The 62,573-nt window shown below is 46.5% G+C and overlaps 1 protein-coding gene across 1 annotated transcript; it reads left to right on the top strand.

The window, feature by feature from the left end:
* The first annotated feature begins 16,449 nt into the window (after positions 1-16,449).
* SLC2A10 (solute carrier family 2 member 10) lies at positions 16,450-29,815 on the top strand. The gene is made up of 5 exons (XM_065414717.1): positions 16,450-16,453; positions 21,912-23,294; positions 25,460-25,582; positions 27,730-27,865; positions 29,719-29,815. Exons 1-5 carry the CDS (start codon positions 16,450-16,452, stop codon positions 29,813-29,815), a joined length of 1,743 nt encoding a protein of 580 aa, XP_065270789.1.
* The last annotated feature ends 32,758 nt before the right edge of the window (positions 29,816-62,573 follow it).

Below are 62,573 nucleotides of genomic sequence, written 5' to 3'. Positions count from 1 at the left end.
CGGCTGAGCTGCCTGCAAAGCTGGGGCACTGCCTGCATCTCTGCTGTGCCATCCCATCAGGGATAAAAGCTTGGTACCCACACCTTCCCCCATGCTCCCTGCCAGGACCTCAGCCTCCAGCACCTCCGGGAAGTCACCATGAGCAGGAGAGCTGTTGGATGTGATATGCAGAAGAGCACGCCAGGAAGTGTGCGTGTGTAAAGGAATGAATTATTCTGTACAGAACAGAGAGCCTTGCTACGAGCTGCTGATTGGGACCCGCAATAGAGGGTAAATGGGCAGCGCTAGGATTAGTCATTCCAAGTGCTGGCAGCATGCTCCATGCTGCACAAGGCACAGACAAGGATCTGGTTCCTGCTCCTGGAGCTTATAGTCCTTCAAGGCACAGTCCTGCTGCACTACCCCAGCAGGGAGCTCCGGGAGGCAGAATGCTGGGAGGCTGCTATACTGCTTTCTGAGGTGCACAAATTCCAGTGTGTGCAGGGATATTGCCCTGGCTCCTTCCCACCCACTTGGAGCTGTTATGTGCCCCCAGGAGAGCACGGTGGTCCCTGCACTCCCCAGAGCACAGGGAAAACAGCTGTGCCGGGCTCTTCTATGGGCCATGCAAGGGGCAAGGAAGGCTCCTGCTCACCCTGAGCCTTCCAACTGCTCGCCAGCATGAAGGCCAGGCCCTATCTAGCCTTAAATTAATAGAATGTGACCGGGGCGGCAGGTTTGTATAATTTTTGGTGGTGCCCAGAATGGGTCCAAGTCCCCGCACACGCACCTGCCTAAGGCTCTGGGAGGGAGTTTGGGTGCAGGAGGGGGTTTGGGGTGCAGGCTCTGGCAGGAAGTTTGGGTGGGGAAGGGTGTGGGCTCTGGAAAGGAGTTTGGGTGCTGGGTGCAGGCTCTGGCCTGGGGCGGGGGGGGGGGGTTGGGGTGCAGGAGGGAGTGCAGGCTCTGGGAGGGAGTTTGGGTGCTGGGTGCAGGCTCTGGGCTGGGACAGGGTGTTGGAGTGCAGGAGGGGGTTTGGGGTGCTGGGTGCAAGCTCTGGGAGGGGGTTTGGGTGCTGGGTGCAGGCTCTGGGCTGGGACAGAGGGTTGGGGTGCAGGGTGTGGGGCTGGGCCAGGGATGAGGAGTTTGGGGTGCAGCAGGCAGTCCCTGGAGCAGGGGGCCAGAGAGGAGGACTCCCCCCCAGCCCTCTCCCCACCAACAGCAGCGAGCTCTGGGGGAGGGGAGCCCCTCCCTCCCTGGCCTGACACTCACCCAAGGCCCCCCCCCCCAGGCTGCTGCTCAGGAGGTCCAGCCAGGATAAGCTCCCCCCTACCCCGGACTCGACTCAGAGTCAGCTGCCAAGGGGGGGGCGGTGTGTGCCATGGGCTCCTCCAGCACAGCAGCTGCCTCAGCCTGCCCCCGGCGCTGCTCCCTTGAAGCCGGACGCAGCAGCGCGGAGCTGCAGGGGGCAGGCAGGAATGCTTGGGGATGGCACGCAGGGGTGGCAGGCGGCGCCGGGGGAGAGACCCAGCCCCAAACATTGGTGGAGCCTGGCCCCCTGGGTCCTGAAACTGCTGGAGCCCAGGCACCAAGGAGCCCATATAACTCACCACCCCTGAATGTGACATTTGCAGATAGTACCATGGGCATCCCCAGAGAATGAAAGCACAGTGTCTGTCACAAAGAGCTTACAATCTGGGGCCCTGATCCTGCAATCCATATTGCAGAGGCATTCTGCTGTGCACACATGGAGCTTCAATGGAGATCTCAGCAGGCACATCAATCTGACCATGCTTTATCATTTGCAGGATCAGGGCCTTGGTTAGCTAGGACCACAACTTGGTGCTGGGAGGTATGACACAGAGGAAGTGGATGGGGAGAGATGTCAGCTAAGGTTAAGTAAGATGCTTGTTTTCCACCCTATCAGCTTAGTTCCAGCTCCCCCTCCCCAATAAGTAAAGGTTTAGAAAGTTGGCCTGGAAGAGAGTCAATCATTCACGGTGCTGATAGTTAATGGTTACTTTACGGAAAAGTTAATTATCAATAGTGAAGTGCCGTCAATACTCTAGAATCCTGCCAGCATTGCGAGCTGATTCAGCTCAACAGTGCTCACATGACATCTTCAGTTGGCCACTCCACATAGCTCCTGGTTGAGGAGGGCCTTTTGTGTTAGAAGAAAGAGTGTAGAGCAGGGGTTCTCAAATTTCATTGCGCCATGACCCCCTTCCAACAACAAATATTACTTCACGACCCCAGGATGAGGGACCGAGATCTAAGCCTGCTAGTGCCCACTGCCCCAGGCTGGGGGGGAAGGGGAGCAATGCCAAAGCCTGAGCCCCGCCATCCCAAATAGGGGGGCCAAAATCAAAGCCCAAGGATTGTAACCTGAGCCCCACCACCCAGGGCTGAAGTCCTCGGCTTCAGTCCCGGGCCCCAGCAAGTCTAACACCAGCCTTGGCAACCCCTTTAAAACAGGGTTATTACCCACTTTGGGGTCCTGACTCACAGTTCGAGAACCACTGGTGTGGAGGCTGTGACGGGTTACCCACACACACACTCCGGGTGCCACCTGATGTACTGGGGTCCCACTGAGCCTGCCCGTTCCATCAGCCTGGGCTCCCTCAACCTGTCCTGCTAAGCCAGGCCCTCAAGCCTCCTCTAGCACACACCCAGGTAGGGACATGCCCAGCTGCAGAAAGACAGAGACACTGAAATCAGCTCTGTATGGGAAGAATCAGCTTGGGGATTGCCCAGCACTCAAGTGCACACCCCCTCTGGGGTGCAAATCCAAAATTGTATTGTCTTGTGTTGCACAGAAAACTGTACGGTATAAGCTCATGAAATTCACTCCCTCCCTCAATGTGGAGGAAGATATGCACAGCTTTTTGCCCTCCACCCCCTGTTATGAATTCCACAAACTGGGTTTTAGAATAAACAAAAGTTTATAAAAAGGTAGGTTTTAAGTGATTATAAGTGGTAGCAAACAGACCAAAGCAGATTACTGAGCAAATTAAACAAACATGCAAACTAAGCTCAATACATTAAAGAAACTGGTTGCAAGTAGTAATTTCTCACCCTAAATGTTGTTTTAGGCATTTCTTTCACAGGCCAGACACCTTTTCTGGCCCAGGCTCAGCTCTTCTCCCCTCCCCTCACCCCCCTGGTTTTTTAGATGTTCTCAGCAGTCATCCTGGGCGGGGATTCAGTGAAGAATGCTCCTGATTAACTAACTTCCCTGCCTTAAATAAGATTTACATATGGCAGGAATCCTTTGTTTCCCAGTTTGGTCCCCACTCCTGACTAGTGGAAAAATACTAGTAGGCCAAGATGGGGTCCAGTACCAGGTGACATGATCATATGACCCTGCAGTGTCAAAGCAGCATCCCAGGAAGCTTCTCAGGAAGGTGGGAGATTAGCATCTCCAGAGTCCTATTGTTCTCCTGAATGGCCCATCCAGGCTGATTGCCTACTGTCTGGTGGGCATTCCCCAGGTGTAAACACAGTTGTAATTGTTACATAGTCAATATTCCTAGCATCAGATACAGAAATGATACATGCATACAAATAGGATAATCATATTCAGTAAATCATAACCTTTTCAATGATATCTCACATAACCAATCTTGCATAGAGCACATCTTAGTTATGCCATGTTCATATCATAGCAATATCTCTATGAAGAATATGGGGCGTAGGGTCACAGAGGCATGAACAAGACTCATTAATCTTTCACAGATGATGTTTTAAATACATTGGAGGCATCTAGCCAACTGCTTAATTTGTTTAAGCCCTTGGTCTCAACACCACAACTGAATGTTAATGGCACACAATGCAACCCACTACTCTCCTGGGCTATTTGCACATACTCGGGTATTCTTTATGTTCTTCAGGAGATACAGGCTGTACAAGAGATTTTGTCCAGTCCATATAAATAATTCTTAGATTGTTACATTTGGAAATGTCTCAAGTCCATTTTGTCCTTGTTTTCCCTACCACATCATTTGTTTCTGTTTCAGATAATAAAATAAACATAAACACATTCCACACAGCTTACTTCAGCTTCATGTGGTGGGGTCATGCTGGGGAAATATTTACATTGTTTCAGTAACAGCTTTGGATGATAAAAGAAATGTACCCTGTGGTTCTTCCTTCTCTTATTCTGTCCTAAGTCCATTGGTCTGAGGCCGTTTAACACAGGATGCTCTAGCATTTAGCCAGGAAAAAGCTGCATTCCCATTTTGCATGTTACCAATTTGCAAATACTATTTAAAAAAGCTCAGATTTTTCATAGGGCTCTGGGCAGAGTTTACACACACATATAGGCCCATGCATGTGTTGGGATTCCCTCCAAGATCTCTTCCAATTGGCTTATCCAGACCACCTCATCCAGTTCAGGGAGAACACTTCATCCAGTTCTCTGGGATCCAAAAGCTCAGTTCAACTCCAGCTCATCACTCCGTTTACTTTATTAGGCATATAACCGTGCTATGGCCATGCAAACCAGGCTCTGACTCAAGAGGTTTAGGTACAGGGTGATACCATAATTCTAAATCATTCATATCACACACTATACAGTTTATATACATTTTTCCAGGCTACTAAAACATCTATTCTTCTTGAATCTAATTGGTTTGGACATGGTACAGATCATATAAGGACAAATTGCTTTGCAGATTGTGTAAGGACCAATTGTTTGTATCCTCACCTTATGTACATTTCAAGCTTACCAGCTCAGGGTGTTCCCAGTTATCTCAACTAGCCCCAAAACACAGGCTCCAGCACACAGCCTGTCACACCTTTGTTTCCAGTTTAACCTTGCACTCAAATCAAGCTATATGCACATTTACTCATGTCCAGCAAAATCTATGCCTACAGCATGCACTCTAACACACACATGCGCATACACGCCCACATACCTATAGACCTGCATGTGCGTACACATACAGGGCTAGTTTACAGTTAGTACACTATATATAGCTCTGCCGCTATAGCACTTCAGCGTAGACACTACCTATGCTGACAGGAGGGATTCACCTCCTCAAGAGGCTCCAGCTAGGTCAATGGAAGAATTCTTCATCGACCTAACGCTGTCTACACAAGGACTTGGGTCAGCTTAACTATGCTGCTTCGGGTGTAGATTTTTCACAACCCAGAGCTATGTAGTTATTCTGACCTAATTCTATAGCGTAGGCCAAGCCATACCCACACACAAACAGCATGTTACCCTTTCATTAAATCATTATGGTCAACTAAACAATTTATCTCATGCTGACCAACAACATCCTCTGGAGTTTCCAAAATGTTCAAGCGGAAACATTTATTTCCTCCATTATTTTATTTTTCTCATTATTTTCATTTACAACAAAATAAACGGTTGATGCAGCCTTTGGAAATAATCTGAAGCCGTTTACAGTATCGCCCAATATTTTATTGGAACAAAACACATTTTGTATCACCCTGGAGAATTTCACTGAGGCATGGAGTTTGTTGTAATGTCCTTTACTTGTGTAACTTTGTTCCCCTTGACAACATAGTTTTATGTGCAACCCTCCTTTTATACATGATAGAATTGAATTAAAAATTATTGTAGGCCAAGCTAATAGAAATAGAGCCTGTTCTTGTAAGGGGCTGAGACCCCTTAATTCACATTGACTTTGAGAGCACTCGGCATCTAGCAGGATGGAGTTCGCACAGACAACTCTTTTTCCAGGATTTATTTAGAAGACGAATGGGGCGAGGTCTACACTACAGACTTCTGCTAGCACAATTATTTTGGTCAGGGGTGTGATGAGGTGTGATTTATGACTGACACCTGTGCCAGCAAAAGCCTCTACTGTAGACACAGTTATACTGGCAAAACTGTGCTTTTACTGATTTTATTTGTAGGACTGTCAATTAATCGCAATTAACTCAAAAAAATTAATCATGATTAAAAAAAATGAATCACTATTAATCGCAGATTTAATCGCGCTGTTAAACAATAGAATACCAATTGAAATTTATTAAATATTTTGGATGTTTTTCTACATTTTCATATATATTGTATTCTGTGTTGTAATTGAAATCAAAATGTATATTATTTTTTATTACAAATATTTGCACTGTAAAAATGATAAACCAAAGAAATACTATTTTCCAATTCACCTCAAAAAGTTCTGTAGTGCAATCTTTGTCGTCAAAGTGCACTAAAAAACAAAACAATGTCAAACTTCAGAGCCTACAAGTCGATTCAGTCCTACTTCTTGTTCAGCCAGTCGCTAAGACAAACAAGTTTGTTTACATTTATAGGAGATAATGCTGCCCTCTTCTTATTTACGTCACCAGAAAGTGAGAACAGGCATTTGCATGGCACTTTTGTAGCTGGCATTGCAAGGTATTTACATGTCAGATATGCTAAACATTCATATGCCCCTTTATGCTTCGGCCACCACTCCAGGGGACATGCTTCCATGCTGATGATGCTCATTTAAAAAATAATGCGTTAATTACATTTGTGACTGAACTTCTTGGGGGAGAACTGTATGTCCCCTGCTCTGTTTTACCCTCATTCTGCCATATATTTCATGTTATAGCAGTCTTGCATGATAACCCAGCACATGTTCATTTTAGGAACACTTTCACTGCAGATTTTACAAAACGCAAAGAAGGTACCAATGTGAGATTTCTAAAGATAGCTAGAGCACTGGACCCAAGATTTAAGAATCTGAAGTATCTTCCAAAATCTGAGAGGGATGAGGTGTGGAGCATGCCTTCAGAAGTCTTAAAAGAGCAACACTCCAATGTGGAAACTACAGAACTCGAACCACTAAAAAAGAAAATCAACCTTCTGCTGGTGGCCTCTGACTCAGATAATGAAAATGCGTTGGCCCGCACTGCTTTGGATTGTTATCGAGCAGAACCCATCATCAGCATGGACGCATGTCCTCTGGAATGGTGGTTGAAGATGGAGACATGTGAATCTTTAGCGCATCTGGCATGTAAATATCTTGCAACGCTGGCTACAACAGTGCCATGAGAACACCTGTTCTCACTTTCTGGTGACGTAATTATGAGGAGGGCAGCATTATCTCCTGCAAATGTAAACTAACTTGTTTGTCTGAGTGATTGGCTGAACAAAAAGTAGTTCTGAGTGGACTTGCAGGCACTAAAATTATACATTGTTTTATTTTTGAATGAAGTTTTTTGTACATAATTCTATATTTGTAAGTTCAACTTTCATGATAAAGAGATTGCACTACAGTACTTGTATTAGGTGAATTAAAAATACTAATTATTTTGTTTTTTTACAGTGCAAGTACTTGTAATAAAAATAAATATAAAGTGAGCACTGTACACTTTGTATTCTGTGTTGTAATTGAAATCAATATATTTTAAAATGTAGAAAATATCCACAAATATTTAAATAAATGGTATTCTATTATTGTTTACCAGTGCGATTAATGGTGATTAATTTTTTTAATCGCTTGACAGCCCTGTTTATTTGTTTTCCCACTTGCAGGGGCTGGAATAAGCCTACCGAGGCCCTGGCCTACACTTAAAATTTAGATCGATCTAGCTACATCGCTTAGGGGGTGTGAAAAATTCACACCCCTAAGCACTGTAGTTAAGCCGACCTGACCCCCAATGTAGACAAGCTACATTGACAGAAGAATTCTTCCATCAACCCATCTACCGCCTCTTGGAGAGGCAGATTATCTACAGCAACAGAAAGCCCCTTCCGTCAACATAGGACCCATCTACACTCTGGTACTGTGGCATCGCTGCAGTTGTGCTACTGTAGCGTCCGTAGTGTAGATATACCTGAGGAGTATTTTGCCAATATAGTAAGTACACCAGTATTCCTATACTGGTAAAGCATTCCCAGTGGACCTGGCCTAAGGCCGAGATTCTCAAAGCTGGTCAAATGGGAATTAGGCAAACTGTGGCAACTGAGAGTTTATACAGACAGGAGTCAGCTACCCCAAGCCTCAGCATGGCCCTTCTCTGAGTATCAGTATAACTAAGTTGGCTAGGGGGGTAATTTTTTCTGAATCAGTTATCCTGGTACTACCCCTAGTGTGGATGCAGTTATACTGCTGTATTAGTGCCTTAGGCTTGGTCTACACTTACCCCCCAATTCGAACTAAGGTACGCAACTTCAGCTACGTGAATAACGTAGCTGAAGTTCGAAGTACCTTAGTTCGAACTTACCTCGGTCCACACGCGGCAGGCAGGCTCCCCCGTCGACGCCGCAGTACTCCTCTCGTCTAGCTGGAGTACCGCAGTCGACGGCGATCACTTCCTGGTTCGACTTATCGCGTCCAGACAAGACGCGATAAGTCGAACCCAGAACTTCGATTCCCAGCTGCCGAACTAGCGGCTGGGTGTAGACATACCCTTACACTAGTATAGCTTATTCTCCTTCTAATATGGGAATAGCTATGCTGTTGTAAAGCACACTGATGACAACAGAACTGTCTCCATGCTAGGGGGATTGTAGTGCTTTAACTCTTCCCAGATAGTTAGAGTGGTACAACTGTTGTGAGTAAACAAATCCTGACTCACTTTGCACTCTTGTCAGGGCCGGCTCCAGGCACCAGCTTAACAAGCAGGTGCTTGGGGCGGCCAAGGGAGGGGGCGGCACCTGCGGCAATTCGGGGGCAGCAGGTCCCTCACTCCCTCTAGGAGTGAAGGACCTGCCGCTGAACTGCCGCCGCCGATCGTGGCTTTTTTTCTTTTTGCTTGGGGCGGCAGAAATGCTGGAGCCGGCCCTGACTCTTGTCATCTCTAAAACAAAGAATGACCTGAACTTGCTGAGTTTGGTTATGAGAACAAACATTTCCTCTAATAAACTTCCCATAGCTGACTACAAAACAAACTAGCTTAACTTCTGTTCTGCCCTTATTTTAAAGCATTTTAATTATTACAATGACAAAGTGAAAAAAAGAACAAATTACAGATTTGGGGCCAAATTATCCGCCTTGTGGGGGAGAACCTGCTAGATCGCTGGGGATTCCTTCTTTGCTAAATGGATTCCCACTCCTTGTTTTCATTTATGATTTTAATGTCTGTTTCTAGCTGCTACTGCCCTGCGGCACAGTGCAACTTTTCATGAATAGTTCAGCAACGTAGAGCACATTCGAACTGGGTTATTGTTACCAACTGCAGTTTGAATTTTAAATGCTAAACAGCTCAAGAAATACATATTTTTGGTTTTTATGTCTGGTGTATTTATTATTCGGTTCTATAGCTGGAATGCAGCCTCATTCACTTGAAATCCACAGGCCGAAAGAGAGAGAAGAATCAAACAGGGAAGTGGATTGTCCAAGACGTACAGCCTGATGATCACAAGAGAAATACCTCAGGGAAGACCATAACAAGGAGGACAAGAAATATGCTAGAGAACAGGAGGCATGAGCCTTTCTTCCTTTGCAGGATCCTTCGGAACTAATGCTGTGTCTGCAAGTGGCCACAGACTTGTCACTATAGATATGACTCTTCCAGGTCCCCAAAGACCCATTCCATGGAAGACCACACAAAACCTTTAATTCATGGAGTTATGTGCTACAGCAGCTGCACAAAGAGGATATGATTTAAAGCCCATACGAGTGTTTCCAATGACTTCAGTGGGCTTTGGGTCAGGCTCAGAATATACATGGTTTACATGTATAGGACAAAAGTTTGTTATTTACACAACTTCAGAGTGAAAGAAACATTTCAGGTCGCTTTTCAAAGGATTGTTTAAAACACATTTTCAATTATTCCCACTGCATATTGTATCAGTTCCTCATGGTTTAGTTTGAAAGGTTCGTGACACCCAGCTGACTGCAATGTTGATGCACCAGCCAAACATATTGATGTATTCTCACCTGCCTCTTTATGTAAACAAACCATAAAGATATTTTCCCCCCACAGAGCCACACCTTCTTGCTATCTTAGGTATTTAATGTTTATTACCCTGCCAGAGAACAGGATCCTTCCAGGATATTTAAAAGCAGATTTGTTGGCAGTTCACATACCTGGACAATAGTTTGCTGAAAAGTCACAGAAAAGCCATTATTTCGATTTCACACATTGAAATAATGTAAGAAAAAGCCTCAGAAGAAATTCAGGAATCCATCAGAAGGAATGCATGTGCTATAACTGCTCCCCAAAGAGAGAATCCAAACTCAAGGGAACCCTACCTCTATTCTTGCAGTGGCAGAGCCAGATTTTGCAACCAAGGGGCCAATGAGTTGTTCGTCGTGGTACTATTTTCAATTATACCTACTGGCTTTAGGTTTCGTTTTTTAAAACCATCCCCAGTCAGAAGACTCTCCTGGTGGTTTTCCAGTACTCAAATTAATTGACCATTTGGTCTCATTCCCCTCATCAGCTAGAGCTGTACAGCTAATATCTAGTTTAGCTTTCACCATTGAGATAGTCTAAGCCTACAAATCTCGCAGAACTAGCAAACGTGTAGCTAGCTATTTACAAGTAGAGAGACTTGTATGCACACAAGTAAAATTTTAAATGCACCATAATCCAGTGGACTCAGTGGTGGATGTAGCCTCCCTATTCAATGAGTGCACTTCTCCACCATGTTCTCCTCACCTCACTGATGGGGCACCAAACACCTGCAGCAGCACTTTCTGTCCCAGCACCACAACCCTAATCCTGGCCTGGTGCACATGGGAGGCCCTGGGAGTGGGGGGGAGGGAGAGGGCTGGTGAGTGAACCCTATGATGCTGGCAGACCAGGTGCCAGCTCATGCCAAGGCCCCTAGGCCTCAATTGTACACTGTACAGCTGGAATCAGTCTGGCTTACCTCTGTGTTAAAATAGGTATTAGCATTATAAAAATGTGTTTTGTGTTTAGACTTTATGAAATGCTTGTAAATTGCTGAATGCATTAATCTCACTTATAAATATCTGTATTCCATGTTATAAAGTAATATGTAAGTGTTTTCTTTATAACTGTAAATTACCAGTCAGGAGAGAAGTATTACCAAGTGTGAAATACAGTTTGCCACAGGAGATATGTAACGGCATCAGCACCCGCCTCTCGTGCGTGCCCCCTTTTTTCTGGTCGAGAGTGCCTGCAAACAGTTCTTTTCACAGCGGGACACCCACCTCTTGCAGACGGCTCCCTTTTCTTTTTTGGTCTTACATCAGGGTGGCATCTACCTCTCGCGAGCACTCCCCAGCCACTGGTCCTCTCGGCTGGTCTTCAGCAGCTCAGCCTCTGGCCGAGCCGCACATGCTGTCCTGCCTTCCGGGGTATAGATTCCCAAGTTCTTATCACGGCCCTGGTATGGGGCCATAGCTTTCAGGCTTCTTCGTAGAGGCACTGCCTTCTTCAGACACCCAGCCGGGGCCCATCTCAGTACCCCGGTCTGGTGACGTGAGGTTTTGTGCTCAGTCCCCAAGCCTCAGCCTGCCCACACTGACCTTTTGACGGCTCTGCTGCTATTCTATCCAGCCAGCCAGGCACCAAGGTCTTTGGCAGCCTTCGCTGGGCTCAGTTCTGTCTGGTGAGCTCTCTGCGGTGAGCTATCCGCAGTCCTGCTGTTCGTCTAGCCAGCCAAGCACCCAGTCCTCCCTCATCGAGCTCCACACAGCAACTGAAGGCTCTGCTCTGCTGCTTGCCTTTTATAAAGTCCTTCCGGCCCCTTATTAATCACTCCAGCAGCCCTTCTGATTGGCCACTCTTCTACAGCCACTCTAGCCACTCTAGGCTGCCTGGAGGACTTCTTGCTGCTCTATTCTGGGGCAAGGTGATACAGGGCCGTGAGGCCTCCAGCAGGGGGGCTCCGGACCTAGTCCACCCTGCCATAAGGTGTTATCTCCTGCCCAACAAAAGAAGGCCTATAGACACCAGACAAACATCAGAGGACAAAAGACTTTGTTGATTGCCCCCACACACCCTCCCCCCCCCATGAAGAGGAGACGTGCACGAGGACTTGTCCCATCAGCTTGAACTCTGGGGGAAGGGAATAAAAATTCCTGACAAGAAGAAACTGTATCTTTATGCTGCTAGGACTTCGAGGGGTAAGGATTACTAAACATAAGCAAAAGATCCCCATGCTTGGCCTGGGTTAGCCCTACAGGACATATAGAGCTTGCTTATTATAGACGCTTCTACCACCTTTTGGAGTCTAAGACTATAACTCATTTGTGTTTGTATTTTTTACCTACTTTAACGTTGTAAATATCTCTATTTCTTTTTCTTGGTTAATAAATCTTTAGATAGTTTGTTATAGGGTGGGCTACAAGCATTGTCTTTGGTGAGAGATCTAAGGTACAATTGACCTGGGGTAAATGACTGGTGCTTTGGGACTGGAAGTAACCTGAATATTGTTGTCATTTTTGGCATAAGGGACCATCTATCGCAAAGGCAAGCTTGCCTAGGTGGCAAGATAGATTGGTGTACCCAAGGGGACTGTCTGTGACTCCATGTTAAGGCTATTGTAGTGCTTGAGCAGTTCACACTTGATGCTTGGTTGGTGAAATCTCAGTATAGAGCTCACAACCAGTTTGGGGTTTGTGCTCTGGTTTGTAACAGTCTGCCCGAGATTGGTACTCATGCTCTTGAGCCACTCCAGACAGCTTGACAAGACCAACCCTCGCTTACCCTGCAGTGGCGGCTTCTGGGCTTGGCTCCCCACTCCAAGCCATTCAGGTTTGGCCTGGCCAGCCCTCCATCATGACGGATGGGTGCCGAAGCCAAATTTGAGAGAGTGGCATTGCAACATGGTGCACAGGGTCACAACACCAAGCAACCACGAGCACCATGTTACAATGACCAGAACAGGGAGCCAGCCCAACCCCACAGGACAGGAGCCACCACTGCCAAGTGAGTGCGGGGCAGGCTCACTCTCCAGCCCTGTGTGAAAATCTGTGTCATACACCTCCCTTTGTCAATTGCATAATATACTTGAAAAGGCACTGCACATACACCTCAGGGCCACCTAGCAGGGGCACTCCAACATCTCCCCTGTTAGCTCAACGACTGCATTCTGGATGGCAGAGTATACAGAGAAAATCACAGGGCATCCACCAGAAGTACCCCATATTTTTCCGTGTGTTCCCAGAGTTCAGAATAGACATCACAATGGTCAATCAGTCTCACACACATAGCTTCAGGATAAGGAGATACTTAATTAGCAATTAGAACAAAACATTTTGGCTCTGAGTGCTATAAGAGCCAATCAGAATTTTACATCAGCCCCTTAACATACTTCTATATTAATTAGAAAACCCTGGAACTTCTGCATTGTCATAGCATCATTTTACTCCCCTGATTACTTCCACACAGGATAACCCATTCTCAAGAGAATCCTAATTTCAACTTGGGCTATGTGTATGCTGTGTGTACATTTCATACTGTAAAACTGTAGGATTTTCTGTCCTGCAGTGATTAAAGCTGATTGAAAATGCTCACAACTTATGGTCTGGCTTTTAAAGTACATTACTTAATTTGCATGATTATTAGCATCACTGAAACAGTTGCTATGGTTACCAAATCCTTCAACTCTCATTCCTTAATCCCTTTGAAAAGCTGCTTCCTTGAATGTTGTTGATCTTATTGGTCATCTTCAGTGTTTGAAGCCATTCTTTACCTTTCATAAGGTCCCTGTGCAGTTGTGAGTTTATTCTGGATAAAAGAATTTGGAAGTGGTAGTTTTAAATACTTATTTTGCATTTGAAACTAAAGATGAATGGGACGTGTATATTTAATCTGTAAAATGTGTGGATGACTTGAAACACTTTTAAAAATAGACTAGATCTGTGTCTTTGAGAGGGAACAAAAACAAGTCTTTGATCAAGCTCAAGTTTCAAACCAGATGGCCTACAACCTACTTTCCAAAATGTTGGCATATCCAGTGCTGAAAAGATGTAGAATTTCCTATATTGCCAGTCTCAAGTGTACAAAAATGATAAGTCTGGCCCCCAAAAGTCATGAGACTGGATTAAAAAATCATTAGATATTTTAAAATAGTAAATCTGAAGTTCTTTTTATTTTCCTTCTGTTTTTTGAACCTTTAGGATTCACGATTTCAATATTTACTCCACAACCATAAAGGTTAAAAACTTCCTTTTAAGAAAGAGAAAGCTGAGATTCTTTCTAGTCACATGAGTCCAGGAACCTATGACTTTAAAGGGGGGAAATTGTAAACCCCGCAGTTAAATCATGAGATTTGGCAGTACTGGATTCCTCGGGAGCAGAGACTTAATGTATTTTTTCCTGAAAAAGAGCTGGGTACCATCATGGTTTTCTGAATAAAAAGGTTGCTTTTTAAATATTTATCTAGAATTCCCTGTTAAGGTAAATAATGCCTGAGATTATTAACATTGAAATAATCTTTACAATCAAATGTATTTTTCATTAGTTATCCAACTTGTTTGCTTTCGTAGTCCTCTCATTTTGGGGGGGATGAAACTTGGCTAGTTAGTTTCACTTTTTATAGTTACTTTCATGTTCTGGCTCTCATGCACAAGCCTAATACTCTATGGTTTGAGCTTATAGCACTGAGGGGAAGTGTTTTCATTGGATTAAAATAATCATGAAAACACATATTAGATTTTGTAAAACCCCATGTTTAAAGATTGGGTTTATTTGTTTTGGTTTTGGATGTGTGAGTTTAGGCCCTGATTCAAGGAACCAGTGGCTTATGTCCCATTGTCTTCGCTACATTCACTTTATGTACATGCTTAAGTGCTTTGCTGAGCAGAGATGAATTTAAGCTTATGCTTAAAGCTAAACACTACTGAAGTACTTTGCCTAATGGGGTCTTGACATTGACAGCCCTTGACATTGAAATCTTCCTTATCTCTGTCCTGCTGGATTGTTTTTTGTAATATACACCTCTACCCTGATATAACGCGACCCGATATAACACGAATTCTGATATAACACCGTAAAGCAGTGCTCCGGGGGGGGCGGGGCTGCGCACTCCGGCGGATCAAAGCAAGTTCGATATAACACGGTAAGATTTTTTGGCTCCCAAGGACAGCGTTATATCGAGGTAGAGGTGTACACCCCTTTCCAACCCAAAGCAGGACCAAAGAACCATCAGTTGCCAATCTCTTCTGGTTATTCCACTTGCACTGGTTACTTGCATTGGTTTTAAAGCAGTCCTCTAGAAGCAAAGGCTTCCTGCCAGAGCTATCCAGACCCCCTGCAATCAGCAGTGAAGCATTTCACATGCACTGCTAAAATGATATATAGCATATACTATATTTAGGGCTGAGGTTTGGTGTAGATCTGTAATTCCAGCAGAAAGTCTTACTTTGGCCCTGGATCCATGCATTTAGAACAATTAGAAATGCACCAATAAAAGCTGAGCTTCAGAACCTGAGCATTTAACTCAGGGGTCATGATACGTTCAGCAGGAGCACTAGAAAACTTGCATGGTCAGGTGTTATTAACTCTTATGGTTTATTTCTCATCTATCAGTTCTATAACATCACCAGTGTACTAGGGCCTTTACAGAGGGCTGTGAAGAAAAGATCCAGGTCCCAAGGACCTTATAAATACAATCCCAGAGGTAGAGGAACAGTGAGGATGCGCCATGCGCTTTGCAAGGGTTTGTGTTTTTGTTTGTGATGAGGGACAGTTTAGATCTCCTTCATAATATTCATAATTGTCACAGCCTGATTACACTGCGCCCCACACACCCAGAGACACCCCCCACCCCCACCCCCGCCCCGTTATTCTTAGGGAACAAGGGAGGGCCGGGTTCATGCATGAGATTTAAGCTGCCTCCTTGGAACTCACTTTGCAGAAATCCTTCATCGCAAAAGGAAGAGGATCAACAATAATTCCCTGGAGCGGAGTCGGAGTGTGTGTTCAGTGCTGGAAGAGACAGGGCATACCCCATTACGGGGGGGAGGGGTACAGAGCGAGCTCTTGGGAGCTCTGCCGACTGCTGCTCGCTCCGGGCTCTGCACAGCCACCAAGCCCTTGGCGAGGCAGCTGTCCCCGGGCCGGGGAACCAGGACTACAACCCCCAGGCTCCGCCGTCCCAGCTGCAATAGGCAGGGCTGTAGCAACGTGGCGCTGTACAGCAGCACCCCCGGGTTCATCGCCGCCGGGCGCTAGGGGGGCTGGCGGGGAAGGGAAAGTTTCTGGGGCGGGAGTTTCTGGAGGGTTTCGAGCCGGGTCGTGGCAGGCAAGGCGTGCCCAAGCCTGGGGCACCCAGCCAGAGCGGGGGGCACCCCGCCCCCAGTCCCGCCCCAGGAGAGAAGAGCGCAGGACTTTAGCGTCTGGCTGCCCGGGGATCCTGAATGTGGATCCCCGGTCCAGGGTCGGGGAGCCCCGCTCCTCTCCGGGTCTGGTTCAGGGCCCCCCTACTCAGGGCTGCTGCTGCAGCGGGGGCGGATCCCCCCCAGGCACAGATGATCCGAGGGACCTGAATCAGTCGGTTTGGGTTTTACTGCCCACTCCCTGCTGGATTGTCCCGGGCTGTTTGGAAACAAACTTGAGCCGAACTCCCCGGCCTCTCGCATCGCCATGGGTAAGTGCCATGCCCGCCCGGCGCTGGGCTGGGGGCGCAGCGGGGGTTGCGGGGCTGGCTGGCTCCAGACGGAATCCAGGGGGCCGGGCTGGGGGTTGCTTTGTCACTCGCCTGTGCTGGTGATCCCGCTTTGCTGCTGCTTCTCTCCCAGCCCCAGTGACCTCCCCCCCACCCGGATTTCACAGCCCGCCTGGGGGAGGGGAATGGTTTAAGCCTTTAAGGAATGGTGCTTCCTGGCAGGATCTGTGGGGGTGGAGGAGAGATGGATCGGTGGGTGACTTGTCGTGTCTCACACACACCCGCCCCGCCAGGGAGTTTTGGTGCTGTGAAGGAGGCTGGGTTGAATTCACACATACACAGCCCGGAGGAGGGATTCCTGCTACCTAATCCATAACAGGGGCAGTGAGGGCAGCTTCCCCCCCTCTCCGAGCTGGAGGGTTCAGATTCCGTGGCCCTCTCAGCCCTTGGGCTCTCTGCTGAGGCTGCCACCGGTTGGAGCTGGTGGTTTTTGTAAGATGGAGACCTTTCAACCCATGTCCCAGAGTTCATGGGATATCAGGCTTGATGTTAAGTGAACTGTTACTGATTACTCCAAATTCTTCCTTCATTACAACATTACCACTGATTTCCTAGAGTCCTCTCCTTTCCCTCTGGTATAGTAGCCGAGAGCCACTGTCATTCATTCTCCGCTGGCTAATTTAGATTTCAGTTAATCCTCATACCACCCTCACAGCCAACTCTAGCACACCGGTCTCCGTTTTCAATAGAGGCTGGTGATTTTGGGGGCTGCTAGTTTTGGGTGCCAACTTCACACACCTTAAAAGGGCTTGATTTTTTTCAGAGGGTGGGTGCTCAGCACTTTTTGAAAATCAAGCTCCTGTGGGTGTATCAGGCACACCCAAAAACAGAGACATCCAAAATCATTAGCCCCCTTTGAATATAGAAGTCACATTTTGTTTGGTATTGGCAAGTTTCAGACCACTTTTAAGGCTCTGTAGAGCCAGAACTCTATAGTCAGGCATGAGCATGTGGGGTGCTGTATCCCATGGGGCTGAATTGTAGCTGTGTCTTTTTATTATTGCTAACTGCTTGTGGACAGGAAGCACCAGACCAGAAGTCTTATGAAAACATAGCTAACAGAAAGGATCCGAAAAACACGATGACATTTTCACACACAGAAAAAGTTGAAATTTTCAAACTGATTTTTGACAAAATTTTGAATTTAGAAATCTTTTTACCAAATCTCGTAGCAAACTTTATAGGCCAGCTCTGTGCCCCAGCCCATTAATGCCACTCTGGTGATATGACGGGGAGGAAACAGCTCCTGGGGAACTCCCAGTGACAGATAATTCCCCAGCCATTGAACCAAGCAGCTGGAACACTCTCTGCCAGCCCTCAGTGTGCATGGAGCATGGCCAGTATTTGGGGCACTGGCATCTCACACTGTGACCTAGCACACCCATAGGGGGGCTTTGCAGTCAGAGCATCAGTTAAAGCTGCTCAGAGGCGCTGATTTTTGCCAGAAGCCACTGCTTGCCCTTAGAATACAAGGAGCACAAAAGGTGGCTTAAAGCCAACTTTGTCCCCAGCCCCATTTCCTGGGCTGAGCGGAGGAACAGAACAACTGAGAAATAGAACCAGTTATTCAACTTTTTGTTAAAGGAAGTTGCATTGATGAGAGTGTTGGTACTGGTCTTATGCAAAGAATGTCTTTAGTGGTACAAAAGTCAGTTTCTCTGAATCCTGGCACCACCAACTACTATTCTAGACCTGAGCCGAGTGCACACTTGACAGAGAGGCGTCAGTGAGACCCACCAAACTTTTTCCCCTTGTGACATTAAGTAAAGATTCAAGAGAAGAGTGCAAATGTGAAAGCCAAGTGCAGGGACACATGTGATTGAGCCCCCATGACAGCATTGGAATTGACTGAATAGCAAGCTGGATTTAAATCAAAGGTCATAAATCGTTAGTGCCCACAAAGATAATGAGAAGTACAGTAGAATGGCCCTGTCCCCTTTCTGTTCTTATTGAGCAAATATTGTTTCTAATTATCTATATTACATGTGTGCAAGAAGTGATTAAGTGTAGGTAACTGCATGGAGGGTGGTTTTTGGCATGTGTCATGAGTGACATAATGAATACAAATGGCACGACAAAACGCCACAGAATAAATACAAATGTAAATATAGCCTTTACTGAGAAATAACCTTTACTGCATACTGTAATTAGAAGCTAAATATAGACGCTTCCTGTAAAGCACAGACTGCAAAACATCTTATAAAGCTCTAGTTGAGGAAACTTTTCCATATTTCAGTGGGTGTTTCCATAATTTTTTTCCAATAGTCTATTTAAAATAACAGTATTTTAAATTAAAGCAAAACTAGTAACAAAGCATCAGTGTCACATGCTGGAAAACAGCATATTACAGAACAAACTCATGCCTGCAGCTCAACATTTAGGAGAAATAGGTCATTTGGAGTGGTGAACATTATCTGTACGATTATCATTGGTGTTGCCCAAATACCCCAATCAGGTTTCGGGCCTCATTGTGCTAGATATTGTACAAACACAGATGAAGTGACAGTCCCTTGCCCAGAGAACTTAAGGATTTTGTCACAAAGAAATATGCAGAGCCCAAGCCTGGCCAGGAGAAGTAATTCTCTATTACAAGCCAATATTTTTTAACACCACTGCCCAGTTCGTCCTTATTTTCCACTTATCAGGTTCTCTCACTATAGTTTTTTCCTTTTCTAGTGCCTCCCATCAAGGCTCTCAAAGCACTTTACAAATACTAATTAAGTCCCACAAACACCTCCTTCAGGCAGGTAGCTCTGTATTATTATCCCTATTGTATAAAAATGGAAAAACGAGGCACAGAAAAGTTAAGTGACTTGACCAAGGTCATGTGTCACATCAGAGATACAGGCAGAAATAGAATGAAGGGGTTCTAATTTCTGCTACCATTGGAGAACACTCCTGCCCTAATTTAACTCTAATAGGCTACATATAAAGGGCTGGTATCCTGTGTGGGGCATTAGACCTAAATGATGAGACTGAGGCCCCAGGATTTTGTGGCAGGGACCTAGGGATTATATGGCATGGCCAAGCACTCTACTCCTAACTGCCCACCACTAGTCTAGTCCAAACCAGTTAGTATTCTTTGTGTATCTGATTTATTCTGATATTAAATTCAGGGCTTGTCTAGATACAGAAGTTGCACCAGTTGAATTTAAATCTGGTTAGTTAAACCGGTGCAACTTTTGTGTATGATCTCTCTTATATTGTCTTCATGCTGGTTTTATTGGTTTAACTTGCTCCTGTACATTTACCCACGCAGGTGAAACTGATATAAACCCAGTTTAAACCGACATAAGAGAGTACACGTATAGAGTCATATCAGTTTAATTAAATCAGTGTAAAATCATGCCTTTAATTAAAATGGTGCAACTTTGTGGGTAGACCACATGAGAGAGAGAGTCTGCTTTCACTGAAGTCAGTGGGAAAGCTCCTAGTCAGGTCAGGATTTTACCCCAGGCCTCAGTTTATTTTGTGCTGCCCCACTGTTTTATTTTCAGTATGGTTCAACTGCCTGTACTGACCATACCTACCAGTCTGGTAGAAATTTTCAGGGCAGAGCTGGAGGCTTTCAGCATCCAGGAAAGTGTGGGGAGTGGCTTTGGGTTTTGGTTCCCACGGAACAGCTGAGGCCTTTGGTAGGGGGATAGGATGCACTTCCTCTTAGCCTCCCCCTTTTGGTCAGAGGTAGAGGTGGTTTTAAATCAGGGGGTAAGAGGGATTGAGCCACCACCCCAGCAACACCTTGACAGCAAGTAGCTGTATGCCCCTACAGGCACTCCCAACCTCTTCCATTGCATTCAGCAATGAAAAACAAGCTCTATCTTCCTGCTAAAATACTCAGCAGTGAAAGAGTTAATGCTGAAGTTTAAATCGTCCTCAGACTTAAATTAAGGTGACTGGAGCATTTCACACCTCTCAGAGCACACACCACCAACCTGGTTTTGCATTCCCTTTGGCTTTCTTGTAGTGATAAGGGCTAGAGACTTCTTTTTAGCTAATGAGATTCTGGAGCATAACTGTGCTGCAATTTCAAAATAATCCACACTCATGCAGCAATTTACCTGCACACACATAATCATGCAATGCACAGGGGCCTGGCTATATGATACCACTTATCTGGTGAGGAGACATTAAAGGGAAGTCCTTGAGATCTCTGCCTCTGTTATTAGCATTAGTAAAGGGACTTAAAAATGGAGATGGTCAGAGGAAAGAAAGGGGGCACAAAATCGGTTAGTTTAATATTTTCTACTCCTATTACCTCAGCGAGTCCTGTCTCCCTGCCCAGGCTCAGATGGAGGGCCAGAGACACAACACGAGGGAAACAAGTGAAATAATGGTGCAGGAAGCTGTAAATAAAGGCAATCAATTGTGTTAGCATAACACTGTCTAGAACCTCAGTATCCTGACCTAGAATTTCTGATGGAAATAATTTACCACACTAAAAGTCAGATACATTAAAGTCAGATCTTGGAATGGGGAAGTTTGGATCTAAAATATTGGACGTCCCTTGTAATGAAAAGATGATGGTAGGACAAGGAGGAAGGATCTTCTTAGGAAGTCAGAGTTTATGCTGGACTTCAGGGGAATGGAATACATTTTTCCCAGGGAGGCCTGACCATTGCAGAGAATTAAGGAGGGATTAGGTAAGACGTTAGAGGGAATGCGGTAATGAGCAGCAAAGGGTTCACAGGATGGCCCAAGTGGTCCTTTCTGGCTCTCTGGTGTGAGAGTTAACAGGCAGGGGTGTCAGTATTCAGCACATAGAGACAGTAACTTGCTCCTCTGATGATTTATTTGTGAAATTCCTAGGTGGTGAAAAGAACCCGCACAGATGCTTCTAAGTTACAAACTGAGGACTAGAGCATCAGAATGGTAACACAACCCACAGAAAAGTACAGAAAGGAGAAAACTACATCCCCTGGCTGGGAAGTTGTTGAACATACAGAATAGTTTGGACAGTCTAAGGGGGAATTACCCTGGCTTCTCCACTATAAATCACTGACTTCCAGTTACATCTAAGTCTTAACTGTGTTCACATTCACACACCAGGCCCACATTTTCAGAACTGTGAGCACAAATATGTGCGCCCCTTTCCATGACTAAACTGCATGCACAGTTGTGACGACTGAATGCACACTCATTGTAATTCCATAAATACATACCCAGAGAGATGCTTGGTTGTTTATAGGCATGATTACCACAATTGTACACCCAATTGTTGTAATTGTTTGTGTAACTTAGGTGCGCAAATGTGCATGCTGAAAACCTGGGCCTCCTTTTATCAGAACAGCTTTTTCCATTTTGTGTAACTAGATAGTTTTCATTATAAAGCCAGCAGAGTGAATCTTTGAAATCCCACTGTTGCTTGCTTGCTTTCCAGGTCGTGCATTGCTGGTCCTCCTGTTGCCTGCAACAGTCTCTCTCCTGGGTGGGTTAATGTTCGGATATGAGCTGGGGATTATCTCTGGTGCCTTACTGCAACTGCAGATGGACTTCCACCTCAGCTGCTTTGAACAGGAAATCCTTGTGAGTTCCCTGCTCATTGGGGCTCTCCTTGCCTCTTTGGTTGGTGGGATCCTCATTGACCGTCACGGAAGGAGGAGGGCGATACTGGTCAGCAACCTAATCTTGTTGTGTGGCAGCCTCATTCTAACATTGGCAGGGTCACTTATTTGGCTGGTATTTGGACGTATGACTGTAGGGTTTGCAATCTCCTTGTCGTCCATGGCATGCTGCATCTATGTCTCCGAAATGGTGGCTGCTCATCAGCGAGGGCTGCTGGTGTCTCTCTATGAAGCTGGCATAACCGTGGGCATCTTACTTTCATATGCGCTGAACTACATCTTCTCAGACATGACTGAGGGATGGAGATACATGTTTGGATTGGCTCTTGCACCGACTGTCATACAGTTTCTCAGTATCCTGCTTCTCCCGGCTAAGCCTGTTGTATTAAACCTATGGGACTGTGACTCTCATAAGGGCCTCATTCAACTGCAGAACAATGAAGATGGAGAGGAAGCAAAGCCAGAGCCATGTAAGGAGAAGCATTATTCCTTTCTTGACCTTTTCAGGTCTAGAGACAACATGAAAAGCAGGACTCTGGTTGGCCTGGGTTTGGTGCTCTTTCAGCAGTTCACCGGGCAACCTAATGTCCTGTGCTATGCTTCCAAAATCTTCCGCTCCGTGGGATTTCAGAATGATTCATCTGCTGTCCTGGCTTCTGTAGGGCTCGGGGTGATGAAGGTGATTGCAACCTTAGTTGCAATGGTTTTTGCAGATAAGGCCGGCAGAAGGGTATTATTGATTGCTGGGTGTGTGGTGATGTCTGTCTCCGTCACTGCTATTGGCCTCACCAGCTGGACTGTTCCATTGGATAAGGCCAGAGACTGTAAGACTGCCACAGAGCCCAATGCTTCGTACACCATAGCACAACATCCCATACAGCCAGTATCCTCCCAACCAGCTGCGTTGTACATCCCACGGACTTCAGCTGCTGGTGAAAGTCAACTGAGTCCCGGTTTTGCTCTTACCAGACCAGAGGGTCTTACAAAAGACTTTGACAGCACTAGAAACAGAGAGATTATTACAGAGTCTTCCCGCACTCAGAAAATGGACCTGCCAAATCAGGCCAATGAAGAGACGGTGCAAAACACAAGCTCTCCTTTCAGTGATACTCCCAATAGGGAACATATGGTTTTAAATTGGATTACTTTGCTGAGCATGATGGCCTTTGTGAGCGCATTCTCAATTGGATTTGGACCAAGTAAGTATGGAGTTTATACATGCTCTGTCTGCCATAACCCATAGTATAAAACCATGACTGAGCGTCACACTCTGGAAACATTTGCTATACACCTGCTTTACAAGGCAGCTGAGGGTCCTGCAACTGAAAAAATATCCCACACTCATGCCTACCTGAATGAATTCATACCGCTCCAGCCCTGCAGACTGGAGGTCTGGTACAGCATCAGTGTAAAGTTCCCATACATATTACCTCTGAGTTATTTTTTTTATAGCTTTTTCTGTGGTGTTCATCACTGTAGAAACTGGGCACCTCACAAACATTGAGCTGATCTTCACAACGCCCCTGGGAGGCAGGGGGGAATTATTAACCCCATTTTACAGATGGTAAACTGAGGCACAGAGGGACTAAGTGACTTGCCAAAGGTCATGCATGAGGTCAGTGGCAGAGCTGAGAGTAGACTCCATATATCCTGAGTCCCAGTCAAGTGCAGCCTTCCCTTCTTCCTTACTCTAGCTGGCAGGTCCATCTCTAGGCTTTAAAATATATTTGGAAAACTCACAGCACATAATAAGAGAAGGAAGCATTGGCTTGAAGCTACATCTGGAATTTCATGTGTTTTTTAAATAGTTACTGTTCACTGTCCAAAAGGCCAGTATACATCAGTGCCTCACAGCACAATTTTTGGTCCCTGGGTCTGCATGGCCCTATCGACCTTCCGCATCTCTTCTGAGAGTCATTACTGCCAACTGGGGTGTAGATGCCCATCCACTAGGAACTGAAGTGAGATTATCAACTCATTTCACAGGTGTTACCAGTCACTTGCCACCTGGCAATGGCTTTTAGTCATAACTCGCCTGGACCATATTTGATAGGTAATCCGCAGTTGAAAGCACACCCAACCTATCCTCATTCCAACTGCCTTTTATTTTAGGCAATGAAAGCTGTATTATACTTGCCTAAATAGATATTTTGAATAATTTAAAAATTGAATCATTTTTGCTTTTTATTTATTGTTATTTATAGTTACCCCTTTGAAAGTATCCCACTAACATCTGCTCCTTGACTGAATTCTTTGCATGAAGGATTTGTTACTGCGGGGCTGCTTGTGAGTGCTAGCATGCTGGCATTTATTTATTCTGTTTTCAGTAATACTGAAGTTTTTATTGGGGGGAAAAGGAAACCACATCTAATGAAGTTAAAAAGATCTAAGTAAAAAGATAGTAGGTCCATGGTAGGCCTCATAAACTTAACAGCATCCCTTTAAGTTGTTTTATGCCATCACATACGGTTTCACAAAATACTGAATTATTTCTGGAACATACCCAGATTATATACTGAAATGTCCTGCACTCTGTGACAGGTAGTGTGGTCCCTTGGAGATTAGGAGAACTGAATTATATTCCCAGCTCTGCCACATACTTACTGTGCAACCTTGGGTAAATCAGTTAACCTCTCGGTGCCTCAGTTTCCCCATCTGCAAATCTGAGCTAATACTACTTATCCACCTGTGTAAAGCACTGAGCTCCATGGCCAAAAAGCACAGTGTAGGGGCCCAGTACTTATTATTATTTTATAATGAAATGCATGTAATAGAAACAGCTGCCTAGAATCCTGTAAAATAGACACACGACTGGGTAAGTGTTAGGTGTGATGCTCCAAGATTGAGCTGCATACGTCCCACCAAGTCTAAAGGGAGCAGCCATCCCTGCTCATCTTTCTGGAAATGGCCTCCCTGAGCATGAGAGACCCCTCACTGTGTGTACTGTTCCCATCTCTACAAGGGGTGTCTCTGGTTTTAGACAAAATGTAGCTCTGTCTCCTGCCTTTATCCTGCTGTTTAGAACTGAGCCTGTTTATGTCCCAAATGTAGCTTCAGGTAACTGGGTTTTTAGGAGCTTTTCTGCAGATTCCTCCTGGGTCCCTCTCCCTGGGCCTTTGCATGTAGTTTGTCTCTGTATTTGTATTTTTTTCCTCCACAAAATAGTAAAGGTGGGATTTTAAAAAACTCTCAGCCTTGGCACTCTCCTGTTGAAGTCAGTTGAAGCTTTAACATTGAATTCAGTGGGTGCAGAGATAGGCCAGTGCTCAGCCCCTGGTAAAATCCAGCCTTAAAACTTTCCCACACCCTTTCACACTAAAGTTGCCTAAAGATGCTGTTGTCTCTCCTTCTTTCCTCTCTGCAGTGACATGGCTGGTCCTCAGTGAGATCTATCCTGCTGGAATAAGAGGAAGGGCCTTTTCCTTCTGCAACAGCTTTAACTGGGCTGCTAATTTACTGATCAGCCTCTCGTTCCTTGATCTCATTGGTATGTATAGTCCACATTTCCTGTTTGCCTTTCTAAATGCAGTCCAAGCACCCTTCAGTTCTCTACTGTCAGGCTACTAGAATAGGGCTACCATATGTCCGGATTTCCCCGGACATGTCCGGCTTTTCGGTCTATAAATAGCCGTCCGGGGGGGATTTTTAAAAATCTAAAAATGTCCAGGATTTCCCCCCGGTCGGCTATTTATAGACAGAAAAGCGGCGGCCAAGCGCCGCTGGGCACCCAAAGCCCCTTCCCGGCTCCCCCCCATCCCCTGCAGCCTTACCACGCTGTCCGGCCCCGCAGCTGTCTTCCCCCTCCTCCCCTCCCCTGAACGCTCCGCCCACCTGCTCCTCCCCCTCCCCTGCTTCCCGCGAATCAGATCTTCGCGGGAAGTCTGAAAAGAAGCAGGGGCAAGTGGGAGGCAGCAGCAGGTAAGCTGGGGCGGGGGGGGCGCGAGGAGGAGAGCTCCGGGGAGGCGCGGCCCTGGCCGAGCGGCGCCCGGCGGCCCCATCGGCTCCGGCCCCAGTTCCGGCCCCAGGGCGGCGACCCCGGTTCCGGCCGAGCACCCCCGGCCTGTCCCGGGCCCCAGCAGCGCCGGCTCGGGCCCCAGCAGTGCCGGCCCCGGCTCCGGCGGCTCGGGCCCCAGCAGCGCCGGCCCTGGTTCCGGCCGAGCGCGCCGGCGCACCTCCGGCCCGGCCCCAAGCCCCGCAACCCCGGCCAGAGTGCAGCCCGATTCCTGGGCTCTTTAAAGCCGGCCCTGGTCAGGGGACAGGGAGGGGGGGTTGGATGGGTCGGGAGTTTGGGGGGGGGCTGTCAGGGGGGCAGGGGTGTGGAGAGGGGTTGGGACAGGAAGCAGGGGGGGTTAGATGGGTCTGGGGTTCTGGGGGGGCTGTCAGGGGGGCAGGGGTGTGGAGAGGGATCGAGGCAGGCAGGTAGCAGAGGGGGTTGGATGGGTCAGGAGTTCTGGGGGTCCTGTCAGGGGGCGGGGAGCAGTTGGATAGGGCATGGGAGTCCCCGGGGGTCTGTCTGGGGGTGGGGGTGTGAATATGGGGTGGGGGTGTGGATAAGGGTCGGGGCAGTCAGGGGACAGGTAGGGTCGTAGGGGGTTCTCAGGAGGGGGCAGTCAAGAAGCAGGGCAGCTTAGATAGGGGGTGGGGTCCTAGGGGGCAGTTAGTGGCAGGGGTCCCAGGAGGGGGCAGTCAGGGGACAAGGAGCGGGGGGGGGTTGGAGGTTCTGAGGGGGGCAATCAGGGGGTGGGAAGTGGGAGGGAGTGGATGGGGCGGGGCAGGGGCGGGGCTAGAGCGGGGCTCCTCCCCCCCCCCCGTGTCCTCTTTTTTGCTTGTGGAAATATGGTAACCCTATACTAGAATCAGCCAGGCTGCCAATGTCCCTACTGGCCACAGGATGCTGTGTGGGGATTGGGTATCATTTCGGGCTACTAGTGGTTAGGTACTAGAATGGACACAACCCATGTGTGAAGAACTCACTCTGTGTGTAACTCTGTAGTCAAGCCTTGAACTGGGACCCTCCTATACTACCAGGTGAGACAAAAGGGCACCATTCCTTGGCCACTCTGATAGGAGCCAGGCTGATTTTATCTCTGCTAGAAGTGGCTCCCTGCAGCTTCTGTGTCATCCATGGTGATAAAAACACCATAGCTTTTGCTTAATTCTTTCACATTCGGTTATTTTGTGATATTGGCAATGGAAATGTTGTACTGGCCGAGTGCAGCGAATCTGAATCAGTCTGGAAAGCAGCAAGCCTGCAACTTTTGGAACCCCTTGCTCTTCAACTTGTCTTGCCAGCAGCGCTGTCTGATGCACTAGACTGAGAAAATCATCAGGTACTGCCTGGCCTCTGGAGCCGAGGTTAATCCCTGCTCCTTACACAGCTCTGGCAGGCAGAGACTGGGATGTCAGTACTTCAGAGTTCTGGAGTTGGGAGCTGTCTTTCTCATAGGCTGATTCACAATCCGGGCCTTGTGTGTTTCTCTGCTATGTTTTACAGGCTTCTCTAAGTACAATGGCCCCACAGAACACAACTGAAGTTTGGTCAAGATACCAACTTGCTTCATATGCAAAAGGACATTCAGTGCAAATGGTGTTATCTCTTGTTAACCCTTCACTCTTTCGAACTTGTTTCTGTAGATGCCATAGGCTTGTCATGGATGTTTCTTCTCTATGGAGTAGTGGGAGTGGCAGCTGTTATATTTATTTATCTTTTTGTTCCGGAAACGAAAGGACAGTCTCTAGAGGAGATCGACCAGCAGTTCTCAAGGAAACGGTACGTATGCTGTGGTGCTGGCTCTTTTCCAGGTCAAAGGGTCCTACCCTATGACTTTAGTAGGGGGTCTTTGTAAAGTACACAAAGGATCAGGCCCCCAGTTATTCATCCGAAAAACAACTGATCTGTGTTACTAAGGGCATGTCTACACTACAGAATTATGTTGACCTAAGTTATGTCGTCATACAGCCACCTCAGTAGTTAAATCACTTTTGCATGTCCACACTATGCTCCTTGTGTTGGCGGGGCCGGCTCTAGGCACCGGCAAAACAAGCTGGTGCTTGGGGCGGCACATTTTTAGGGGCGGCATGGCCGGCGCCAGAATGCCGCCCCTGCCGCCCCTAAAAATGTGCCCTGGCTGACCTCCGCTGCTGCTGCCGCTCGCACGCCACGGCGCGCGAAACAGCTGATTTGCGCGCTGCTACTCGCCCTCCCTCCCAGGCTCTCAAACCTGGGAGGGAGGGGGAGCAGCGGCGCGCGAATCAGCTGTTTCGCGCGCCGTGGCCGCTCGGGATCTCCCCCTCCCTCCCAGGTTCTCAAGCCTGGGAGGGAGGGGGAGCAGCGGCACGCGAATCAGCTGTTTCGCGCGCCGCGGCCGCTCGGGATCTCCCCCTCCCTCCCAGGCTTGAGAACCTGGGAGGGAGGGGGAGATCCCGAGTGGCCTTCCCTCCCTCCCTCCCTCCTAGGCTTGAGAGCTTGGGGGGAGGAGGCAGGGCTGGGGATTTGGGGAAGGGGCGGAGTTGAGGCGGGGCCGGGGGTGGGGTAATTAAAAAACGGGGGGGGGGGGCGGCCAAAATTGTTTTAGCTTGGGGTGGCAAAAATCCTAGAGCCGGCCCTGGTATTGGAAGTGCATGTCCTCACTGGGAGCGCTTGCGCCAATTTAACTGTCAGTGTGGGGCATTATGGGATGGTTTCTGAAAGCCATTAACAATAGATATAAGCTACACACTGACACTGCATCAACCTAACTACATCGTGAAGGTATAGTTATTAAGTCAGCGTAGCGGGGCAGTTACGCCGGTGGGAGCAAACTTTTAGTGTAGCCACTTCCATAGTTAGGTCGACGCAAGGCAGCTTACGTAGGCCAGGCCTCAATTCTGAATGAGATCATCCACACAGATGTTTAATGCAGTTTAACCAATCCAATTTAAATTCACACCTCCAATTAGTTTGGATTAACTTTCCTGAGTATTCCTGTATAGTCAAGTCCTTAGATTGATAACTAGTCAGCAAAATGTCTGTGAATGAATCACTAAAAATCTTAATCATCTCATCAGTGGCGAGGAAGATTGATTTGTGCCATTTATTTATTTGTACTTGATTCATTCCGGAGAATGAGTCTAGACTGGACAGTTTCACGTTCTTATTCTCAGACACTATTACAGTTGCGACAGGTCAGGGCTGAGGTGCATTAACAGACCCGGGGGTAATTGGGGAGAAAATTGCAGGGGTTGCTGCATGTCAGCACTGAGGTGCACTCTTAGCCATGCTATGTGGGGAGCCCAGGGTTGGACTAGGGAGCATCACAGATCAGAATTGAAGGGCATTGCAGGAGATGCAGAGGAAGGACTTTAGCTTGCCATTTACACCCTCCTTATAAATTAGTAGAGTCATGGATTTTTAAGGCCAGGAGGGACCATCTAGTCTGTCCTCCAGTATAACACAGGCCATAGCTTTTCACCCAGTACTTCCTGCATCAAGCCCATAACTTCTGGTTGAGCTAGAGCATGTCTTTTAGGAAGATGCCAAGGAGGGATTCTGTGCCCACCATGAGGTGAGAGGGGAAGAAAAGTAAACACTAAAACACTGATAACAGCAGCTGCTCCTAGCTGACCTTAGTCATTGTCCGGCAGGTTGTTGAAAGGAAACACGTTCAGGCGAAGATTTGGAAGAAGGGGAAACTTTGCACATGCTCAGTACCAAAGGGTGGAGCACTCCAGCGCATCCTGAAACAAACCACCTGTAGCGAGTGTCACTGTCAGGAAACAAATAGGGTCTGTGACAACAAGAGATTTATTCTGGATATCTTCAACATAAGGCAGTCACTGGCTCGAAGGAAAAGCCCTGGCACAATAAGCCAGCGCGCTGAACTCATTGCAGTGCCTTGAATCTTGAGACACGGATGTTAGCGATACTGTAGATTGTGTCCCTATATATATGTGCTATATGTATAGACAATAGCATTCTGGACTCTGAAGAGGGACCCTCTCATTGCTTTGGTATCTTTTATTATTTCAGAGGTTGGAACCTCCCACTGTTTGTTGAATTTATGTTTTTTTGTATTTGAGAAATAAAGCACAACTTATGCCAAGAAGTCCGGATTCTGTCTCTCTGCACTATCTGTGTGCAGAATATTTATTGTCCTGGTTAAGAGACCTGCTTGCTTCATTACTGATGCACAGGCTGTTCCATGAGCATGTCAAAGATTTAACAGTTTATATTATATATTCTTAGTTTTTTAACTTTTGAGCAGTGCCATAGAGTCTGTCAGGTAATAAACAATCTAAATAATTGCCCTGACTGAACAGAGATAACTATGCAGCCAATGCTAGTCCACAGGGCTATGGGGCAATATTTTCCAAAACATAGGGGCCAAATGTTCTAAGTAGCCCTCCTCCTAACTGATTCCACAAGATTTTCACCTACAGAAATGGGTATTTGTTTGCACACCTCCTGGGTGTGGTGTTCTGTCCCATCTAGTGGCACCGAGACCATTTAGGGTACGTCTATACTTACTTCCTGGTCCGGATGTAAGCGATCGATCTTCTGGGATCGATCCCGGAAGTGCTTGCCGTCGACGCCGGTACTCCAGCTCAGCGAGAGGAGTACGCGGCATCGACGGGGGAGCCTGCCTGCAGCGTCTGGACCCGCGGTAAGTTCGGACTAAGGTACTTCGAATTCAGCTACGTTATTAACGTAGCTGAATTTGCGTACCTTAGTCCGAAGTGGGGGGTTAGTGTGGACCAGGCCTTAGAGAGAGAGAAAAAATGAGTCTGCTCTACAGCCTTAGCTAACAGCCAGTTGGCTTTTAGCTCATGTGGTGGAGGTTCATGCACTAAGCTCCAGAGGTCCCTGGTTTGATCCCACCTGACAACGACCAGGGTCTGTCAGCGTTACACACATTTCCCCATTTTGCACACACAGAGGCTCTTTTGCATGCACGGACACGGGTTTTGCTTGCACAAAAGGTTGTGGGTGTGCAGTTTTCAGGCACTTTTTTGAAAATTTGGCCCCAAATTCTTTTTTTGCTTGTTCATTTTATGCATAATTTTCTAAAATGAGCCCTTCTCAAATAGTCTCCTAAGCACATGTATGTCATTCAAAAAGACACCATTAATTGATACCACAATCACCTCCTCAGGCAAAAGCCTGTGACTTGGGCTCTGTTGGAGCAATGGAGGAAGCAAGTCCCAAGTTTCAGTGCTGAAAATGAAAACCACTAGGCAGCTCCATAGTGACTAAAGTATTGTTACCATCTGCCAATTGTTTGGCAGCCTATATGAAATGAGTTTGATGGGTCTCAGTGCAGCTGCCAGTGGAGAGGTGGCCACAACAGCAAAACTGCCAGTGCAGTTGCTGCTCCTCTCCGGAGAGAGGGGAAGGGTCACATGGGCCATAGTAAATAACCTCCTTTCCTACCTCTAGCTGGAATTCCTTCATTGATTGTACCATTCCCCTTCCCCAAGTGACCTCCCTTGTCAATAGGAATGCTTCATTATTTCTGACTTTCACATCCTCTTTTCATCTTGTGTTGATCAGAAAGTAATTTCAGCCCTTACACTGCCCAGTGGGGGACGTAGTTCAGTGATGACACTTCAGTTCACTTTCCTTTGCTCTGTCCATCATCATTAATAGACGGCTAACAGGAAGCAAGTCCCGATGCCATCAGCATTACTGCAGAAGCAGAACAAGTGCAGAGAGTTCTGAAATACGCCTTTGCTCCATAGCAGAGCTCCACCCTGGGGAACTGTAGGCTCTGACTCCAGCCTCAGTGTCTCTTTCTGATTAATCATTCATGCAGTCACTTTCTCCCCATTTGACATAGTGAGGCGCCGTGGCCTTGTCACTCGAAGTCCCTCATTCAAATCCATCCCGAAAGCCCACTTCTCTCACCGTGCCTGCCAGAGACTAGCTGGCTAATACCATGAGTGTGGAGTTACTGGGGATCATCCATCCGTCTCTTTGCTGACAAAACCTCACCCCCACTCTGGATTATAAATATTTTGTACTATCAAGACAAAGCCCATCACTCTCAGGGTTCCTGGCTCATTTGCATGCCATGCCCCTTCCCGAAGCTTCCATCCCAGTGTCTGCCTGCTACTGTTCTAGGTTATTAATTCTTTGGGGGCAGGGAGTGGGCCTTATCTTCTGTTTGGGAAGCATCTAGCATGCTGAAGTGCTAATGAAGACAAACTAATCATCCTCCATTAAAGCCATCGCAAAGTAGGACAGAAGCAGGGTCTCCCAGCAACCGTGATCCTCCTGAACTCAAAGGCTTTGGAGGATAGAGTCTTCCCAGCGAGAACATCTCCCCATAACCAGGTGTGGAACTAGGGACTTTATTTTCCAAAACTGTCGAGTGCAGCTGGTCAGATAATGGTTATAGATATCTGCTGCTCTTCCTTAGAGTCCCTCCTACACACACACCTGTGTCCTAGAGCCCCTATTACCAATGTGAGCTCCAGTTACCACACACAGCCTCTGATGAGTCATGGAAAGGGAATGTCTTTCACTGAGTCTCTGGGCTGGGATTACAAGGGGTTTGTGGGGAGGGATGACACACTGTTTTACTTGGTAAGCCACCACCTTGATTTCATGTACAATGTGATGTACCAAAATCACTGTAATGACTTTGCAGTGCAGACAAAGGGGAATAGGAATCTTCCCTGTGGCACAGAAAAAAATGGGCATAAAGTACTGGGATGTCAGGACACTTGCTCAAATGCCTCCTTTTCAGTCATCATTCCCCATGGTACAAACACAGCCGCAGGTCCTGTGTGCTCGTTAGGCTTTCATATTTTTAAAATGTTTATTCTGACACAATGAACAGGTGACACTGCCAGCCGTGCAGGGCATGTCTTGTCTTCTAAACTGACTGCATTTGCCTAGCATAGATGGGAAGGGTAGCCCAGTGGTTAAGAAACTAGCCTGAGAATCGGGAGAGATAGGTTCAAGTTTGTGGCTCTGGCACTGATTTCCTATATGACCATTGTCCCTGTGCCTCATTTTCCACATGTGTAGAATGAGGATAATTTTCCCCTGTCTCTGCAGGGTGTTGTGAGGTTAAACTCATTTAAGTCCAGCATGGCTCATTTCCTTTTAGCTCTGAGATATGGCTATACGAGAGAGCTTACAGTGGTGCAGCTGCAAGCTCTCTCGTGTAGCCGCTCTAAACCGATGGAAGAGAGCTCTCCCGTCGACTTAATCCACCCCCAATGAGCCGGCAGCAGCCGACAAAGCACTGTCCACGCCGGCGCTTAGGTCAGTGTAACTTATGTTGCTCAGGAGGGTGACTTATTCACACCCCTGAATGACATAAGTTATACCAACATAAATGGTAGTGTAGACAGCCTTATACACAACTGAGACATCAACCATCTCTTCTGCTCCACCAACAACAGCAGACTTGGTTGTCTGTTTGTTCACTATTCCAACCAGCACCTGTCTGCTTTCTCCCATACCACCCTGTGTACATGGCAGGAGCTCACTATAAACATCTGGGAAGCCACCACACTGGTTCTTCCAAACTGCTTCCACCTCTGCCATGACACCTACAAAACGCTTGACAATGTTTTAGGCAGCTGGAGTGCACAGATGGCAGCTTATTGCTCTAGCCAAAACTGTCTCTACCTTAGAATATCAAGGTTGGAAGGGACCTCAGGAGATCATCTAGTCCAACCCCCTGCTCAAAGCAGGACCAATCCCCAGACAGATTTTTGCCCCAGATCCCTAAATGGCTGCTTCAAGGATTGAACTCACAACCCTGGGTTTAACAGGCCAATGTTCAAACCACTGAGCTATCCCTCCCCCCTTGCACTACCACCACTCCATCTGTGTGTTGTATTCACCAGTTGTCTCTCATTTTATACTCGGGGGAAGGGACTATCCTTAAATGGGCGTACAACACATAACAGTGTGGCCCTGATCAGTGGCCCCTAGGAACTACCATAATATAAATAATATCTGACAGGCACTTACTCAAAAGATGCCGTAGATTGAGTCCTCCTTAGGGAATGGGTAATATTGGATTGGCCCTGTCCCATGACATTATCTTCAGGATAACCTCTGAGGAAGGAATGCTAAAGCCCAGGAACTGGCCAAAGCTGGAAAAGGTGACTCATACCCACCCCCCACAGGAGCACATCACATTCTGACACTGCTACTGGGTGGGCCTGAGCAATGTGCACCACAGTGATTTATCCCAGGCAATTCTGCCTCCTAAAGTGATTCTGAGCAGGGAACAGGAAAATGTCATGTGCCGCATGGTCACAAAGAGACCTATTGCCCTTCTCTGGAAGGTAAATGAGTCTGTGTTGCGATAGTTGGAGCATCATCACCTCGGCGCTGTGATTAGCACATGCGGGTCTGGAAGTCTGAGAACTCTGATCCAGTCCAGTGCACGATGGGCAAGGAGGAAGGTTGGGGTACAGAAGAGGGGCTTTTCACTGCTATAATTATAAATTCAAAAGACCTTCACCACCCATGGTGGGAAGATGGGTGCTTAGTGGGCATTATAAAGGGAAGAGGAGAAGGATCTCAGGTAAATCACAAAGCCCTATTCGTGGTAGATTTTGCATGGGGTAGCAAAGAATTCAGAGGTGAAGGGGTAAAGGTTGGAGTTAAACAGGAAAAATACAAACTACCCTACTGCGAACCTGGGGGTGATTTGCCAATGGCACTTTGCTGCCTTTTCAGCAGGGTCTTGGTGCCTACAAGGATCGCATAACACAGCTGGACACACGTAACTATTTCTTTGCACCTCCAGACCCCTCAGCAACACTCTGGAGAAAGCCTCCAGAGTGCAGCACCTAGGTAGTTGTGCAATGCTGCACCTGCATGGGAAATGGCTCTGTGTAGACCTGTTACCTCCTCCAATCTAATACTGTTTGGGGAGCGGAGCTGCACCCACTTCAGCCATGCCATGCGTAGCCAAGTCCACAGTTTGGTCAACTGTTCCCCAAAGGAAGCAGCTCTCCTGTGTGTCTTACCTGAGGGGAATAAAGTGCATTATTTACTTTCTACCACTAGATAGAGCCCTGGTATTGGGATAAACCCTTTCTGTTTGTCCTGGAGGCAACATTATACTCTGGTTTGCTTTGTCCATTCTCGCACTGGTGCTAGGGTTTCTCAGGACACATTTTTTGGTGGCCTCAGAGTACGGCCACCAACTCTTGCTGGTGGTCACTCACACTTTTTCCTAAAATACTTAATTAGCTTTAGGAAAAACAAATAAATATGCACATATACATGTTCCAAATCATACTTTATTTATTGCTAGCTACTAAGTCTGTTGTGAAAAGTGATATTAACAAACATACAAGTATCACTTTTCACAGCAGACTTACTCAGACTTGGCAAGCCTGGGGACAAATTAAGTCCTGGATGGGGGGTTGGTGGAGGCAGCATGAGGCTGGAGCCTGAAGCCTCACGGCCAGGGCCTGGGGATGGAGCACGAAGCCATGCAGACAGAGCCTGCCGCCCTGCCACCCCAGGGCTAAAACTCAAAGCCTGAGCCCCATCGCCCTTGGGAAGATGGGGAACTCACTGGCTGCCTGCTCCTCCAGCATTGTGCCCCTAGTGTCTCTAGAGGGGGGCAGGGCCCAACCCCTGCTGGCGGCCCCAGCAACCAACACCAAGGCGGTGCATCCAGGAGCAATGGGGGGCTACTTCCCCCCATCAAAGGCCAGGAGGTTGCGGCCACAAGAAAAGCCTCTGGTGGCCGCATGAGGCCACGGTGGCCGCATTTGAGAAACGCTGTGCTAACTGCTTCATCTGTGTTTAGCTTTATTTTTCTTGCAGATAAGTTAAAATTGGACTGGTCCATCACACATTGACAGGGAACCAGTGAAAAACGTCAACCAGCCCCAACCAGAAAGCCAGTGCTCTTCCCATTCTGACCAGGGATCGAGTCTGTCTCAGGCAGAGCCAGAATGGGTCAAGCCCTAAAACCAGAGGACACTTGCTCCTTGATCCCCTTTTCTGTCTCCTCATTCATTGTGCTCAGTGTAGCCGAGTGGGGAAAGTTGCCAATTGTAAATTTCTATGAAAAATGAGGTGGGCGGCAGGGAATTGGCAACATTTTGACCAGCTCTAGCAATTAATGGCCATGAACCTGAATGCCATATTGTTGGGAAGAAGGAATTATTTATTGTGAAAGTGAGAGTCTGCTGTAGAATAAGGGACAAGGACTTGGCTCCTGCCCCTGTGAACTCTGTGCTGAGGACCAGCTCCTGCTGCCTCTGAGCTCTGTCCTGGGACTCCTAGTCCAACTCCTACCTCCGTAGGGTAGTGAAATTAGAGCGGATGCTGTGGTTTTATCCTTCAATTGATTAATAAGCAATAACTCAGCTCACTTCCCCTCCAGCTCCTTTATAGGAGGGAGCCGGAGCAGAAAATGATTTTCTGTATTAGCAGAAAGGAACTGAAGCGTTTCCAGGATATGCCAAACTAGTTTCCTCCATAATCTTCTACCTAGACAAACGGGTCCCCGCTCTAAATTTGTGGCCTATTAGCACAAACGCAGGCTGTTTTTCTTCCCCTCTCTGCTGAGGCAAAGACCTTGTAAGACTGGGGGATACAGAAATGCTTGAGGTTGTGATAAATCTTTAGTGGGGTTTTGCTTCCTTTACTTTCACAATATTTTCTTTAGTTTCCTAGCCAAATATTTCCTAAGGAAAGATTTCTGACTTCCTTTGCACTGCAGCTCAACATCTGTCCACTTCAGGGGCTGAAGTAATGCACTGTTAAGGGGGTTTTGATGTCAAGCCAAATCCCCTCATGGGAACGACTTGTGAGGTTTTAACAGCCTGCCCACCCCATCTTCACCCCCAAACAATCCCTCGTTTGCTCTCCTCACTTGTGCTATCATTTCTTTTTTCCCATTGCATGGACAGGCTATAGCAGAGACAGGGATGCCTCTGCTATGAGCTTTCATAGCATAGTGCAAGCACCAGCTATCTGGATGTGTGTGTATGATCCCAGCCTAAGAAGCAGTGCTCAGATAATCTGGGTGCCCATCCAGCAGTGGGGGTGATGGGTAAATAGTCTCCCTTCCCCCAGAGGTCACTGCTCGATAAAATTTAGGTAGTGAGAATTCTGCCAGGCCACTCACAGCTAACACCTGCTTGTCCAAACTGGCAAGAAAGAATTTAACAAAGGTCTGCCAAAGAGGAAGGGATGGAAGGGTCCTCCGGAATGATTTAAGGGGAGGACACTGCTATTGGACAGCATGGATGCCACCAGGAATATGGCTGTTTGAGGTTGTGTCTTGCTATGAAAAAGCCATTAAGGTGTGGGTTGTCATGGGGGATTATAGGGAACATGAGTCAAATGGATAAAAGCTCTGGAGATCCACACCTGAGCTTTATGGGCCACAGTTCCAAATGGGCAGGCTCTCTGCTGAGGACACAATCTGCATCTGCAAGATTTGCGCTGCCATTTTATGCCTGCATGTCTGGCTACCTCTCACTACCTGAGTGTGGGTGAAAAGCAGCTGCATGGTACTCTGACATGCTTCTCACAATTTGCTTGTGGGGCACAAATATGTGGATGTAAATTGCACCCGCTAGAGGAGAATCCAGGACTCGGGCTGATTTCAGAGGTGAGGGCCACAGTTAGGGTGACCAGATATTCAGGGCTTTGTCTTATATAGGGCCCTATTACCTCCCCACCCCCGTCCCGATTTTTCACACTTGCTATCTGGTCACCCTAGCCACAGTCATCCATGGTAAACCCGGTACAACTCCAGCGGAGTCTCTGGACTAGAATTCCCCACTGGCTCACTCTCTGGTGTACATTATATGTGGGGTGCAAATGGGCCTAGAAGTGGGGAAATAGCATAACTGGTACTGATTTGGCATCAGTTGGGAGGATGCAAGTTCTAGGATGAAAGGGCCATGTGAGGTGTAGCAAGAAAAACAGCAAGTGGCGGGTGTGTGTAAATTTAAGTAGATTTGAAGTCAGTGGAGTAAATCAGGGATTAATTGAACCTGTTCTCTCACTCGCTCTCTATAAATAAATAAATATATGGAGATATACCTATCTGATAGAACTGGAAGGGACCCCAAAAGGTCATCAAGTCCAGCCCTATGCCTTCACTAGCAGGACCAAGTACTGATTTGGCCCCAGATTCCTAAGTGGCCCCCTCAAAGATTGAACTCACAACACTGGGTTTAACAGGCCAATGCTCAAACCACTGAACTATCCCTCCCCCCTGGGCTGATGAACAGGCAGTTGCTTGTGTCTATCATTTATGTCCAGGAAAGTGACATGCAGCCCTTGGCAGTTTCCCGAGTGATCTGGGCAACCCATCTTGAAGCCATTGTGCTCCTTGTCTGACAAGGCTGGGCTATGGCAGTGGAGGAAAGGGTGAGATGTGCCTGTCTCATGTGGAGGGGTAAAGCTTGTAAGTGGCACTGGATCTTTCTGATGTTGCATTTTGCAGACATGGATCGTGGGGCCAACTAAGAGTTGGGGGAAACATTGCTCAGGATTGCAGGGATTTTGGTCCCATTTTCTGAACACAGGATCTGGCAGCAGATGCTCCCATTCAAACCCACAATAGCAGGCGACACAGAAAGGCGACTTCATGAAGGTTTCCAATTAAATCCCTCTGGCTTCCCAGGTGCAGGGATTCTGGGAGGAGCGCTATGCATTTGTCATCCTGCTCTCTAGGACTGCAGGCATTTAGCACTAGCCAGACCGGCTGTGTGCATCCTGCATGTTACAAGAGCAGCAACTCAGAGACCCTGGAGGTGGGGGTCTTGTAGGCTGCAGCACTAACGGGTGAACTTAGTGCAGAATCTGCCCCTGGCTAGGCTACTGGGAGCAGCACTGAGCTGGCTGCAGTTGGGTCACTCTTTGCACATCTTACAAAGGGAAGGCACAGCCATCAGACCAAAGGAGACTCTCCTGCTTCCACTTCCAAGCAAACTAGACGTGAAAGAACAGGGAGAGAACTAACAATGATCATCGAACCACTCCAAGAACTCCAGGATGCTCAGGATGATCCGTTCTGCAATGTACAGTCTGCAGCACATTCTTGCTACCATGGGGAGGAGCTCCAGGGCTTTTCAAACTGCACTGAACAAAACCATCCCACAGCTTTCAAGTCCCTGAGATGTTCTTCCAGCTCAACGCACTGTAAATCTAATCATGCCTGAAGCTACTGCCCTAGCGTCTGGATCACAAACATGGACATTGACAGCGAGATTGCCATGGCAGAGTGGGTTGGAGGGATATCCTGCTTGTGTATACATAACTGATAACAAGAAGATCAGTCTGCCCCATGGATTTGCTGGATGCTACTGAGTGACATGAATAAAGGATTGGTGACAATTGGAAAGGTCCAAATTAGTTCTAAAGCCATTGCAGAGCTAGAGAAGAAATAAAAGGATTTTTATTTCATTAGAAACTTTCTAACCACTTGTAAAGTGCCCAGGAATGTTTTGATCACCATCCATGAAGGGGCAGATTTCCAAAGAAGATAGCTGTGCAATTGTGCATTTGTTCACACTGTTACTATGACTGCACACACACACATGACCAGAACTGGCCATTTACATAGGCAAATACCCAATTGGTACATCAAATCATTGGAACTATGTGATCAATTTTAGTTATGCTTGGCTTAAGTGCACTATTTATTAATGAATTTTTAAAAGACTGTTGAGAGGGCAGAGTATTTGGTGGGTGCTTTTTTTCATGTAGAATAGTAAAAATCCAAATAAATACATGGAAATAAGTAAGTGTAACCCTGAATTTGTTTGTTAACCCTGTCCAAACCAACCTCAGAAACAGGCCCAGAATCCTGAAGGTGGAAATGTAAAGCTTCGAGGGGCAGAGGAACTTGGCACCGCTGCTGTGTCCTGGAGCCATAATTGTGGTAAGGCTGTCTAGGTGTCTGCAGTACTGGTAAGTATAGTAAAGGGTCTCATAATCCCCATTACAGTTACCTACCCACTGAAAGAAATAAAACTGGGAATGGGGGATACGTGTCATTCTTGTGTGTCTGAAGGCAGCACCCCAGGGATCAGCTCCTACTTGATCACTGCATGGTGAGTACAGGCTCTAGGCCCCCACTCCAGGATGGAAGGAGCAGGGACAAATGAAATATGATAACTGGAAAAAATATGAACCAGAAGATGAGATGTTTAATACACTCCAGATCCAGCACAACACCCAGAGCTGCACAAAAACCACTCCTCGTTCTGGAACGAAGATACCATCCCACTCTAAGGAGAATCTAATATATAGAGTGTGTGTCGTCATGTGTTATGTTACCCTTGTCTGACTTTAGGCATTGTACACATCATACTGTTTTCTAGCAGGGGAGCCTAACCCTGAAAGCCAGCATGAAGGAATGGGCTCTGCTTCTCCTGGCTGTCTCCCTCCCTTCCTGTGCTCTCTGGTTGTGTTTCTCAGCCACTCCTTCCAGGAGAAGCAGATCTGAGCTCTCTGTGTATGTCAGCAACAAGCTGGAGTGAGCCAGTCTACATTTGCACACTGCAGCTCCTGCTAGGGTTCCTGTGTTTGATATCTTTGGCTTGCATCCTTGTACTTCCTGTCTCTATCTAGCCTTCTCGCTATTGCTTCTGCCTTTGGCTTCAGCACTTCCAGCCTTCACTCTTTGCCTCAGCTTATTAAATTGACAGAAGGAGGGATGCTGTCATTTTTAATCAGAGGGGCCATTTGGTTCCTCCTGTCGTCTCTTTAAGCATTTTAGTGCCTGCTAAATTACACCTTACGGCAACACGCCACATTGTTCTGTGGCTCCCATTGTCCATGCTGGATTGTATGTTAATGAGCAAGAAACATGCTGGGGGGGAAGCGGGGGCTGCCCACTTCCCAAACACCAGCAGGCGAAAGGTTTGTAAAGCAAGCTGTTCTGGCTGCTGCCAGCTAAAGATCAGACACTAGACTTTCCTGCCGCTCTTACACAACACACAAGATCCCTCTGACTTCAGTGGGAGTTACACGCACAAAAGTACTAGGCAACATAGAGTCCATCATTGGGACGTTGGACTCAGTGGGTCAAATTCTGCCTTGACACAAGCAAGCACAATTCTTGTCAACTTCAGTAGGAGAGCCTTCCGCTTATGTCCTTGCTAGATTTGATCCACTAAATAGGCATGCTTCCATCCTGAGCTGGTCCCAGCTGGGTATCACCTCCCCTTGGCTAAGCTGATAGGAGCTGCATTCAGCGGGTCGCAGTTGGAAGTCATTTCCCCTTGTTTGATTTAATAGGAGCCATACTGAACTAGTCCCAGCTGGGAATCATTCCTGCCAGACTCACAGAACCCAATCTCAACAGTCCTAGCAACACACTGACCAACCTGGGCTAGTAGATGGGAATGAAGTTTGAAGAACTTCCACTTTGACCTCTTTGCAGTGGAGAGTAAGAGAAATCAGAGGCTTCCATCAAATGAGGGGGTTAGGGACAACCTATCACTGAAATGTAGTACTAGGCCTGAATATGCAACATGGCTACAGTTTAAAATACTGTTTAAAAGAAGCTCATCTATGCTGATGAGGCAGTTGGTATTGTAGAGCAACATGCAATCTCCAAGAGCGGCCATGCTGGCAAAGTCACAGGGGCACAAGAGGAATCTGGGATTCAGGCTCATCTGCAACATTCTTTTTCACGTCATTATTATTAATAATAATTATTATTTTAATAGCAACACAAATTAACCTCCAAATTAGCATTTTATTTTTTGCCTCTAGAAAAGCCCCAAATGCACACACAGATTGAGCCAGTAGATGCTTAGCTACCCAATTTATTCACACAAATTTGTGTTTCTGTGCTCATCAATATTACATAGGTTGTAAGCTCTTTGGGGCAGGGACCATAGGCACTGGCTTTCTCCTTGCCCCAGGGGGCTCAACCTCTGTTCTGCCCCAGGCCCCGCCCCACTCCACTCCTTCCCTCAAGCCCCCACCCCTGCCCCGCCTCTTCCCACCTCCGTTCTGCCCGAGGCCCTACCTCCACTCCATTCCTTCCTCCAAGCCCCCAACCCTGCCCCGCCTCTTCCCGCCCCTGGTCTGCTCCCACCCCACCTCTTCCTACCTGCGGTCTGCCCCCACCCCGCCTCTTCCCACCCAGTCCCACCCCCTCCCCCAAGCGTGCTCCATCCCCGCTCCTCCCTCTCCCCCCAGTGCTCCTGAATGCTGTGGACCAACTGATCCAAGTGGGCGGGAGGCGCTGGGAGGGACAGGGAGAAGTTGATTGGCGGGACCACCAGCAGACGGGAGGCACTGGGGAGGAGGGGAGGAGCTGGCTACTGGTGGGTGCTTAGTGCTAATTTTTTTCCTTGTGTGCGCCAGTCCTGGAGCACCCACGGAGTTGGCACCTATGGCAGGGACCATCTTTTTCTTCCGAGTTTGTGCGGAACCAGCACAATGGGATCTTGGTCCATGACTGGGGCTTTTAGGTGCTACTGAAATGCAAATCATAAATCATAATTATTATTATATTTGCATATGCAAAACCACAGGTGCAAAATGGATGGCTCGGTTGAGACTTCTGAACATTTCTCTCTGCAGTCCATATTTATGAGAAAAATAGAGAGAGTTAACCAAACAGACTGCCAGATAAAGATCAAAAAGATGGGGAAAAAGAATGAAAGAATTCCTTCCATATTCCCTTCAGAGGCAGAGACGCTCATCCACCCCTGCAGTCTGCTTTTCTCCTTTCTAACATTTGGGACTCTTTCCCGATATCAGCTCAGGAATGGTTTGCATATTTGTTCAAACTTGTCTCATTGTATTTTCCAGCTCAAATATTATTTTTTCAGATGCCTCTCTTCCTGATGGAATTGGAATGGAGAACACAAAGGGGATCTCCTGAGATGTTCCCTGAGTTTTTCCTGCCCTCTGGGAAGCTTTGGCTCCATGCCACAGCTGGAGAGAACCTGGCCTTGCTGAACAAATTTGATTACTGAGCTCACAAGTCTGGGAGTAATTTAGGCTAATGGCAAAAATAAAAGTGGGACAAGCGAGGACAAGCAAGAGTGTTAAGAAGAGAGGAGATGAGGAGAAGAATTGAATTGCAAGCTGTTTGGGGGAGAGACGATCGTTTTGTTTTGTGTTTGTACAGTGCCCAGTGCAATGGAGCCCACATCCATTATATAATAGAAGAAAAACATGATTCCTTCTCTGCAGTGTAATGGCTCCTCACTCTAAGTCACTTTTTCTGTAAAGCAACAAACCAATGGCATGTGCTGTAGATCGGCCTCTGTAGTTCACAGGCCATGCTGGATTTTTGATGGTCTCACCATGACTTCTTGGAAATGGGAAAACAATGGATCACCAGTGCTAATCATCTTCCTCAACCGGGTCAATGCTGGAACCACAACCATGACGTGGAGGTCACATCTCTACACATCTCTGGTGCTTTAGCTAGGATTGAATGTTCATTTCCTGTGTGGATGACATGCAGTGTTCTTTAATCCCTGTTTCTCCAGCTTGGGGCAGAAGGAAGAACCTGCAAGAGTGGGGTCCTACCATCGACCATTATTAAGCAGTTTGTGATGTGGGTAAAGAGCTTTAAACTGGGGAAATGCTACATAAGGGCAGAGTATTACCAGTATGAATAACTTGTGTGACGTCACCATTTTCACTGTGTTTCAGTTTCCTGTGTGAGATATTCCAGTTACATTAACACATCTGTACAACATACCCAGCTGTAATTTATCAGGCCCAAACAGCTCCCCAACACTTTGTTCTCCCTGAAGGAAGAGTGCTTTTAAAACAGGCTGAAGAACACTCTAAAACAGGGGTTCTCAAACTTTATTGCACCGCAACCGCTTCTGACAAAAAAAAGATTACTACACGACCCCAGGAGGGGGGACCGAAGCCTAAGCCAGCCCGAGCCCCACCACCCCGGGCAGGGGGAGCCAAAGCCCGAGCCTCACCACCCCAGATGCGGGGGCAAAAACTAAAGCCCAAGGTCTTCAGCCCCAGGTGGGGAACTGGTAACCTGAGCCCTGTCACCCAAGGCTGACACCCTCAGTGTTCAGCTTTGGCCCCAGGCGGTGGGGCTCGGGTTTTGGCTGCGGCCCCGGGCTCCAGCAAGTCTAACACCAGCCCTGGCAACCCCATTAAAACAGGGTCACAACCCACTTTGGGGTCCCGACCCACAGTTTGAGAACCGCTGCTCTAAAAAGAGAACCTGATGCACTCTATCACACTCAAGCAGGCCCAGACCTTGCCATTTGTTCCCAGCGCTCAGGCAGAAACACAAGGGCCCATATGTTTATCTAACATGGCAACGTTTAAACAGAGCAGGGTTTCCACAAACCAGTAACGAATACTAATGAATATACCACAGAGTCCCTGAGCACTAATGAGTAATAAAGTGTCCCATATACTAAAGAGTCCCCGAGTATTAGTGAATACTAAATAGTCCCTGAGTACTCATGCATCTCTTGGGTCAAATTCCACTCTTTAAAACAATCCCCATTACTTTTTACACATAAGGCTGTAGAAGGCCACAGAGGGGCTGTTAGTGTCTACTGGGAGGGAATAAAGCATGTGTCAAAAAGACTTTTAATGCCCATTTTAAAATGGCCTAAATATAGTCTGTAGTTACACGATAAGCTGCAAGGTCTCTATTGGGATAAATATTTTGTTTTTAAAATTGTCTCCACTCTTACACAGTTTTATGAGAGATCATTCTTGGCTCTAAAATACAGTTGTAAGTATGTTAAAACTATAGTATGGGCCTGGCTTTGGTTCCATAAAGACTTTTACTCCTTGCTGTGTTTTTTATAATTATTATTCCAGTAAATATTGACCATATCATAACACTTGGCACTTCCAGAGCTGGCTGTACTTTTACAAACTTTAATTACAGTTCACAGAACTTCTGTGAGGGAGATAATTATTGTCCCGGTTTTGCAGATGTGGAAGCTGAGGTACACAAAGGTGAAGCGACATATCCGAAATCACAAAACAAGGCAGGGGCAGGGCCAAGTATGGAGCCCAGTAGTCCCAGGTGCTGTGATCTGACCATAGCACAATGCTTCACTCTACATAAGCAAACATATTCTTAGTTCTCTGTGTAAAATTACCCTCTGTCCCCATCCTGTGCAAATTAGTCATTCCCCCCATAAATAACTATAATTAACCATCTGCATGAGCAATTACCTAATTGGCATGTGCTCTGGTGTGCACTGTCTGTGCGATGGTGCGTGCATTTTGTGTAGGTAATTGCACACCATTAGGTTTTAAAAACTAGGCCCATAATTCAAAGAGCATGTCGCAAACTCACAACAGCCAAGAAATTCAAAGTTCAGATTGAGACGGGGTATTTCTTAATGCCCTGCTTTGTTCCTAAGTGTCGCAAGGAATCTCCAAAGTGGGATGCTGTTTTGCTGCTGCCCTTGTGCCTAGGGAAGCATGTTTGCATAGTAACGAGTGAGGCCAGCACACACAATTCATGACATTCAAAGCTAAATACGAGTCTTGACTTTGAGGAATGCGGCGATAAAAACAAAACTTAAAACTTTCACATTGCAAAACCTATTAGCTGCTTTAACCATTTTTGCAGTCATGCCAGTTCACTCATACAGGAACTTTTACCAATGCATGACAGCTCATTTGTTTAGCTTGAGTCAGATTTAAAGTTCTGATGAAGCCTAATCTTCTGACCTGTGTTTATTTTGGCTAGGGATGTCTCTTAGCACAGACGACTTCCTATCCTTCCTAATCTTTCCCGCAGGAAAGAAGCTGGGGTTTGTGAGTGGGGGAGGAAGGGAAAGTCAGCTAGACATTCAGCGAAAAAGAAACAAGCATGCACATGTTGGTGAAGTGGGTCAAGAAGAGAGAGACCTTGTCTGTTAAAAGAAGGCATCAAACAGGGGGAGTTGGCACCTCCATTGTCATCATTCAAGATGCATCAAATACATCACAGTTTCTCTGGAATTTTATCTATCCCAAAATATGGCCAGTTATAACTGTGACAACTTCAGAGACTATGAGAGCAATTAGGGCTGGAAAAGTCCTTACTTACTTCTTACTCCAGTCAAATCTCCCATTAAAGTCAGTGGGAGTTTTGCCTGTATAAGCCCTAAGAAAGGCCTTCGGGATTTGATACTTAGGGTCTGATCCTGGAGGTGCTAAGCATCTCAGTACCAACTCTCCGTAACTTCAATGACAGTTGCAGCCTCTCAGCACCTCACAGGACTAGTCCCTTCTTGTCTATCTCCTGGGAACAGTTTCATTCAGACATGCCAAACCCACGAAAAAATACAGAAATCGGGCTTGTTTTTGTCTTAATTGGCATGTGAGTTTCTTGTTGGCTAGTTTTTGGCTTGTAGCTTGTTGCTTGTTGTAGCTTTTTTTTGATCAGCTCCCAGCAAGCAATGGCAAGGGGGGAGAGAGTCAGGGGTGCACAGTGGGCCCACCACAGTCCCAGACTGCACGCCGGGGGGATCTAGTCACATAGAGTGTTGGGGTTCTTAGGGATTGGCTTGTTTTGGCCTTGTTTTGAAATGGGATTAGCTTGATTTTTGGCTTATTGTGAAAGTCAGGGAGCTTATTTTTCTAGATGGGCTGGAGCCTGCTATCATTTTTCCTGGTGAAAATTGCATCCACAATCCAGTTGCAGGCCTGACTATTTGTACCCCTGATTACCTGACAGTGGATGCAAACAAGTAGCCAGAAGCACAAGTTTCAGCACAATTCACTCTCTAGACCCAAACATGCTAGTATAGATTTGGCAGAGGGGATTTGTACCCATAAAAATGGAGGCTGGATTTAGCCCTTGTGAAAGTTTAGCCCAGGAGAGAGAAATTTATTATGATGAATAAGTCTAAAGTTAATTAGAGGGAAGAATTTGTAAACACAAGCTCTGTACACTACAGATTTCCCACCTTGTACAGTCACTTCTACCTTCTCACAGAACCATGGGCCATTTTTAACTTTATTACCTTGATTTGCTGCAAATTCTTTGAAAGGAAAAAAAAAATCTGGAACTCATTCCAGTCTTTACCTTTTGCTTAAATATACAGTCCAATGTCACGGTCTCCATGGAGAAACCTTACATGGACACTTTTGATGTAATTAGAATTTAAGCTGCACACAGGAAATACCTAACCTTCGCCTTTGAAATACTTGGGCTGGCCTTCAATTTACTTCACAAATCCTAAACAGTAGCTGCAGAACTTAAAAAAATGAGAGAGAGAGAGAACATTGTCTGAACGTTTTTCAAAGGGGAAACCAAGCGGCTGTTCTGCAGCATTTTCTCTGCTTGGGCAGGTAACATACACACAGACTAACTCTATTCTGTTTTCTCCCTAAAGCCAGATGTGTGAACTGCTGGACCTCTTTTTTAAAAAGTTCTTTTTTTATCAGTTCTTGATGTTACATAGTAAATATAAATGTAACTTTTTACCTCTGAGTTTTAGCACTGTGGAGAGACACCATATACTTTTACCCTCCCTGGAATTGCCAATGTGCTTTGCAAAATGTTTATGGTTTATTTAGAAATAAGGTTTCAGATTCCCTCCGACATGACAATAAGGCAGAGAGCAATTTTAGAAGACATTAAAGTCGTTTTTTGGTTAATCTTTGATCTCTTGGGTTTGACCAGCTTCCCGAAGGTGAAATAAAACATTCTGATTAGCTGAAAATATCTCTTTCCTTTCACCCCTGTGGGAGAGCAATCACTTAAACCTGTTCTATGGCTAATATGAATTTGATTAAACGAACAGTTCTAAAGAGTATTATTTTGGGTAAATCTCTGCTTTAGACTCAAAGCATTTAAAAATTGTCAAATGGAAATCTGGCACATGGCTCAACCCTAGACTTTCAAACTTCTGGAAAAGTAAACACTGAGGCAATGATCCAGGCATTCCTGCAAGGGAACCTGAACAGAGAGTTCACTGCTGCCCTCGGGGCGGCGGTTGGGAGGGGGACAGAGAACAGCAGTGGGTTCAAGAATGACTCGATCCCTATGCTGCTGATGACTGTTTATGTCTTGGAAGTGAGATGCCCTCATACATTAGCACATACACTCTCCTAACTAGCCAATTGGGCAGCATGAACAGCAGTCTTGTAGCAGGGGCACATTTAGCTCCCATGATAAGATGGTGCCAAAAGAGGGCTTGTGATTGGGGAAACACAGTGGGTGCCACCAAAATGATGGAACAGACTTGCCTGCCAGTGCCATATTAGAGCATCAGAGAAATGTTTTCCTAACAGTTAAGTGGGGGAAGAGCTCTCAGCTTTGTGCCCAAGGGAGAGGAATATGCCAGTGCTAGGAAATGGATGAAATGAATGGGCCAGCTTTTTCTTTTCCAAGTATGTAATTGTGTGCCCAAAATGTGCCCTGAATTTGTACATGCAATTACAGCAAATGCACATTGGATAATTTCACATGCTGCACTAATTACCCAGTTTGCACAGGCAACAGCAGGAACTGCAGGTGATAATTAGATGTGCAATTGCACAAATACCTTGTCTGAAAAGCTGTCCCATTATTGCTATGATGCTGGAAAAACTCTATGACAATATTAAGAAGTCAGTGCATCTCATATCACAGCCATGCAATATTATTGTGCTATTTTTACTGCTTACAAGTATTTCCTTTGGACCAGATCTTGCCACCCTTACTCATGTGACTAGTACCATTGACTCTGACAGGAATGCTCACATCATTCTGAGTGGAATCAAGCCCCATGGTTATTTAGAGATTTGGAAACAGCTTATTGCACATTATGTGTTGTGCTTAGAGCTATATCAACAGTCCAGCAAACGTACCTCTCAGCAGGTCTGAGGTCAGGAATCGTAAACCACGGAAAGACTCCAGTACCAAGACACTTTTCAAGCTGATGGCTCCAGTTCAGCAAAGCACTTAAGCATGAGCTTCACTTAAAGCACATGCTTAAGTCCCACTGAGGTCCCATTCAAAGCTTTGCTGAATCAAGGCCTAAAATGGGGGGGGGGGTCATCCTACTTCACTCCTAACTAATTGCTTTGTAAGTACTACAGGGGCATTTGAGTTTTAAAAGATGCTATAGAAAACCAAATTTTGATCTTTCCTTTATTTTCTCTCTGGCTCCCCTCTGCCCTGACCCACTGCTGCTCTTGACTGCGTGACAGGGTTACCATAGGTGAGGGCACAGCAGAGCAAATCAGTTGCAAGCTCCTGTGCTGTGGATGTTAGTGAACAAGCGCCTCATGACCTTTCTGCCACTGGAAAATTTGGGGAGACTTATTTCCCTTGGTCTTCAGGAACAAATACCAGTTCTAAGTCAGAGGAAGAAGCTCTGTCAGTCTCCAGTCTAATGGAATATTATTTAATCATGAAAGGTGCCTTGTTTTGCAATGCAGCCACCCAGTTTTGTAAACCACTGTGTTACTTTGGAAAACAGTTCTTATGGGATCCATCAGATGTTTAAGGGAAAAAATAGAAGCTTTGAGTTTCTATTTGCTTAGTTTCTGACTAACGTGGAAAATAAGGAGTTGGGAAAGCCAGGCAGAGAAAAAAGCCGTAATGATGGAGTAATCAAGCTGTGTTAGTGAGGAGTAAATCAAACAGACGTTAGGTAAATAAAAATGCTGCCCTGCAGATAGCAGCAGGAATCTGTCACTGGGCTGGGCTTGCCTTCCTGTTTATATTTACCAGGAGGTACCTCCTGCCCTTGGCTGCATTGTGCGCTTGCCAAATAGCAGAGTTTGGTGACAGATGGCTTCTGGTGTGATCCTCTGCATCTGCCAACAGGCGAAGTGATAAACAGCCATAGGCAGGCACCACTCGTCAGCCAGGTTAGTCTTTTAAGGTGAACACATCATGGCCAAATTTCCAAAGAACTCTCAGTTCTGAGAACTGAGTTGTGATTGCAGTATGTGCATGCCCAGGCAATTGTGCCCCTATTTCCAGGTACACGCACAAACGTGTCATTGCACATCCTTGTACCCATGTCCTGCTCAATTTCCCATCTTATTTGCATAAGTGCAGGTGGTGTGTGCAATTACCTGTGCATATGCGTGTTTGCTGACTGCAGCTTTGGCCCCGTCCTTCAAAAATGCATCTGTAAGTGAATATATATTGTTCAGAGCTAGCATACACACTAGCTAGTGTACATACAGTGGGCCTTTTCCAAAGCCCACTGTTGTCAATGAACAGATTCTAACTTCACAGAGCAGGCCTTGTGTTAGTGCCCAATAAATATACATAGGTAGTATTGGAAATCCAAAATTTTCTGTCCGTCTAATCTATCTGGGTTAGTTACAGAGAGCCAGTCACCAAAGAATCAAGGTGCCAAATCAAGACCAACTTGAAAAGAATAGATGACATTCCTAACTAAAACATCTTCTTATGGGAAATAATACAAACACTACAGAGCAACAAAGATACATTTGAAAACATCTGCTGTTTTCTCTCTCTCAGACATTGAAACCTAAAGCAAACAGCTGGCTAGGCATTCCCTCCCCTCTTGGTGACTCAGCTCTCCTTTTTCACATTCCTTTTCTTTCTTCGTTATCATCAAAATAGACTACTGACCATATATTTAGAGCTTTGTTCGCCCCGAAATGCAACAACCTCTGAGGTGGGAGCAGAGTGTTTACACAGCATTAAACATTTTATTAAGATGATGTTTAAAAAAAAAAGGTAACGGTACAGAATTCAAGCATAGAAGTTTCTGGTTTTCAGGGAATAACATACAGATTATCAAGGGATGCGAAGTTCGGTTTAAAATCTTGTGGCATAAGGAATATATAATCTGCAATATCCCCAATTGGGGGTAAAAGGTTGACGGGTCAAAGTACAGACATTGATATATGAGGGTATGTTGTTCATACAATGGCTATGTTCAGGTGTGGACAGGGCCGTCCCTAGCCATTTGGGTGCCCTAAGCAGCCCCCCTGCGGGGGGACTGTGTGGGGCCCCAGGCCTCCCCCCCAAGATCTGGGAGGCAGGAGCTGGGGGGGTACTTTTGGGGGTCCCACAGGCCCAGAGTGGCCCGGGGGATTAGCAGGGGGCCGGGAGCAGCCCGCTCTGCTTCCCTTGCCCCGGCCATGTCGCTCGGGGGAGTGGGCTTGGGGAAAGGGATCCCCCACACACACTCACCGGCAGTGGTGGAAGTGGAGCAGCCTGGCCCCAGCCCGCTCCACACTGCCAGTTCCCAGCCGTGGCGCTCCGCTTCCCGCCACCGGTGAGTGGGGTGGTGGGGAGAACCTTTCCCCAACCCCCCCCCCGTACCTCCTTGTGAGCGACATGGCTGGGGCCGGGGCAAGGGAAGCGGAGCAGGCTGGGGCCACTTCACTCTGCTTCCCACTGTAGGTGAGTGCGGGAGGCATCCTTTCCCCAACCTCCCCGCGCTCACCAGTGGCGGAAAGCAGAGTGCCGCGGCTGGGAGCTGACGGAGTGGAGCAGGCTGGGGCCACGTTGCTCCGCTTCCCGCCACTGCCGGTGAGTGCGGGGTTGCTGGGGGAAGAGGTGGAATGGGGGCAGGCCGGGGGCGGAGCAGGGGGGAAGGGTAAGAGGCAGGGCGGAGGGAGTTGTCCAGGACCCCACACCTCCTAGGGACAGCCCTGCCCCTTACAGTGGGCGCAGCCCGCGGGGGGGCCAGCTGAGGGATAAGGCTGGTCGCCGGGGCTGGGGCTGCCACGTATGCAGCACGCAGCTGCCTAGGGCACCATGAAATTTGGGGCAATTTGGTGTTATTTAACACACACCACCTAAGGACGGCCCTGGGTGTGGAGTATAATGAGTGGATATGATGATGAGGATGGATTGACCATCATCTGGTGATATTTAACATTCAGTGAATTTATGGCTCCAGTTCATGTGGTCCAATGGACAAAGTCTCTTGGTCCCTTTCTCATAGTTGATGCACAGTGTCGCTCCGGCTCACACCTCCTGGTACTGTTGATGGCCGGTAATGTGTTCGGTGTAGATGTCCCTGGACCATCGGATGGTGTCTGAGACCATGAGGTGCCGTATTACTACACCACAATATAGGCCAGGAAGTGAAGAAGAAAAGCACATCTAAATGAAATGAAGGGGGGACTTTGTAAGGCAGAATGCAATTACCCACTAACACCCCTCACTTTAAGAAATGTGGCCTAGGATCCTTAATGACGACAAGTGGTCAGGACCGTGGCTTCATGTTTCATTAAAAATATGGCTGTCAGCACAGAAACACTAGCACCATGGTAGGGGCACTGGCCCATAACCGAGTCAGAGGCAAGAGTTCTCTCAACACTTCCACGGTCATCCTCAGATTGTCACCCATCCAAGTACCGACCTGGCCCAACACAGCTTAGCCCTTGTCTCCACACAGATTTTGTACCAGTATAACTCTTTTGGTTATTTATCTATTTACCCCCATTATTTTCAATTATAATTAAATAAATGGTTGCTGCAGCCCTTGGAAATCATCTAGAGCCATTTACAGTACAGTATTTATGGAATCACCCAATATTTTTGTTGGAAGGGAAAAAAATTTGTATCACCCTTAAGAATTTCATGAAAGTCACAGCCCTTGTAGTAATATCTTATAATTATGTAACTTTATTGCCCTTGGTGACACTTTTATGTGCAACCCTGCGTTTTTAGCTGAATTAAAAATTATTGCATAGCCTAGCTAATAGAAATTGAGCCTGATCTCGTAAGGTGCTGAGTCTTCTTAATTCCCATTGACTTTGAGGGCACTCAGCATCATGCAGGATGGGGTTCACACAGACAACTCTTTCTCCAGGATTTATTTAGAAGTCAACTGAAGCCAAGATTCTCAAAGTAGGACAAATGGGAATTGGGCCAATGTAGGCAGCTGTGAGTTTAGGCAGACGGGTTTTAGCTACCCTAGGTCTCAGCTGTGCCCTTTCTCTGAGTATTGGTAAAACTAAGTTAGCTAGAGGGGTAATTTTTTACTGAAGAAGTTATCCTGGTACAACCCCTAGTGTGGACACAGTTGTAGCGCTATAAATATGCCTTGATCTAGTACAGTTTATTCCCCTTCCCATATATAGCATATTTGCTCCAGTATAATTACATCCACATGGTGTGTGTGGGGGGGGGGATGAGAGGGACTGTATTGATTTAACAGTTAAAGCAGTACCATTTTTATGTGCAGACAAGTCTTTAGTCTGTGATTTCAGACAGGATCACAGCCTCAAGCTATGGATGCAACGTGGACAACGCTAATATTTTTGGTAGCTCTACACAGGCCTGCTTAGGTAATTATAAAATGCAGACGAACTTTGGGGAAGTTCTTTAATCTCTCAAAGTTGATGTTTATAAATATTATTGAAAAGCAACATGTTATGTAAATGCTAAATGTTAGTATTTGTTATGACGATTTGTTCATCGTTTGCTTATTACTGATGACGTGATCAGTGCTGTAAAAAGGCAAATGAAGACACTCTCTCCTCTGTAGCTGATAGTTTGAAAGGATTTATTAGTAGACTATTATTATAGCATAGGGTTTCCATTTAGTTATAAAAATATGTTGCAATTTAATAAATAAATCGCCCTTAAAAGTCTTGGGCTAGATTCTCTGACCCAAGGGAGTAGAAAACTGCTGGATCTCACCAGCTGGAAGAGTCCCCAGAAAGCAGTGCCCCCCTTGCATCCCTTGGTAAAGGTAGCATATTAAAGAAGGAGCAGGAAAGGGGTATAGACAGGCTCTGCTCCAGGATTCACTGGTAAACTGTTCTAATCTACACAGGGGTAGGGCCGGAGTGAAAGTGATCTCAGGATCAGGATGCCATAGCTGGCTCCCTCGTAGTCCCATCTCTCATCTGAGAATCTGGCCCAACGGGTTTAATTTAAAGGAAAAAATAGTTTGCACATTCCAAGGTTAGATGCCTCAAAGTTATACTATGTTATGGTGGAGGGCTTGTTAAAAATACCCAGTATGGACAGATGAAAATTCTGCAAACCCCCCAAAATAGTTTAGTGCATTTTGAAACCTCAAACTCCATGACAATCATCAATCCATCCTCAAAATTAATACATCAGGAGTAGGAGGGAGTTTGTTTGGTTTGCTTGTAAAGTCTGATGTGCACGTGTTGCCTATGATCAGTATCCAATCAATTCAGGGGAATTTGAACAGCTTGATTCTTCAAGGAGTCAGTGGTCCATGCTATATAATTCAGCAGTGCTCCTCTGCTGCATACAAAAACCCACAGAGAATACCACGGTGTGTAGCTAAGAAACAGACCTTACGGACCCTTATTGACTTTAATGGGAGCTCTGTGTGCTCAGCAGCTACGCACTCAACCCATAACACTAGAGCTTTCAGTTCTGTTTGCACAATGAAGTGTGTCATACTTTTAAAAGTGACAACTTACCAGGAAGGGGCTGCCCTGCATACACCCCCAACCCCGTTCAAGGTAGCGGCAGAATTCCCCAATGCCACATTAACAGCTAATAAAACAATAGAGCTTTTAGTGTGGACATCAAAGGGAACTCAGGCAGATGAATGAATTCTGCATTTCTCCACTTACTGTCAGCACTCAGGGAGAGAAGGGCAGGCTGGGGTCGGAGGCTTCATCAGGCAGCAACAAACAAATACAACCTGAAAGCTGTGAAAGGAATGGGTAAGTCAGCTCAGTGATGGCAAGCGCCAAATTTTCTCTACTTGGCTCTTCATCCTCCTAATCAGTGCACTGGCACTTCTGTTGCTCCTTGCGGACACTAAACTTAATTTCCTTCTTAGTGAGTTTTATGATTGGGACCTGACCCTTACAGCTGTATGACTAACAAAAAACCCCAAAAAGGTAAATTCATCACATGTAGGGCATCATTACCCCTAAAACTTGGGTCAGTTCACCAATAGACTTGTCAAGGTTCATAGGCCACTTGGCATACCCAGCCCAAGCTTCAAGTGAGCCTTATTTAAAAACAAACAAACTAGGAACACAACAGCACACCCAAAATACGAATGTCCACAGCTAATCCACTCACAGAAACGAGGTATGCAACTAACTAGTGATTTCAGCAGGCAGTTATCTGATCTGCATGTGCAGTTACAAAAACGGTGTGCCTGAATCAGGCATGTAATTGTACACTTAACTCAGGGCCAGTAGGATTAATGGTAACCGAATATGCCTGCCCTTTAGTGGATGGAGAAAGAATATGGAAGGTGAACTAGCAGGGGAAAGGGGAACATGAGAGCAGAGAAGAGTATTTGGCGGTCAGAAGGCAATAGGGATAGGGATTTATGTTAACAGGAGTGTCATATGTAAGATGGGGGAGGGAGGGTAATTGTCCTCCTCTACACAGCACTGGTGAGGCCTCAGCTGGAGTCGTGTGTCCAATTCTGGGTGCGACACCTTAGGAAAGATGTGGACAAACTGGAGAGAGTCCAGAGGAGATTGTTCTTGGTAAAATGGACTGTTCTTGGAGATAACAGGTTTAACAGGTTTTAAATGATAACAGGTTTAGAAAACCTTTAAAAAAAAGGAGAGGTTAAAAATACTGAGCATGTTTAGTCTTGAGAAAAGACAAAGGGGAGGGAGGAACCTGATAAGAAGTCGGACAATGGAAATTTATGTTAGATATTAGGAAAAGCTGTCTAACTCTAAAGGTAGTTACGCTGTGGAATAGGCTTCCAAGGGAGGTTGTGGAATCCCTGTCATTGGAGGTTTTTAAGAACAGGTTGGACAAACCCCTGTCAGGGATGGTCTAGGTTTACTTGGTCCTGCCGTAGAGCACAGGGCTGCTGGACTTGCTGACTTCTCAAGGTCCCTTCCAGCCTGACATTTCTTTGATTCTATGAAATGCTGAGATTTGTATGAAAGTTCAGGCCCCCAGAATACTCCAGAACGCTGCCCCTCAGTTATGATGTGACTAGTAAGGATTGCATATACTCACTTATAGAGACAATTTAATTACATTTGACACTGACAAAGGAAAGACTTAAAACTTTCCTGAAATAACTGAAGCTCAGATCCCGCAGAAAACAGGGAAACTTGAAGGAAGAACCTCCGGGCTTCCTCCCAGTCGCAGAAATGGAGGCTGGACTCATAGTGTAAAGACACTTTTGAAAATCAGCTATTGCGCGTGGGTGTGCAAAGACAGGGAGCCAGGGTGGCATATACAGCCATGAATCTGACATTAGGACCCAACCTTCAAAGTGCACAAACAGCAATTTTATTTGGGGGCTCTGATTGCTCAGTAGCTGCCCTGGTTCTTCCCAGGAGACCAGGCTCAGAATGTCCATCAGCCATGTGACCAGTCAGGAACATGCCCGTTTTAGGGATATTCCCATTTCCTTCTGGCTGTGCTCAGCTGGAACATTAACAGCTATTTATGTTTCATCACATCCCTAATCTATCCTATGCAGCAGGCAGTTAACCCCTAACACAGAGCGAAATGGCTGCATTCTCAGGCATCCCATTCCCAGTGTTGACTAGGGACATGATGACACATAAATGGCTCACACTGCCCCTTGCCAAACCAGAGCTGACAGAAAAGAGATGGGAATCATGACATCTTCGCTGTCTATAAAGAGAATTTACTACAGTAAGTAGTGTAGGTACTATATGACATAGCACAACTTTATTTTTTATTCTTTCCATACACGCCAAGTGCAACTTGATTGACTGGGTTAAATAAGAGCAGAGGGAGAGAGAAATGACAAGGCAGAATCAAAGCCATTACAGATGGAATCGATCTTTTAGGGGTACAGTCAGTTTGAAATTTCAGCAAGAATGACCTTTTAACAAAATATATTAACATTATTTTGATTTTTTTTTCATGATTTTTCCCCTATTTTCTGACCAGCTCTAATTTTGTCCTCTAGGCCTAGTCCCCAGCTAGTTCTAATTCAGGATTATTCCCTGCAGTGTATTGTCTAGTGCTTTGTGCAATCTAATTCCAAATGCTAAGACTTCCACCATGTCCCTTGGGACGCTTTCGCACCTGACTCTCAGGAAGTTTGTCCTGACAATCCAGCCTGCATTTTGTCCTTTATTCTAGTTGAACCACCCAATGTAATTCATCTCCTTAGTGTTTACATTCTTTAAATATTACTAGGTAAGTCTCATACTGCCCCTGGCCAAACCAGAGCAGAGAGGAAATAGCTGGAACTTAAAGTCATGACACTTAGCTCCCATTTAGCCAAACTGGAAATATTTTGGCTCTGTGAATCTTTCCTCCTATAAGTCAATTTATCTGGCATCTAATCATTTTTTTGTTGCTTTTCTCTGAACGCCCTCCACTTCATCTTCACTTTCAGGTACTGAGGTGCCCAGAACTGACAGCACTGTTTTGGGTATGGGCTCAACAAAGCCATACAAGGTAAACAAGTTTCAGAGTAGCAGCCGTGTTAGTCTGTATCCGCAAAAATAACAGGAGTACTTGTGGCACCTTAGAGACTAACAAATTTATTAGAGCATAAGCTTTCGTGGGCTACAACCCACTTCTTCGGATGCATATATGCATCCGAAGAAGTGGGTTGTAGCCCACGAAAGCTTATGCTCTAATAAATTTGTTAGTCTCTAAGGTGCCACAAGTACTCCTGTTATTTTTAAGGTAAACAAGGTAGACCAAAGCGAGGATGGCAAGTACAAAGAGTTTTGAAAAGAGATGGAGACTCAATAACTCTCTCTGAAAAGAAAAGAAAAGAAAACCTCTACTTGTTCTGTAAGTTTTTGTCCTTCTACAGAGGAAACAATACCTGAACCAATGGGAATGAATTACCCTTATTTTCTGAGTTGGCTTTTGTCTGTCAAATTCCATTATCAGTATTCTACAACATTCCTACACCAGTCCCAAATTGCTATTTGTCTTCAATACCTACCTTCAAGGTTTGAACTGTTTCTATCATGTTCACACATAGGGCCAAATTTTCAATGTGTCCTCAACTCAGCCTCCCTTTGCATACGTGCAAAACACTTGTGCATGGAGCACCTTTAAAGCACTAACACCTGCATGTGCAAATGATAGAATCTGCATGCACTAAACCTGTTTGCAGTAGTGGCACTGCTGAAAGAGAGCATGTGTGCAAGAGTAGGGTGGCTGCTTTTTGAAACTGTGCTCATATTTTCTAAAGAAATAAAACCCCCTCCGACCTCACACCCCTAACTGTCACCTACCACCCACACTGGAACCCAAAGGGAATATCCTCAAAGTACAACCCATACTCAAAGAAATCTTTCCTGAGCCCCTCTTCAGGCCTTCAAACAACCCCCAGCCTCTCCAAGTTCATCATCAGAAGTAAACTCCCCACAGACCAGGAGGACACATCAACTCAGAGTGGCGCCAGACCCTGCCAGAACTACAGATGCAAAACCTGCAGAATATCTCCACTGCTACAATGATCAACACCCCCCACAACACACGTTTCAAGATCAACATGGGGTGTATCTCATCCAGTGCACTAAATACCCCCAATAGAAACGATGTGGGTGAAATCAGACAATTGCTACACTCTCAAATGAACTCGCATGGAAATGATAAAAGACAAAAACACCACATCACCTGTGGGTGAACACTTTTCACAAAGCGATCACTCTGAATCTGACCTATCAGTCCTCATCCTCAAAGGAAGCCTGCACAACACTTTCAAAAGACAAGCCTGAGACTTTGCTAGACACTAAAAATCATGGACTGAATAGACACACTGGATTTATGGCTTATTACAACAATCTATAACCCACTAACAATCCCCTCCCAGCTGCTTCTCCCTCCCCACTTCCTCCCCATGACTGGAGGGGTTTTAACAGGCCCTTTCACCTTGAATGGTTCCTTGAAATGCATGTTAACAACCTATGCTAAATAATCTGTTCCATCTTGTATTTAGCTGTGACACTCTGAGGTCTGGTCTACACTACAGACCTATATTGGTATAAGGACATCACTCAGAGTGATGTAGTTTACCTACCTAACCCCCCATGTCAGCACTGGGAGAGGTTTCTCCCACCGACACAGCTACTGCCTCTCGGGAAGGTAGATTAATGACACTGATGGGAGAGCTCTCTCCCATAGACTTAGAGCATCTTCATTAAAGCACTGCAGCGGCACCGGGGCAGCTATGCTAATGCAGCGTTTTAAGTGTAGACATGCCCTGAGTAAGTTTCCCAGACCTGAAGAAGAGCTCTGTGTAAGCTCGAAAGCTTCTCTCTCACCAACAGAAGTTGGTCCAATAAAAGATATCACCTCACCCATCCTGACTCTAATATCCTAGGGCTGACATGGCTACACCACCAGTCATATTTTGTAACTCAGTTCTCTGGTAAGCCAGCTCAACCTGAAGATTCACTTAAATAGGAACAAGAAGAATTCCTTTTATTCAATGTTAGCAGTCAGTCTCTGTCTCGTCAGTCTCTCCATCTCCATGTTTGCTTGTAATTCATGCCTTCCAAAAGTCTTGCCTTAGGCCAGCAGAAAATTAAAACAAGGAGCCAGATTTTCCTTTTCTTCCTCACTTTTGCTCTTTCATCAAAAGCAGTGACAATCTGGCAGAGTTGAATATTTTGATCAGCTCTTTCTTTAAGGCTTTGAAGTCCTGTAAACCCTTGGTAGGAGTCCACTCACATCTGCTTTCCATGAAGCTGTTTGCTGCACTTTATTTGTGCCATATTAGATTTTTCAGGACACGGACAGAACCAATGAAGCACTGACATTCTTGGGAAAGTACATACACAACCACCATGTTATTCCAATAGAAACAAACGACTGTGGGTTGGTGTCATTTTCTCAAGAGAGGAGTGATATGGCACTACCAAGATGCAACGGTCCTGAACTCTCAATTACATTTAGAAATTTTTTTTAAAATACAGTTAAAATTAAATTATTGCAGCACAACTTTAATTTGCAGAGTAATCAACTGGTGCTCTACCCATCAAAGGGAAATTAAAAAGATGTAATATAAAAATAAAGTTTAGTGAAGACATCTGGTGGCTGTACAGAAGCTATGATATCAGAGATGGTATCAATGAAACAGTATTGTCAATAAGATAATGGCCTCATGCTGCTAAGGCAAAGACAAAACATTTTACAAGCAAGAGACTAATCCTGTGACAATGCCTCATTCCAAGGATTTTATTGCTATCAGACCAAACCGCTGGTGTTGACTTAATCTCTTTATCAGATGGATGCTGGTGAAGCAGAGGGGCCATTGATTGTCCTACTGTCTGTTCTTTACTTTTTATTTCTCCATTAAGAAAACAAAATTGTAAAAGTTTTTGTCCATTTCTTGTTCTAAAAAAGGATCATGAGGTTCTGCTTTCTAGGTCAGAGGTAACTGAAGAATGACCTGTGGAAAACAAGCCTCAGAAAAGTCTACAGTGGGGCCTAATGGTCTCAGCGTGCTTGTTCTTTTACACCACTCTCCAGTGCACCCAATAACCGTGAGATGGAGAGTTAGCCAAACACCAGCCCAAACGTGAGCTTGATTTTGAAAGAACAACTTCCTAATGAAATGAGCTCAGTACAGCTCCAATTAGTAGAGCCCAGTCAGGAAAAGGCTTTCCTCAGCCCACTTGCAGGAGGTGCAGTTTGCAGGACATAGGAGATTCAGGTCAAACGTAACTGAGTGGGGAAGCATGAAGTCTGTGCTTACAATAGTCCAGCCATGAGGGCAGAGAATCTACTAACTGGCTCCAGTCAATCTGAGGATCTGATCATCAGCTGGAAGGGACAAAAGCATTTATTACATTGCTCAAAGCACTACTTAGGCCTGTAAATAGCCTTGTTATGTACATAAATGCTGATATGAGCAACCAGACGCAAGAGTTGGATGTGAATTTTCTCTACTAAACACATTATTTCTGGCTCTGTCCCATCAACCACCAAGAATAACTGATTCTTGTTTTCTTTACAGCATAGTTTTATGTACATGTACAGTGGTGGCCAATCAATGGCTCGATCATCAAGGTGCTCTGCTGAGCACTCTGGCTCTGATCCAGCAAAGCATTGACGTCAATAGGATTATTCACACCCTTAAAGTTAAATGCTTTGTGGGATCAGGGCCAAAATGCACAACACCTCGCAGGATCAGGCCCCAAATGATCTTACCTTTCACAGACATTGTTCTTTTTTAAATGGAAAGAGTCTTTTAATGAAAAACCCTCAGCAGCAAGCTAGTAAGATTTGCCTGACAGCAAACAGGAATATGTACTTCTTTTAGTGATCACTGCTTCATTAGCTTACGTTCTCCGCAGGGCAGCAAATGTGTCTATGCATATAATATGTAAGGTGCTTTGAATTAATAATAGGACAAGAACGCAGCAGTCATCACATTGGATCAGCTCCATCCATTATCCTGTCTCTGACAGTGGCCAATGCGATACTGGCAGACCAGGTGGCAGATCATGCCAAGGCCCCGGGCCTCACTGAACACTTACAAATGCATAGCTGGAAACCAGTCTTACTTACCTGTGTGTTAGGGCTAGTCTACACGGGCAACGCTAAAGCGCTTTAACGTAGGGTTACCATTCGTCCGGATTCCCCCGGACATGTCCGGCTTTTTGAGCTAAAAATAGCGTCCGGGGGGAATTTGTAAATGTCCGGACTTCCCCCCCCCCATGCAGAGCGCGCGCGGCTAACAGGGCAGCCGGCCGGATGGTGCCACTTACATGGGGCTCCGACAGCCAGAGAGAGCCCCTCCTCCCCCCTGCAGCAGAGATCACTCCCTCCCTCCCTCCCTGCATTTGCAGATCGCCTCCGGCAGTCTGGAGCTCCTCCCCCGCTGCTGCCCAGCGTGCCGGGACGAACGGCTCAGGTCGTTCCTGAGCAAGTTCACAGAGACGTTAGGCGAAGGCCAACAACAAGGGGGCCAGGGGGTCGGAGAAGGGGCAGGGAGATTTTGGAGGGGGCAGTCAAGAGACGGGGTCGGGAGTTCGGGGGGGGGCTTTTTTGGGGGGGGTGGAGAAGGTTTTGGGCAGTCAGGGTACAGGTAGGGGGTAGGGTCCTGGGGGGCAGTTAGGGTGGGGGGTCTTAGGAGGGGGCAGTTAGGGGACAAGGAACAGGGAGGCTTAGGTAGGGGGTGGGGTTCTGGAGGGCAGTTAGGAGCAGGGGTCCCAGGAGGGGGCAGTCAGGGGACAAGGAGCGGGGGGGGGGGTTGGGAGTTCTGGGGGCGGGGCTGTCAGGGGGCAGGGGTGGGGAGAGGGATGGGAGCAGTCAGGGGACAGGGAGCAGAGGGGTTTAGATGGGTCGGGAGTTCTGGGGGGGGCTGTCAGGGGGTGGGGAGTGGTTGGATGGGGCGTGGGAGTCCCAAGGGTCTGTCTGGGGGTGGGGGTGTGGATAAGGGTTGGGGCAATCAGGGTACAGGTAGGGGGTAGGGTCCTAGGGGGCCAGTTAGGATGTGGGGAGGGTCTCAGGAGGGGGCAGTCAGGGGACAAGAGGCAGGGAGGCTTAGGTAGGGGGTGGAGTCCTGGGGGGCAGTTAGGGGCAGGGGTCCCAGGAGGGGGCAGTCAGGGGACAAGGAACGGGGGGAGGGTTGGGGGTTCTGAGGGGGGCGGGAAGTGGGAGGGGCAGGGGCGGGGCTAGGGCAGGACAGGGCGGGGCTAGGGCGGGGCTCCTCCCGTC

The sequence above is a fragment of the Emys orbicularis genome, chromosome 12 (assembly GCF_028017835.1).
Source record: "Emys orbicularis isolate rEmyOrb1 chromosome 12, rEmyOrb1.hap1, whole genome shotgun sequence".
NCBI classification, from domain to species: domain Eukaryota; kingdom Metazoa; phylum Chordata; order Testudines; family Emydidae; genus Emys; species Emys orbicularis.
Note: the sequence above shows the minus strand (reverse complement) of the source record. Positions and strands in the feature narration are given on the sequence as shown.

Bases quoted from the DNA above. Each gene is read 5' to 3' on its own strand.
- SLC2A10 (XM_065414717.1), top strand. The intron at 25,583-27,729 runs GTATGTATAGTC...TTGTTTCTGTAG, and splicing joins CTCGTTCCTTGATCTCATTG to ATGCCATAGGCTTGTCATGG. The intron at 27,866-29,718 runs GTACGTATGCTG...ATTGTCCGGCAG, and splicing joins CAGCAGTTCTCAAGGAAACG to GTTGTTGAAAGGAAACACGT.